Raw genomic sequence first — 72,089 nt, 5'->3', positions numbered from 1 at the left:
CGACTGTGCACCGTTGCTACAGTTCGTCGTTTCGAGACACCACGTGATGATCGGATGTGATAGACTCAACGTTCACATACAACGGGTGCAAAACAGTTGCGCACGCGGAACACTCAGGTTAAGCTTGACGAGCCTAGCATGTGCAGACATGGCCTCGAAACACATGAGACCGAAAGGTCGATCATGAATCATATAGATGATGTGATTAGCATAGGGATGCTTACCACTGAAACTATACTCAACTCACGTGATGATCGGACTTGAGATAGTGTAGGTGGATCATGAACCACTCAAATGACTAGAGAGATGTACTTTTTGAGTGGGAGTTTAGCAAATAATTTGATTAAGTTGAACTCTGATTATCTTGAACATAGTCTAAGTCCACCTTGAATATATTTGTGTTGTAGATCATGGCTCACGCGACAGTCATCCTGAATTTTAATATGTTCCTAGAGAAAGCTAAGTTGAAAGATGATGGAAGCAACTTTGTAGACTGGGCTCGTAATCTTAAGCTAATCTTACAAGCTGGGAAGAAGGACTATGTCCTTAATGCTGCACTAGGAGATGAACCACCCGCTACGGCTGATCAAGATGTTAAGAACGCTTGGTTAGCACGTAAGGAGGACTACTCAATAGTTCAGTGTGCAGTCTTGTATGGCTTAGAACCGGGACTTCAACGTCGCTTTGAGCGTCATGGAGCATTTGAGATGTTCCAGGAGTTGAAGTTTATCTTTCATAAGAACGCCCGGATCGAGAGGTATGAGACCTCCAATAAATTATATGCTTGCAAGATGGAGGAAAACTCGTCTGTCAGTGAACATGTGCTCAAAATGTCTGGGTACTCAAACCGTCTAGCTGAGCTGGGGATTGAACTCCCGCAAGAGGCTATCACTGACAGAATCCTTCAATCACTGCCGCCAAGCTATAAAGGCTTTGTGTTGAACTACAACATGCAAGGGATGAACAAGTCTCCCGGCGAGTTGTTTGCGATGCTGAAAGTCGCAGAGTCTGAACTCCATAAAGAGCATCAAGTGTTGATGGTGAATAAGACCACTAGTTTCAAGAGAAACGGCAAAGGCAAGAAGGGTAATTCGAAGAAGAGCGGCAAGCCTGTTGCCAATCCACCGAAGAAACCCAAAGCTGGACCTAAGCCTGAAACGGAGTGTTACTATTGCAAGGGTATGGGTCACTGGAAGCACAATTGCCCCAAGTATCTGGCAGATAAGAAGGCGGCCAAAGAAAAATCAGGTATATTTGATATACATGTTATTGATGTGTACTTAACCGGCTCTCGTAGTAGTGCCTGGGTATTCGATACCGGTTCTGTTGCTCATATTTGCAACTCGAAACAGGAACTGCGGAATAGACGAAGGCTGGCGAAAGATGAAGTGACGATGCGCGTAGGAAATGGTTCCAAGGTTGATGCAATCGCCGTCGGCACAGTGTCACTTCAGCTACCGTCGGGATTAGTGATGATCTTAAATCATTGTTATTTAGTGCCTGCGTTGAGCATGAACATTATATCTGGATTTTGTTTATTGCGAGACGGTTACTCTTTTAAGTCAGAGAATAATGGTTGTTCTATTTCTATGAGTAACATCTTTTATGGTCATGCACCAAATGTGAGAGGATTGTTCATATTGAATCTTGATAACGATACGCATATACATAACATTGAGACCAAAAGAGTTAGAGTAAACAATGATAGCGCCATATTTTTGTGGCACTGCCGCTTAGGTCATATTGGTGTAAAGCGCATGAAGAAACTCCATGCTGATGGACTTTTGGAGTCACTTGACTTTGATTCACTTGACACGTGCGAACCATGCCTCATGGGCAAGATGACTAAGACTCCGCTCTCCGGAACAATGGAGCGTGCAAGTGACTTGTTGGAAATCATACATACCGATGTGTGTGGTCCGATGAGCGTGGAGGCACGCGGCGGATATCGTTATTTTCTCACCTTCACTGACGATTTGAGTAGATATGGTTATGTCTACTTGATGAAGCACAAGTCTGAAACGTTTGAAAAGTTCAAGCAATTTCAGAGTGAAGTGGAAAATCATCGTAACAAGAAGATCAAGTTCCTACGGTCTGATCGTGGGGGTGAATATCTGAGTTTCGAGTTTGGTGATCACTTAAGACAATGTGGAATTGTTTCACAGTTAACACCGCCTGGAACACCACAGCGTAATGGTGTGTCCGAACGTCGTAATCGTACTTTATTAGAGATGGTGCGATCTATGATGTCTCTTACTGATTTGCCGTTATCATTTTGGGGTTATGCATTAGAAACAGCTGCATTCACTTTAAATAGGGCACCATCAAAATCCGTTGAGACGACACCATACGAACTGTGGTATGGCAAAAGGCCAAAGTTGTCGTTTCTTAAAGTTTGGGGATGTGATGCTTATGTCAAAAAGCTTCAGCCTGAAAAGCTGGAACCCAAAGCGGAAAGGTGCGTCTTCATAGGTTACCCAAAGGAGACAGTTGGGTACACCTTCTATCTCAAATCCGAGGGCAAAGTGTTTGTTGCTAAAAACGGAGCTTTTCTCGAGAAGGAGTTTCTCTCGAGAGAATTGAGTGGGAGGAAGATAGAACTTGACGAGGTTGTCGAACCTCTCATCCCTCTGGATGGTGGCGCAGGGCAAGGGGAAACCTCTGTCATTGCGACGCCGGTTGAGGAGGAAGTTAATGATGATGATCATGAAACTCCAGTTCAAGTTTCTGTCGAACCACGCAGGTCGACGAGACCACGTGCTGCTCCAGAGTGGTACGCTAATCCCGTCTTATCAATCATGTTGCTAGACAACAACGAACCTGCAAGTTATGAAGAAGCAATGGTGGGCCCAGATTCCAACAAATGGCTAGAAGCCATGAAATCCGAGATAGGATCCATGTATGAGAACAAAGTGTGGACTTTGGAGGTACTACCTGAGGGTCGCAAGGCTATTCAGAACAAATGGATCTTTAAGAGGAAGACGGACGCTGACGGCAATGTGACCGTTTATAAAGCTCGACTTGTGGCAAAGGGTTTTTCACAAGTTCAAGGAATTGACTACGATGAGACATTCTCACCCGTAGCGATGCTTAAGTCCGTCAGAATCATGTTAGCAATAGCGGCATTTTTCGATTATGAAATCTGGCAGATGGATGTCAAAACGGCGTTCCTTAACGGTTTCCTTAAGGAAGAGTTGTATATGATACAACCCGAAGGTTTTGTCGATCCTAAGAATGCTAACAAGGTGTGCAAGCTCCAGCGATCCATTTATGGACTGGTGCAAGCATCTCGGAGTTGGAACAAACGCTTTGATGAGGTGATCAAAGCATTTGGGTTTATACAAGTGGTTGGAGAATCTTGTATTTACAAGAAAGTGAGTGGGAGCTCTGTGGCGTTTCTGATATTATATGTGGATGACATATTACTGATTGGAAACAACGTAGAGTTTTTGGAGAGCATAAAAGGTTACTTGAATAAAAGTTTCTCTATGAAGGACCTAGGGGAAGCTGCTTACATTCTAGGCATTAAGATCTATAGGGATAGATCAAGACGCCTGATAGGACTTTCACAAAGCACATACCTTGATAAAGTTTTGAAGGGGTTCAAAATGGAATAGTCCAAGAAAGGGTTCTTGCCAGTTTTACAAGGTACGAGATTGAGTAAGACTCAGTGCCCAACAACTGATGAAGATAGAGAGCATATGCGCTCCGTCCCCTATGCTTCAGCCATAGGTTCTATCATGTATGCAATGCTATGCACTAGACCGGATGTTAGCCTAGCCATAAGTATGGCAGGTAGGTTCCAGAGTAATCCAGGAGTGGATCACTTGACAGCGGTCAAGAATATCCTGAAGTACCTGAAAAGGACTAAGGAGATGTTTCTCGTGTATGGAGGTGACGAAGAGCTCGCCGTAAAAGGTTACGTCGATGCAAGCCTTGACACAGATCCGGACGACTCTCAGTCGCAAACCGGATACGTATTTATTCTTAATGGGGGTGCGGTAAGCTGGTGCAGTTCCAAGCAAAGCGTCGTAGCAGATTCTACATGTGAAGCGGAGTACATGGCTGCCTCGGAGGCGGCTAAGGAGGGTGTCTGGATGAAGCAGTTCATGACGGATCTTGGAGTGGTGCCAAGTGCACTGAATCCAATAACCTTGTTCTTTGACAACACGGGTGCCATTGCCTTAGCAAAGGAACCACGGTTTCACAAGAAGACCAGACACATCAAACGACGCTTCAACCTCATCCGCGACTACGTCGAGGGAGAGGACGTAAATATATGCAAAGTGCACACGGATCTGAATGTAGCAGACCCGCTGACTAAACCTCTTCCACGGCCAAAGCATGATCAACACCAGAACTGTATGGGTGTTAGATTTATTACAATGTAATTCACATGATGATGTGAGGGCTAGATTATTGACTCTAGTGCAAGTGGGAGACTGTTGGAATTATGCCCTAGAGGCAATAATAAATACAGTTATTATTATAATTCCTGTATCAAGATAATCATTTATTATCCATGCTATAATTGTATTGAATGAAGACTCATTTACATGTGTGGATACATAGACAAAACACCGTCCCTAGCAAGCCTCTAGTTGGCTAGCCAGTTGATCAAAGATAGTCAGTGTCTTCTGATTATGAACAAGATGTTGTTGCTTGATAACTGGATCGCGTCATTAGGAGAATCACGTGATGGACCAGACCCAAACTAATATACGTAGCATGTTGATCGTGTCATTTTGTTGCTACTGTTTTTCTGCGTGTCAAGTATTTATTCCTATGACCATCAAATCATATAACTCACTGACACCGGAGGAATGCTTTGTGTGTATCAAACGTCGCAACATAACTGGGTGACTATAAAGATGCTCTACAGGTATCTCCGAAGGTGTTAGTTGAGTTAGTATGGATCAAGACTGGGATTTGTCACTCCGTGTGACGGAGAGGTATCTCGGGGCCCACTCGGTAATACAACATCACACACAAGCCTTGCAAGCAATGTAACTTAGTGTAAGTTGCGGGATCTTGTATTACGGAACGAGTAAAGAGACTTACCAGTAAACGAGATTGAAATAGGTATACGGATACTGACGATCGAATCTCGGGTAAGTAACATACCGAAGGACAAAGGGAATGACATACGGGATTATATGAATCCCTGGCACTGAGGTTCAAACGATAAGATCTTCGTAGAATATGTAGGATCCAATATGGGCATCCAGGTTGGATATTGACCGAGGAGTCTCTCGGGTCATGTCTACATAGTTCTCGAACCCGCACGGTCTGCACACTTAAGGTTCGACGTTGTTTTATGCGTATTTGAGTTATATGGTTGGTTACCGAATGTTGTTCGGAGTCCCGGATGAGATCACGGACGTCACGAGGGTTTCCGGAATAGTCCGGAAACGAAGATTGATATATAGGATGACCTCATTTGATTACCGGAAGGTTCCGGAGTTACCGGGAATGTACCGGGAATGACGAATGGGTTCCGGGAGTTCACCGGGGGGGGGGGGGCAACCCACCCCGGGGAAGCCCATAGGCCTTGAGGGTGGCACACCAGCCCTTAGTGGGCTGGTGGGACAGCCCAAAAGAGCTCTATGCGCCAAGAAGAGAAAATCAAGAGAAAAAAAAGGAGGAGGTGGGAAGGAAGGGGGACTCCCTCCCACCAAACCAAGTCCAACTCGGTTTGGGGGGGGGAGTCCTCCCCCCTTGGACTCGGCCGACCCCCTTGGGGCTCCTTGAGCCCCAAGTCAAGGTCCCCTCCCTCCCACCTATATATACGGAGGTTTAGGGCTGATTTGAGACGACTTTTCCACGGCAGCCCGACCACATACCTCCACGGTTTTTCCTCTAGATCGCGTTTCTGCGGAGCTCGGGCGGAGCCGTGTTGAGACAAGGTCATCACCAACCTCCGGAGCACCGTCACGCTGCCGGAGAACTCTTCTACCTATCCGTCTCTCTTGCTGGATCAAGAAGGCCGAGATCATCGTCGAGCTGTACGTGTGCTGAACGCGGAGGTGTCGTCCGTTCGGTACTAGATCGTGGGACTGATCGCGGGATTGTTCGCGGGGCGGATCGAGGGACGTGAGGACGTTCCACTACATCAACCGCGTTCACTAACGCTTCTGCTGTACGATCTACAAGGGTACGTAGATCACTCATCCCCTCTTGTAGATGGACATCACCATGATAGGTCTTCGTGCGCGTAGTAAATTTTTTGTTTCCCATGCGACGTTCCCCAACAGTGGCATCATGAGCTAGGTTCATGCGTAGATGTCTTCTCGAGTAGAACACAAGGGTTTTTTGTGGGCGGTGATGTGCGTTTTGCTGCCCTCCTTAGTCTTTTCTTGATTCCGCGGTATTGTTGGATTGAAGCGGCTTGGACCGACATTACTCGTACGCTTACGAGAGACTGGTTTCATCGTTACGAGTAACTCCGTTGCTCAAAGATCACTGGCAAGTGTCGGTTTCTCCAACTTTAGTTGAATCGGATTTGACCGAGGAGGTCCTTGGATGAGGTTAAATAGCAACTCATATATCTCCGTTGTGGTGTTTGCGTAAGTAAGATGCGATCCTACTAGATACCCATGGTCACCGCGTAAAACATGCAACAACAAAATTAGAGGACGTCTAACTTGTTTTTGCAGGGTATGCTTGTGATGTGATATGGCCAACGATGTGATGTGATATATTGGATGTATGAGATGATCATGTTGTAATAGATAATATCGACTTGCACGTCGATGGTACGGCAACCGGCAGGAGCCATAGGGTTGTCTTTATACTAACGTTTGTGCTTGCAGATGCGTTTACTATTTTGCTAGGATGTAGCTTTAGTAGTAATAGCATGAGTAGCACGACAACCCCGATGGCAACACGTTGATGGATGATCATGGTGTGGCGCCGGTGACAAGAAGATCGTGCCGGTGCTTTGGTGATGGAGATCAAGAAGCACGTGATGATGGCCATATCATGTCACTTATGAATTGCATGTGATGTTAATCCTTTTATGCACCTTATTTTGCTTAGAACGACGGTAGCATTATGAGGTGATCTCTCACTAAAATTTCGAGACGAAATTGTGTTCTCCCCGACTGTGCACCGTTGCTACAGTTCGTCGTTTCGAGACACCACGTGATGATCGGATGTGATAGACTCAACGTTCACATACAACGGGTGCAAAACAGTTGCGCACGCGGAACACTCAGGTTAAGCTTGACGAGCCTAGCATGTGCAGACATGGCCTCGAAACACATGAGACCGAAAGGTCGATCATGAATCATATAGATGATGTGATTAGCATAGGGATGCTTACCACTGAAACTATACTCAACTCACGTGATGATCGGACTTGAGATAGTGTAGGTGGATCATGAACCACTCAAATGACTAGAGAGATGTACTTTTTGAGTGGGAGTTTAGCAAATAATTTGATTAAGTTGAACTCTGATTATCTTGAACATAGTCTAAGTCCACCTTGAATATATTTGTGTTGTAGATCATGGCTCACGCGACAGTCATCCTGAATTTTAATATGTTCCTAGAGAAAGCTAAGTTGAAAGATGATGGAAGCAACTTTGTAGACTGGGCTCGTAATCTTAAGCTAATCTTACAAGCTGGGAAGAAGGACTATGTCCTTAATGCTGCACTAGGAGATGAACCACCCGCTACGGCTGATCAAGATGTTAAGAACGCTTGGTTAGCACGTAAGGAGGACTACTCAATAGTTCAGTGTGCAGTCTTGTATGGCTTAGAACCGGGACTTCAACGTCGCTTTGAGCGTCATGGAGCATTTGAGATGTTCCAGGAGTTGAAGTTTATCTTTCATAAGAACGCCCGGATCGAGAGGTATGAGACCTCCAATAAATTATATGCTTGCAAGATGGAGGAAAACTCGTCTGTCAGTGAACATGTGCTCAAAATGTCTGGGTACTCAAACCGTCTAGCTGAGCTGGGGATTGAACTCCCGCAAGAGGCTATCACTGACAGAATCCTTCAATCACTGCCGCCAAGCTATAAAGGCTTTGTGTTGAACTACAACATGCAAGGGATGAACAAGTCTCCCGGCGAGTTGTTTGCGATGCTGAAAGTCGCAGAGTCTGAACTCCATAAAGAGCATCAAGTGTTGATGGTGAATAAGACCACTAGTTTCAAGAGAAACGGCAAAGGCAAGAAGGGTAATTCGAAGAAGAGCGGCAAGCCTGTTGCCAATCCACCGAAGAAACCCAAAGCTGGACCTAAGCCTGAAACGGAGTGTTACTATTGCAAGGGTATGGGTCACTGGAAGCACAATTGCCCCAAGTATCTGGCAGATAAGAAGGCGGCCAAAGAAAAATCAGGTATATTTGATATACATGTTATTGATGTGTACTTAACCGGCTCTCGTAGTAGTGCCTGGGTATTCGATACCGGTTCTGTTGCTCATATTTGCAACTCGAAACAGGAACTGCGGAATAGACGAAGGCTGGCGAAAGATGAAGTGACGATGCGCGTAGGAAATGGTTCCAAGGTTGATGCAATCGCCGTCGGCACAGTGTCACTTCAGCTACCGTCGGGATTAGTGATGATCTTAAATCATTGTTATTTAGTGCCTGCGTTGAGCATGAACATTATATCTGGATTTTGTTTATTGCGAGACGGTTACTCTTTTAAGTCAGAGAATAATGGTTGTTCTATTTCTATGAGTAACATCTTTTATGGTCATGCACCAAATGTGAGAGGATTGTTCATATTGAATCTTGATAACGATACGCATATACATAACATTGAGACCAAAAGAGTTAGAGTAAACAATGATAGCGCCATATTTTTGTGGCACTGCCGCTTAGGTCATATTGGTGTAAAGCGCATGAAGAAACTCCATGCTGATGGACTTTTGGAGTCACTTGACTTTGATTCACTTGACACGTGCGAACCATGCCTCATGGGCAAGATGACTAAGACTCCGCTCTCCGGAACAATGGAGCGTGCAAGTGACTTGTTGGAAATCATACATACCGATGTGTGTGGTCCGATGAGCGTGGAGGCACGCGGCGGATATCGTTATTTTCTCACCTTCACTGACGATTTGAGTAGATATGGTTATGTCTACTTGATGAAGCACAAGTCTGAAACGTTTGAAAAGTTCAAGCAATTTCAGAGTGAAGTGGAAAATCATCGTAACAAGAAGATCAAGTTCCTACGGTCTGATCGTGGGGGTGAATATCTGAGTTTCGAGTTTGGTGATCACTTAAGACAATGTGGAATTGTTTCACAGTTAACACCGCCTGGAACACCACAGCGTAATGGTGTGTCCGAACGTCGTAATCGTACTTTATTAGAGATGGTGCGATCTATGATGTCTCTTACTGATTTGCCGTTATCATTTTGGGGTTATGCATTAGAAACAGCTGCATTCACTTTAAATAGGGCACCATCAAAATCCGTTGAGACGACACCATACGAACTGTGGTATGGCAAAAGGCCAAAGTTGTCGTTTCTTAAAGTTTGGGGATGTGATGCTTATGTCAAAAAGCTTCAGCCTGAAAAGCTGGAACCCAAAGCGGAAAGGTGCGTCTTCATAGGTTACCCAAAGGAGACAGTTGGGTACACCTTCTATCTCAAATCCGAGGGCAAAGTGTTTGTTGCTAAAAACGGAGCTTTTCTCGAGAAGGAGTTTCTCTCGAGAGAATTGAGTGGGAGGAAGATAGAACTTGACGAGGTTGTCGAACCTCTCATCCCTCTGGATGGTGGCGCAGGGCAAGGGGAAACCTCTGTCATTGCGACGCCGGTTGAGGAGGAAGTTAATGATGATGATCATGAAACTCCAGTTCAAGTTTCTGTCGAACCACGCAGGTCGACGAGACCACGTGCTGCTCCAGAGTGGTACGCTAATCCCGTCTTATCAATCATGTTGCTAGACAACAACGAACCTGCAAGTTATGAAGAAGCAATGGTGGGCCCAGATTCCAACAAATGGCTAGAAGCCATGAAATCCGAGATAGGATCCATGTATGAGAACAAAGTGTGGACTTTGGAGGTACTACCTGAGGGTCGCAAGGCTATTCAGAACAAATGGATCTTTAAGAGGAAGACGGACGCTGACGGCAATGTGACCGTTTATAAAGCTCGACTTATGGCAAAGGGTTTTTCACAAGTTCAAGGAATTGACTACGATGAGACATTCTCACCCGTAGCGATGCTTAAGTCCGTCAGAATCATGTTAGCAATAGCGGCATTTTTCGATTATGAAATCTGGCAGATGGATGTCAAAACGGCGTTCCTTAACGGTTTCCTTAAGGAAGAGTTGTATATGATACAACCCGAAGGTTTTGTCGATCCTAAGAATGCTAACAAGGTGTGCAAGCTCCAGCGATCCATTTATGGACTGGTGCAAGCATCTCGGAGTTGGAACAAACGCTTTGATGAGGTGATCAAAGCATTTGGGTTTATACAAGTGGTTGGAGAATCTTGTATTTACAAGAAAGTGAGTGGGAGCTCTGTGGCGTTTCTGATATTATATGTGGATGACATATTACTGATTGGAAACAACGTAGAGTTTTTGGAGAGCATAAAGGTTACTTGAATAAAAGTTTCTCTATGAAGGACCTAGGGGAAGCTGCTTACATTCTAGGCATTAAGATCTATAGGGATAGATCAAGACGCCTGATAGGACTTTCACAAAGCACATACCTTGATAAAGTTTTGAAGGGGTTCAAAATGGAACAGTCCAAGAAAGGGTTCTTGCCAGTTTTACAAGGTACGAGATTGAGTAAGACTCAGTGCCCAACAACTGATGAAGATAGAGAGCATATGCGCTCCGTCCCCTATGCTTCAGCCATAGGTTCTATCATGTATGCAATGCTATGCACTAGACCGGATGTTAGCCTAGCCATAAGTATGGCAGGTAGGTTCCAGAGTAATCCAGGAGTGGATCACTTGACAGCGGTCAAGAATATCCTGAAGTACCTGAAAAGGACTAAGGAGATGTTTCTCGTGTATGGAGGTGACGAAGAGCTCGCCGTAAAAGGTTACGTCGATGCAAGCCTTGACACAGATCCGGACGACTCTCAGTCGCAAACCGGATACGTATTTATTCTTAATGGGGGTGCGGTAAGCTGGTGCAGTTCCAAGCAAAGCGTCGTAGCAGATTCTACATGTGAAGCGGAGTACATGGCTGCCTCGGAGGCGGCTAAGGAGGGTGTCTGGATGAAGCAGTTCATGACGGATCTTGGAGTGGTGCCAAGTGCACTGAATCCAATAACCTTGTTCTTTGACAACACGGGTGCCATTGCCTTAGCAAAGGAACCACGGTTTCACAAGAAGACCAGACACATCAAACGACGCTTCAACCTCATCCGCGACTACGTCGAGGGAGAGGACGTAAATATATGCAAAGTGCACACGGATCTGAATGTAGCAGACCCGCTGACTAAACCTCTTCCACGGCCAAAGCATGATCAACACCAGAACTGTATGGGTGTTAGATTTATTACAATGTAATTCACATGATGATGTGAGGGCTAGATTATTGACTCTAGTGCAAGTGGGAGACTGTTGGAATTATGCCCTAGAGGCAATAATAAATACAGTTATTATTATAATTCCTGTATCAAGATAATCGTTTATTATCCATGCTATAATTGTATTGAATGAAGACTCCTTTACATGTGTGGATACATAGACAAAACACTGTCCCTAGCAAGCCTCTAGTTGGCTAGCCAGTTGATCAAAGATAGTCAGTGTCTTCTGATTATGAACAAGATGTTGTTGCTTGATAACTGGATCGCGTCATTAGGAGAATCACGTGATGGACCAGATCCAAACTAATAGACGTAACATGTTGATCGTGTCATTTTGTTGCTACTGTTTTTCTGCGTGTCAAGTATTTATTCCTATGACCATGAAATCATATAACTCACTGACACCGGAGGAATGCTTTGTGTGTATCAAACGTCGCAACATAACTGGGTGACTATAAAGATGCTCTACAGGTATCTCCGAAGGTGTTAGTTGAGTTAGTATGGATCAAGACTGGGATTTGTCACTCCGTGTGACGGAGAGGTATCTCGGGGCCCACTCGGTAATACAACATCACACACAAGCCTTGCAAGCAATGTAACTTAGTGTAAGTTGCGGGATCTTGTATTACGGAACGAGTAAAGAGACTTGCCGGTAAACGAGATTGAAATAGGTATGCGGATACTAACGACCGAATCTCGGGCAAGTAACATACCGAAGGACAAAGGGAATGACATACGGGATTATATGAATCCTTGGCACTGAGGTTCAAACGATAAGATCTTCGTAGAATATGTAGGATCCAATATGGGCATCCAGGTCCCGCTATTGGATATTGACCGAGGAGTCTCTCGGGTCATGTCTACATAGTTCTCGAACCCGCAGGGTCTGCACACTTAAGGTTCGACGTTGTTTTATGCGTATTTGAGTTATATGGTTGGTTACCGAATGTTGTTCGGAGTCCCGGATGAGATCACGGACGTCACGAGGGTTTCCGGAATGGTCCGGAAACGAAGATTGATATATAGGATGACCTCATTTGATTACCGGAAGGTTTTCGGAGTTACCGGGAATGACGAATGGGTTCCGGGAGTTCACCGGGGGGGGGGGGGGGCAACCCACCCCGGGGAAGCCCATAGGCCTTGAGGGTGGCACACCAGCCCTTAGTGGGCTGGTGGGACAGCCCAAAAGAGCTCTATGCGCCAAGAAGAGAAAATCGAGAAAAAAAAAGGAGGAGGTGGGAAAGAAGGGGGACTCCCTCCCACCAAACCAAGTCCAACTCGGTTTGGGGGGGGAGTCCTCCCCCCTTGGACTCGGCCGACCCCCTTGGGGCTTCTTGAGCCCCAAGGCAAGGTTCCCTCCCTCCCACCTATATATACGGAGATTTTAGGGCTGATTTGAGACGACTTTTCCACGGCAGCCCGACCACATACCTCCACGGTTTTTCCTCTAGATCGCGTTTCTGCGGAGCTCGGGCGGAGCCCTGCTGAGACAAGGTCATCACCAACCTCCGGAGCACCGTCACGCTGCCGGAGAACTCTTCTACCTCTCCGTCTCTCTTGCTGGATCAAGAAGGCTGAGATCATCGTCGAGCTGTACGTGTGCTGAACGCGGAGGTGTCGTCCGTTCGGTACTAGATCGTGGGACTGATCGCGGGATTGTTCGCGGGGCGGATCGAGGGACGTGAGGATGTTCCACTACATCAACCGCGTTCACTAACCTTCTGCTGTACGATCTACAAGGGTACGTAGATCACTCATCCCCTCTCGTAGATGGACATCACCATGATAGGTCTTCGTGCGCGTAGGAAAATTTTTGTTTCCCATGCGACGTTCCCCAACATTGTGGGCACCCTAGTGGCCCACTGCCCCCCCCCCTCTTCTGCTATATGAAGGGTTTCGTCCGGAAAAAAATCAAGGTGGAGCTGTTTCGTGGATTCTCCGCCGCCACGAGGCGGAACTTGAGCAGAACCAATCTAGAGCTCCGGTAGGACGATCTTGCCGGGGAAACTTCCCTCCCGAAGGGGGAAATCGTCGCCATCGTCACCACCAACACTCCTCTCATCGGAGGGACTCATCTCCATCAATATCTTCATCAGCACCATCTCATCTCCAAACCCTAGTTCATCACTTGTAACCAATCTCCGTCTCGCGACTCCGATTGGTACTTGTAAGGTTGCTAGTAGTGTTGATTACTCTTTCTAGTTGATGCTAGTTGGATTACTTGGTGGAAGAGTTTATGCTCATATCCTTGATGCTACTCATTACCTCTCTGGTCATGAATATGATTATGCTTTGTGAGTAGTTACTTTTGTCCCTGAGGACATGGGATAAGTCATGCTAATAGTAGTCATGTGAATTTGGTATTCGTTCGGTAATTTGATATGTTGTATGTTGTTTTTCCTCTAGTGGTGTTATGTGAACGTCGACTACATAACACTTTACCATTATTTGGGCACAGAGGAAGGCATTGGGGAGTAGTAAGTACATGATGGGTTGCTAGAGTGACAGAAGCTTAAACCCCAATCTATGCGCTGCTTTGTAAGGGGCTGATTTGGATCCACTAGTTTAATGCTATGGTTAGACTTTGTCTTAATTCTTCTTTCGTAGTTGCGGATGCTTGCGAGAGGGGTTCATCATAAGTGGGATGCTTGTCCAAGTAACGACAGTACCTCATACGTCTCAAACGTATCTATAATTTTTGATGGTTTCACGTTGTTATCTTGTCAACTTTGGATGTTTTGTTTACCTTTTATATCTTTTTCGGGACTAACTTATTAACTCAGTGCCAAGTGCCAGTTCCTGTCTTTTCTGTGTTTTTGACTCTTTTCAGATCTGATTTTGGAACGAAGTCCAAACGAAATAAAATCCCCAAAATGATTTTTTCTAGAACGGAAGAAGATTAGGAGGCTTGAGGGCCAAGCAAGTGGGCCCACAGGGAGCCCACAAGCCCTGTTGTCGCGGCCAGGGGGGAGGCCGCGACAACCAAGCTTGTGGCCTCCCAGGCGCTCCCCTACCCTAGGTCTTTGGCCTATATATTCCCTAAAAATCCAGAAAAAATCAGGGCGTCCACGAAAACACTTTTCCGCCGCCGCAAGCTTCCATTTCCGCGAGATCTCATCTAGAGACCCTTCCCAGTGCCCTGCCGGAGGGGACTTTGGAGTTGGAGGGCTTCTACATCAACATCATCGCCCCTCCAATGACTCGTGAGTAGTTCACTTCAAACCTACGGGTCCGTAGTTAGTAGCTAGATGACTTCTTCTCTCTCTTGGATCTTCAATACAAAGTTCTCCATGATCTTCATGGAGATCTATCCGATGTAATCCTCTTTGGCGGTGTGTTTGTCGAGATCCGATGAATTGTGGATTTGTGATCAGATTATCTATGATATATATTTGAGTCTTTGCTGATTTCTTATATGCATGATTTGATATCCTTGTAAGTCTCTCCGAGTCTTGGGTTTTGTTTGGCCAACTAGATCTATGATTCTTGCAATGGGAGAAGTGCTTGGTTTTGGGTTCTTACCGTGTGGTGACCTTTCCCAGTGACAGTAGGGGCAGCAAGGCACACATCGTGTAGTTGCCATCAAGGGTAACAAGGTGGGCTTTGTCGTAGATATGAGATTGTCCATCTACAGCATGTCATCTTGCTTAAGGCGTTACTCTGTTCTTTTGGACTTAATACACTAGATGCATGCTGGATAGCGGTCGACGTGTGGAGTAATAGTAGTAGATGCAGAAAGTATCGGTCTACTTGTTTTGTACGTGATGCCTATAGATACAATCATTGCCATAGATGACGTCACGACTTTGCGCGGTTCTATCAATTGCTCGACAGTAATTCGTTCACCCACCGCCTACTTGCTTTCATGAGAGAAGCCACTAGTAAACACTACGTCCCCCGGGTCTATTCACACCTATCGTTTACACCTCCTCTTTTACTTTGCTTTGTTACTTTGTTGCTTTCAGTTCTCACTTGTCAAACAATCTATAATGGATTGACAACCCCTTCATAGCATTGGGAGCAAGCTTTTTGTGTTTGTGCACGCACTTGTGATACTCCTTCACTGGATCGATACCTTGGTTCTCAAAACTGAGGGAAATACTTACCACCGCTATGCTACATCACTCTTTCCACTTCGAGGGAACACCAACGCAAGGCTCCAAGGCCACGGGGAAATCCTTTGCATATTTTCCTAGGAAGTCCCTAAAGGCGTAGCCATAGCAGAAGGATTCCTGGTGCCGTTGCTGAGGAGTATCAAGAACAGTCTCCCGTCAGCACGTGTTTCTGGCGCCGTTGGAAGGTCTTTTGTTGCATCAGTAGAAGTATTTCTGGCGCCGTTGCCGGGGAGGTATTGCTATATTCTCTGAGTCACTTGGGATTTATATCTGCTGATTACTTTGAAGAATCTGAAAGATCCAAAAACCAATGTCTTGCCCTCAACTACGAGGGGAGGTAAGGAAATGCCATCTAGCTCTGCACTTGATTCACCTTCAGTTATGAGTAAGTTTGCGACATCACCTCCTGCTAGAAATCTTGATATGTCGCATGTGCTTGATGAAGTTTATGATGCTACTGCTAGAGATACTATGATTGATACTATGCCTGATGATGCTATCCTTGATACTATGCGTGATGCTATGCGTGATACTGCTAGAGATACTATGCATGATACTGCTAGAGATGCTATGCTTGATACTGCTTTGCCTGATGATGTTAGAGATGCTATTTTGCCTGATGATGCTATGCTTGATACTGCTAGAGATGCTACTTTGCCTGATGTGCCACTAGGAGTGTTCATTGATGCTCATATTGCTAGAGTTACTACCAATGCTCGTGATGCTTCTGAAAGTGTCGATACTATTGAGATAGAACCTGCTTTTGCTCCTGCTAGATCTAGCTCTCCTAGATATGAATTGCCTGATATACCCGAGGGTTACGTTATGGAGGGAGAGATAGCTGAGGATTTTCTTGCGTGTAAGGATGCCTATGACGCTGAGAAATTACTTCTCAAGTGGAAGGAAAAATCTCTGAAAGCTAGGATGAAATACGACCCGAAGTTTGCCACTTCACCTATCTTTATCACCGATAAGGATTATGAATTCTCTGTCGATCCTGAGATAATCTCTCTAGTCGAATCTGATCCTTTCCACAGTTATGAGTCTGAAATGGTCGTAGCCCATCTTACCAAACTACACGATATAGCCACCCTTTTCACTAGTGAGGAGAAGATCCGCCACTACTATATCCTTAAGTTGTTTCCTTTCTCTCTAAAGGATGACGCTAAAGCCTGGTTCACTTCTCTTGCTCCTGGATGTGTGAGTAGTCCCCAGGATATGATCTATTACTTCTGTGAGAAATATTTCCCTACCCATAAGAAGCAAGCTGCCTTGCAGGAAATATACAACTTTGCTCAACTCAAAGAAGAGAGTCTCCCACAAGCTTGGGGGAGGCTCGTCCAGCTACAGAATGCTTTGCCTGATCACCCTCTTAAGAAGAACGAGATACTTGATATCTTCTATAACGGACTTACCGATGCTTCTAGAGACCACCTAGATAGTTGTGCCGGTTGTGTTTTTAGGGAACGAACTGTAGAACAAGCTGAGACTCTACTGAATAACATCTTGATCAATGATAATGCTTGGACTATTCCCGAACCACCTCCTAAGCCAACCCCAAAGAAAAGAGGTATTCTATTCCTCAGTCCCGAAGATATGCAAGAAGCCAAGAAATCTATGCAAGAGAAAGGCATTAGATCTGAAGATGTCAAAAATCTACCACCTATCGAAGAGATCCATGGTCTCGATAACCTGATACAGGTAGTAGAAGTAAATTCTCTGCGTAGGTTTTGATGAGAGTGATATTCCTTTTGATAAACCTGTTAGCCTATGCTTTGATGAATTTGACAACTTTGTTGCCAAACAACAGAGTTTCAATGATTATGTTAGCAGACATTTGGAACAAAGCACTCGTATGCTTAGCCATTTAAGTGCTTGTGTAGACAGAAATGTCAATGATCTAAAGCTTCTGAGTAAACATGCCTCTATGATTACTACTCAGGTAGAACAAGTACTTAAAGCTCAGAATGACCTGCTCAATGAATTAAATGACAACTCTGTTAGAGTCATTACTAGAGGAGGCAAAATGACTCAGGAACCTTTGTATCTTGAAGGTCATCCTAAGAGAATCGATCAAGATTCTCAAGGAATTAATGCAGATGCACTCAGTCATCCTAAGGAGAAGAAGAAGGATGATAGAAACCTACATGTCAGTTCACCTAATACTGTCACACCTGAAGAACCAAATGATATTTCTGCGTCTGATGCAGAAACACAATCTGGTGATGAACATGAACCTGGTGACAATATGGACAACGATGTTCATAATAATGCTCAACCTAGCAATGATAAGGATGTGGAGATTGAACCTACGGTTAATCCTGATAACCCACAACCTAAGAGATACGATAAGAATGACTTCACTCGTAGGAAGCATGGTAAAGAAAGAGAGCCATGGGTTCAGAGACCTATGCCCTTTCCTCCTAAGCCATCCAAGAAAAAGGATGATGAGGATTTTGAGCGCTTTATTGAAATGATAAGACCCGTCTTTCTACAAATACGGTTAGTTGATATGCTCAAAATGTCTCTGTATGCCAAGTACATGAAAGATATCGTGACTAATAAACGGAAGATACCAGATCTTGAGATCTCCACCATGCTTGCCAATTACACTTTCAAAGGTGGAACTCCTAAGAAACTTGGTGATCCCGGAGTGCCCACTATACCTTGCTCCATTAAAGGAAACTACGTAAGAACTGCCTTATGTGACCTTGGAGCCGGAGTTAGTGTTATGCCTCTCTCTCTTTATCGTAGACTTGAACTGGATAAGTTGACACCCACTGAAATTTCTCTGCAAATGGCCGACAAATCAACTGCTTTCCCTGTTGGCATTTGCGAGGATGTGCCTGTTGTGGTTGCTAACACCACTATCTTAACAAACTTTGTTATCTTGGATATTCACGAGGACGATGCCATGGCTGTCATCCTCGGAAGACCCTTTTTAAACACTTCAGGGGCTGTTATAGATTGCAACAAAGGCAATGTCACTTTCCACGTCAACGGTAATGAGCATACCGTGCACTTTCCGAAGAAATGATATCAAGTACATCGATTCTTATTGGGAGCTTTGAATGCCCTATTCCTCGTGTCAAGATGAAGTATGAATTGCTTGTTGGGGAGATTCATATCCCCATTAAGGTGACTTAGTGGCTATTCGAAAATTCTCCGTTCTCTCTTGCGATTCGAGAAAGTTTTGTCATAAGGATTTGATCAACCCCATTGACGGATTTCTTTCGATGACCATGAAATGGATGAACCAAAGAGTCACATACCTCTGTTTTAAGCTTTCATTTTCTTTTGCTTAGAAGAAAAATGATAGGTTTATTTTAGTTTTCCCTGTGTTCTGTTTTAGCGTCCCGGAGAAAAATACCTCGAAAATAAAAGTTCTCCGATGGTTCTGAAAATCTAGTATGATTTTTTCTGGAATATTTGAAAAATACTGGGACAGAGAGCTGGCCTGGGGGCCACCCCAGTGGGCCACAAGCCCTGTCACCACGGGCTACCCCCCTGGCCGCGGGGAGCAAGCTTGTGGGGCCCACTCATTCCAGCTCCTATCCTCTTCTTCTTCCTCCAGAAAAAATTATTTTGCAACTCAAACCCGTGTTCTTGCTCATTTGGCTATGATTTTCGATCTCCTTGCTCAAAGCACCATTCTCCGAACCGTTTTGGGGAAATTACTCCTTGGTAAGTGACTCCTCCATTGGTCCAATTAGTTTTTGCTCTAGTGCTTTATCCTTCGCGTATTCTTGCTACCTTGGTGACCCTGCTCTTGAGCTTGAAATGTTGATTTTAGCTGGTCCCAAGTAGTTTTAGCGCGTGATACGGTCTCTAGGCACCAGTAGGAGTAGTTTCTACGAGTTGGGTTAATCTTTATTCACTTTTCTTCCGAAGTCTCTAAAAATTTCAGAATTTTTCAGAGCTAGAAAAGGAAAAGATGAGGAGATTCTTGAGAGGCTCTTCAAGCCGTAACCCCAAGGAGGATGAGAAGAACCTCCCCAAGTACGTGGTTCCTCGAGTCACGGAAGTTCGAGCGTGCGAGTGCCAAGTGATGAATTTTTACACGCCACCGGGCTTTATGAAGACTTTTATCACTTGGTGGAGAACGCAGGTCTTACCGCGTTCGTTGAAGATAAGTGCTCTCAATACCTCCTCCTCACCAATATTTTCGTTCAAAGCTTCAACTTTTATCCGAGGAAGAATCCTCCCATTGTTGAGTTCATGTTGTACGATACCCCTAGTGCATGACACTACAGGATTTTTGCAATGCATGCAAATTACCTTACGTTGGAGATATTCATGATCCCCGCCCACGGGATTTGGAGGATTTCATAGGTACTATTGTTGTTGGAGAGGAGAGAGGAGTGTCTCGCGCTAGAATTGCTAGCATACATTTTCCTGTGCTTCGGTACTTCTCATTATTTGTGGGAAAATGTCTGATTGGCCGTGGGAAGGCTGGATCACTTAGCTCTCCAGACCTTGCGATTCTGCGCGAAAGCCTTTATAGCACTAAGACTTATAGCCTATGTGCTATAGTAGCTCAGCGGTTGAATACAAACCGTTCCAAAGGTGTCGTCTATGGAGGTATCTATGCTACTCGTCTTGCTAGACACTTTGAGATACCCATTAGACTTCGCGAGGAAGAAGAGATGCTTCTTCTTGAGAAATATCTGGATTATGACAGCATGGTTTGCCATGATTTTATGGATAGAGATGCTAGTAGACGGATGATTTATAACCTGGTATTTAGTCAGGGTATTCGAGAGACTATTATTTTTCCTGCTCCTTCTTTGTTCGATCTTCATGCAGGCAGGTACATTATTATGCCCTCGGACATCTACGCATATTGGGGCTTGGCCCAACCATAGGTGCCCGTGCCCGAGCCGCCAGTTGAGTACCAGACGCCAGTTTATTAGTGGGAGCCATAGGAGCTCACACAACAGTGGCATCCACAGTCTGCTCCAGAGTATCCCGGAGCTGGTTATTTCCCGCCTTGGGAGTAGACCAAGCTAGGACAAAAGCCTAAGCTTGGGGGAGTACGTGTTTGCACCAACTTTACGTTCATGCTTATGCTTTTACTTTGTTAGTCGGTGTTTACACTTTGCCACCGTATGATCCATGCTAGTTTATTTTCGTTTTCTTGTTTTCTTGTTTTGTGTCCTTTTGAGAAAACCCAAAAATATTTTCCTTTCTTCTTTTGCTTGTTGGGAGCTTTCCCGTGTAAATAGTTTTCTTTTTCTTTGGGTCAACGTAGAAGATATTGCTTACAATGTTTAGTGGCTCTTGCACGCATACCTCTTTAGCTTTCAAAGAGCCATATTACTTTGTCTTCTCCTTTGTGTTTGCCTGCAGATTCAGCTTAGTCCAATGCACGAGCACGCTTATTTTTGTTCACATCGTTCGATCGTGCAAGTGAAAGGCAATAATGATGATATATGATGAAGTGACTGAGACTGGAAAAGATGGTATGAACTCTATCTATTTTGTTTTTGTAAATATGACTAGCTTGTCATCCTAGATTCAGCTTTGTTGTGAGAGAACCATCTTTGCAATGACAACTTAGAGATCATAGTTTCTGATGCCATGCTTATTTAGCTAGGAGCTTATAATGGTTTGTCTTGAATACCAACATAGATTTTGAGATGACTATGATGTAGTATGATAGGATGGTATTCTCCTTTGAATGTTTCAAGTGGCTTGACTTGGCGCATGTTCATGCATGTAGTTGAAACAAAATCAACATAGCCTCTATGATGTTCGTGTTCATGGTGATTTATATCCTGTTCATGCTTGCACTCTATGTTAGTCAAACTCATTGCATCTTGATGACCGTTGTCGCTCTCTAGTTGGTCGCTTCCTAGTCTTTTGCTAGCCTTCACTTGTACTAAGCGGAATACTGTTTGTGCATCCACTTCTATAAACCCAAAAGTTTTTCCATGAGAGTCCACCATACCTACCTATGTGCGGTATTTACCTGCCGTTCCAAGTAAATTTGCATGTGCCATTCTCTAAACCTTCAAGAAATAATCTGTTTTGCATGCCCGAGCCGCTCATGTGGTGACAGGGGGCTATTGGTATCTTCCATGCTAGGCGTGTTATCCTCGACATGTGTTTATTCACTGTCATTCACGAGAAAGGGGCCGGTAATTGGAATGCCCAGTTCCACGCTTAAATCAAAAACATAACTATAAAACAAGACTCCCCCTAGATTGATGTTAGTATGGACGGTACCCGAGGATTCGGCTAGCCGTGGAGTGTGATTTATTGGTGGTGGGGGAGTTAAAACTTTACTTTTCTGTTTGGGAACCGCCTATAACATGAGTAGCGTGGAAGATATTGAGAACTTTTGGTCATTGCGTTGACAATGAAAGCATGCCACCCAAAATTATTATCTCTGTTTTCAAAGCTTGAGCTCTGGCACCTCTGCAAATCAATGCTTCCCTCTGCGAAGGGCCTGTCTATTTATTTTCCTGTTGAGTCATCCTCTTCATATAAGCACCAATTAGAGAGCACCTTTGTCATTTTTATGCTTTTCTTTTGATTCATATTGAGTATGACTATGACTGGATCTTCGTTGCTATGAATTACAATGTTTAGTCAGCCCTTGATTTTTGAAAGTGCTCTGCATTTATGTTTTGCGGTCTCAGAAAGAGCTAGCGAGATACCACCTATTCATATTGCTTCATGCTTGTTTTGATTGAATTGTTGGTATCTGAAACTCATTATTATTTGCTCGCTAGCTGATTATGCCATTGATATTAGTTTACCGTGAGACCTTTGTGTCACTTGCTTATGTGGTTAACTTGTGATCTTGCTGAAATTCTGGTTATGAGTTAGACATAATTGCAACAACAAGATCAAACAGAGTTTGTCAAAGTTTTTCTTTCTCTTTCAGTTTGTCAACTGAGTTGCTTGAGGACAAGCAAGGTTTTAAGCTTGGGGGAGTTTGATACGTCTCCATAGTATCTACTTTTCCAAACTCTTTTGCCCTTGTTTTGGACTCTAACTTGCATGATTTGAATGGAACTAACCCAGACTAACACTGTTTTCAGCAGAATTGCCATGGTGTTGTTTTTGTGCAGAAATGAAAGTTCTCGGAACGTCCTGAAAATTTACGGAGAATTTTTCTGGAAAATATGAAAAATACCTGTGCAAAGATCCACCATAGGGGGTGGGCCAGTGGGCCACAAGCCCTGTTGCCGCGGCCACCCCCTGGCCGCGGCAACCAAGCTTGTGGGGCCCACATGGCTCTGCCGCCCCCAATCTCAGCTCTATAAATTCACTTTCACCCAGAAAAAATCAGAAGAGAAGATTTCGTCGCGTTTGCGATACGGAGGCGCCACCACATCATGTTCTTCATCTGGAGGACAGATCTGGAGTCCGTTTTGGGCTCCGGAGAGGGGAAATCGTGGCCATCGTCATCAACAACCTTCTTCCCTCTCTAATTCCATGAAGCTCTTCATCGTTCGTGAGTAATCTATTCGCAGGCTCGCTGGGCGGTGATGAGTAGGATGAGATCTATCATGTAATTGAGTTAGTTTTGACGGGGATTGATCCCTAGTATCCACTATGTTCTGAGATTGATGTTGCTACTTTGCCATGCTTAATGCTTGTCACTAGGGCCCGAGTGCCATGATTTCAGATCATAAATTATTATGTTGCCACCAATATATGTGTGTTTTAGATCCGATCTTGCAAGTTGTAGTTACCTACTATGTGTTATGACCCGGCAACCCCGGAGTGACAATAACCGGAACCACTCCCGGTGATGACCATAGTTTGAGGAGTTCATGTGTTCACCAAGTGCTAATGCGTTGTTCCGGTTCTTTATTAAAAGGAGAACCTTAATATCATGTAGTATCCTTTTGGACCCCGCTGCCACGGGAGGGATGGACAATAGATGTCATGCAAGTTCTTTTCCCTAAGCACGTATGACTACACACGGAATGCATGCCTACCTCACATTGACGAATGGGAGCTAGCCACATATCTCTCCGTGTTATAACTGTTGCATGATGAATATCATCCAAACGATCACCGACCCATTGCCTACGAGTTTGTCACACTGCTGTTGTCACTACTGTTGCTGCTACTGTTACTTGCTGCTGCTGTTACTTGTTTTGCTCTGCTACTTGCTACTGCTATTACTACTGTTGCTTGCTACTGTTGCTACTTGCTACCGATGTCACTACTGCTGTTCCTTGCCACTGTTGTTACTCGTTACGCTGCTGCTACCTGCTACAATTCTGGTTCGCTCGTCGTTGACGGGAAAAGACAATTTCCGTCAACGGGCAACTTCTGACGCCATTGATACGACAGTTAGGAATAGTCTACCGTCATCAGATCGTTTCTGACACCGTTGTTATCATACCACTTTGTTGCTGATACTTTGCTTGCACATACTAATCTTTCAGGTGTGGTTGAATCTGATAAATTCAGCTGCTAATACTCGAGAGTATCCTCTCACCTCCTGCCTGGCGAATCAACAAATTTGGGTCGAATACTCTACCCTCAAAAACTGCTGCAAACCCACGCGCTGGTGGGCCATCAAGAACATTCTTCTAGTTTCATTGCCGGGGAGTGCTAGCAGCATTCTTCTGGTGCCGTTGCAGGGGAAGGTCTGTTGTCACAGAGTCAGCATTTTTCTGGCGCCGTTGCCGGGGAAGGAGAGATCAATCCAAGTAGGTCTCACAAACTCATCTCTTGCATTTACCTTTTTTGCCAGTTGCCTCTCGTTTTCCTCTCCCCCACTTCACATTTGCCGTTTTCATTTGCCTTTCTCCTTTGCCTTTTTCTCTCGCCCTTTTCTCTCGCTTGCTTTCTGTTCGCTTGTGTGCTATGTGCCTTCAATATGCTTGCATCTTCGCTTGCTGAAAATCTAGTGATATGGATCCTCATCCACTTGCTAATCTCTTTAAGAGATCCACTTATGTGGAACCAATTGCTAGTCAGTTGAGTGCACTTGACTTTCTCTATGGAGTTTTGCTTGAGATGCGTGAATCTGAAAATCGTGATGAAATTCATGAAGTGATTCACGAGGGCTCCTTGGATGAAAAGCATGATTGCAATGGTTTCACTATAAATTCTATTAGTGTCAATCATGCTAAAATTATGCAAAACCCTAAGCTTGGGGATGCTAGTCTTGCTATGACCACTACTTGTTGCAAAGATCACGATTGGGGTGATGATTTTTCTTTTGATCTTGAAAATTTGTTCAAGCCTCAAGATGAATATGATATTTGCAATATTATTGAAAGTGGGTTTGGAGAAGTCATGACTTTAGATGATAATCCCACTATTTTTGAAGAGCGTCAACTTTGCATGCATGTGGATCATGAAAAGAATATCCTATGTGATAGCTATATCGTTGAATTCGAATATGATCCTACATGTAATGAGAGAGGAAAATATTGTGGTAGAAACTTTCATGTTACTAAATCACCTCTCGTGATGTTGATATTGCTCTTTTCTCTTTCTTCTTGCTTGCATATGGTAGCTATTGGTTTTCTTGACAATTTGTTTTCCTATAAAATGCCTATGCATAGGAAGTATGTTAGACTTAGATTCTATCGCTTTTATGCCTAGCTAAGGGCGTTAAACAATAGCGCTTGTTGGGAGGCAACCCAACGAATCTATCCTTTTTCTTTCTGTTTTGTGTTTTCCACACTTTCATAATTCTGTTATGATTGTGTTTTTTGTGTTTCCTTTTGCGTTTCTGCCAAGCAAAACCGTTATGATTAGTCTTGGGGATGATCGTTTGGTCATGCTGGAAAAGACAGAAACTTTCTGCTCACGAAAAGAATTTTCATTTATTTTCTGTAGGAGATTTTGAGTTGATTCTTTTTGCTGCTGATTGCTACGAAAATTCTTCAGATTGTCGTAATGTTTCAGAATTTTGGAAGTACCAAAAGTATATGAAGTATACAGATTGCTACAGACTGGTCTGCTGTTAACAGATTCTGTTTTTGTTGTGTTGGTTGCTTATTTTGATGAAACTATGGATAGTATCGGGGGGTATTAGCCATGGAAGATTGAAAATAAAGTAACCCAACATCAGCATAAATATAATTCAAGTTTGCTACAGTACCTAAGGAAGTGGTGGTTTGCTTTCTTATACTAATGTTATCATGAGTTTTTGTTTAAGTTTCGTGTTGTGAAGTTTTCAAGTTTTGGGTGAAGTTCTTATGGACAAAAAGATAAAGAGTGGCAAGAGCTCAAGCTTGGGGATGCCCCAGGCACCCCAAGAGATTCAAGGATGTCGTAAAATACTAAGCTTGGGGATGCCCCGGGAAGGCATCCCCTCTTTCGTCTTCAATCCATTGGTAACGTTACTTGGGGCTATATTTTTATTCACCACATGTTATGTGTTTTGCTTGGAGCGTCTTGTATCGTAGGAGTCTTTTATTTTTGTTGTGTCACAATCATCCTTGCTGCACACCTAGAGAGAGAGACATGCACCCACCGTGATTTTGTCGAGCTTCACTTATATCCTTTGGTAGACAATTCAGCTCACATGTGCTTCACTTATATCTTTTGAGCTAGTTGATTTTGCTCTATGTGCTTCACTTATATCTTTTAGAGCACGGCGGTGCGTGGCTTGGTAGTTGATCTATGCTATTAAAGTAGTCTCAAAGGGGTAGTTATCCAAAGGGATACGAAAACTTCCACCTTCATGTGCATTGAATAGTTAGAGAAGTTTATGGTAATATTGAAGTTATATTAATAAGGTGTTGTGGATCTAGAAATACTTGTGTTGAAGTTAGTGATTCCCGTAGCATGCACGTATGGTGAACCGCTATGTGATGAAGTCTGAGCATGATTATTCTATTGATTGTCATCCTTTGTGTGGCGGTCGGGATTGCGCGATGGTTTATACCTACCAACCCTTCCCCTAGGAGTGTGCGTTGAATGCTTTGTTTCGATTACTAATAGAACTTTTGCAACAAGTATATGAGTTCTTCATGACTAATGTTGAGTCCATGGTTTAGATGTTCTTTCACCTTCCACCATCACTATCTTCTTTAGTGTCGTGCAACTTTCGCCGGTGCACAGAACCCACCATTAGCCTCCCTCAAAACAGCCACCATACCTACCTACTATGGCTTTTTCAAAGTCATTCCGAGATATATTGCCATGCAACTACCACCATGACATGTGCCACCATGTCTACATTGCCATTGCATGATCGTAAGATAGCTAGCATGATGTTTCCATTTATGTCTATGCCATGCTAGATCATTGTCACGATACACTACCGAAGGCATTCCATATAGAGTCATCATTGCTCTAAGTTTTGAGTTGTAAGTGTGATGATCTTCATTGATGGAGCATTGTACCATGTGAGGAAATAAAAGAGGCCAAAGATGCCCACCAAAGTAAATAATAAAAAAGAGAGGCCAAAGAGCCCATAAAAATGAGAGAAAAAGAGAGAAGGGACAATGCTACCACCTTTCCACACTTGTGCATATTAAGCACCATGATCTTCATGATTGAGAGTATCTCGTTTTGTCACCACCATATAGCTAGTGGGAAATTTTCATTATATAACTTGGCTTGTATATTCCAATGATAGGCTTTCTCAAGATTGCCTTAGGTCTTCGTGAGCAAGCAAGTTGGATGCACACCCACTAGTTTTCTTTAAGAGCTTTCACATACTCTTAGCTCTAGTGCATCATTTGTATGGCAATCCCTACTCATTCACATTGATATCTATTGTTGAGCATCTCCATAGCTCATTAATATGCCTAGTTAATGTGGCCATCTTCTCCTCGTTTTTCTTGCAACCTCCACCACACTCCACACCACTTATAGTGCTAAAACCATGGCTAACGCTCATGTATTGTGTGAGAGTTGAAAAAAGTTTGAGAAAGTAAAGGTGTGAAAATAATTACTTGGCCAATACCGGGGTTGTGCATGATTTAAATTTGTTGTGCAATGATGATAGAGCATAGCCAGACTATATGATTTTGTAGGGATAACTTTCTTTTGGCCTTGTTATTTTGAAAGTTCATGATTACTTTGCTAGTTTGCTTGAAGTATTATTGTTTCCACGTCAATAGCAAACTATTATTTTGAATCTAATGGATCTGAACATTCACGTCACATAAGAGGAGTTACAAAGGACATCTATGCTAGGTAGAATGAAAGCATCAAAAAATCATTATTTATCACTTCCCTACTCGAGGACGAGCGGGAGTTAAGCTTGGGGATGCTTGATACGTCTTAAACGTATCTATAATTTTTGATGGTTTCACATTGTTATCTTGTCAACTTTGGATGTTTTGTTTACCTTTTATATCTTTTTTGGGACTAACTTATTAACTCAGTGCCAAGTGCCAGTTCCTGTTTTCTGTGTTTTTTACTCTTTTCAGATCTGATTTTGGAACGGAGACCAAACGGAATAAAATCCCCAAAATGTTTTTTTCCAGAACGGAAGAAGATCAGGAGGCTTGAGGTCCAAGCAAGTGGGCCCACAGGGAGCCCACAAGCCCTGTTGCCGCGGCCAGGGGGGAGGCCGCAGCAACCAAGCTTGTGGCCTCCCTGGCGCTCCCCTGCCCTAGGTATTTGGTCTATATATTCCCTAAAAATCCAGAAAAAATCAGGGCGTCCACGAAAACACTTTTCCGCCGCCGCAAGCTTCCGTTTCCGCGAGATCTCATCTGGAGACCCTTCCCGGTGCCCTGCCGGAGGGGACTTTGGAGTTGGAGGGCTTCTACATCAACATCATCGCCCCTCCAATGACTCATAAGTAGTTCACTTCAGACCTACGGGTCTGTAGTTAGTAGCTAGATGGCTTCTTCTCTCTCTTGGATCTTCAATACAAAGTTCTCCATGATCTTCATGGAGATCTATCCTATGTAATCCTCTTTGACGGTGTGTTTGTCGAGATCCGATGAATTGTGGATTTGTGATCAGATTATCTATGATATATATTTGAGTCTTTGCTGATTTCTTATATGCATGATTTAATATCCTTGTAAGTCTCTCCGAGTCTTGGGTTTTGTTTGGCCAACTAGATCTATGATTCTTGCAATGGGAGAAGTGCTTGGTTTTGGGTTCTTACCGTCTGCTGACCTTTCCCAGTGACAGTAGGGGCAGCAAGGCACACATAGTGTAGTTGCCATCAAGGGTAACAAGGTGGGCTTTGTCGTAGATATGAGATTGTCCATCTACATCATGTCATCTTTCTTAAGGCGTTACTCTGTTCTTTTGGACTTAATACACTAGATGCATGCTGGATAGCGGTCGACGTGTGGAGTAATAGTAGTAGATGCAGAAAGTATCGGACTACTTGTTTTGGACGTGATGCCTATAGATATAATCATTGCCATAGATGACGTCACGACTTTGCACGGTTCTATCAATTGCTGGACAGTAATTCATTCACCCACCGTCTACTTGCTTTCATGAGAGAAGCCACTAGTAAACACTACGACCCCCGGGTCTATTCACACCTATCGTTTACACCTCCACTTTTACTTTGCTTTGTTACTTTATTTCTTTCAGTTCTCACTTGGCAAACAATCTATAAGGGATTGACAACCCCTTCATAGCGTTGGGAGCAAGCTTTTTGTGTTTGTGCAGGCACTTGTGATACTCCTTCACTGGATCGATACCTTGGTTCTCAAAACTGAGGGAAATACTTACCACCGCTGTGCTACGTCACCCTTTCCGCTTCGAGGGAACACCAACGCAAGGCTCCAAGGCCACGGGGAAATCCTTTGCATATTTGCCTAGGAAGTCCCTAAAGGCGTAGCCATAGCAGAAGGATTCCTGGTGCCGTTGCTGAGGAGTATCAAGAACATTCTCCCGTCAGCACGTGTTTCTGGCGCCCTTGGAAGGTCTTTCGTTGCATCAGCAGTACCCAAGCGCCGGTCCACCCACATATCAAACTATCAAAGTAACAAACGCGAATCATATGAACATGATGAAACTAGCATGACAGAAATTCCCGTGTGTCCTCGGGAGCGCTTTACTTCCTATAAGACTTTGTTCAGGCCTGTCCCTTGCTACAAAAGGGACTGGGCCACTTTGCTGCACCGTTGCTATTACTTGTTACTTGTTACTTTTCACTTGCTACGTTTCACCTCACTATACCATCACTTGTTACCGCTACTTTCAGTGCTTGCAGTTATTACCTTGCTGAAAACCTTTTATCACAGCCTTCTGCTCATCGTTGGGTTCGACACTCTTACTTATCAAAAGGACTACGATTGATCCCCTATACTTGTGGGTCATCAAGACTCTTTTCTGGCGCCGTTGCCGGGGAGTGAAGCGCCTTTGGTAAGTGGAATTTGGTAAGGAAACATTTATATACTGTGCTGAAATTTATTGTCACTTGTCACTACGGAAACTATTCCTTTGAGGAATTTGTTCGGGGTATCTTCACCACGAACGGAAGCACGAGGAGTTGCTCCTCAACCTAAGGTACCTACTGAAAATATCTTTTATGAAATTCCTTTGGGTATGCTTGAGAAACTGCTGGCTAATCCTTTTACAGGAGATGGATCTTCACATCCAGACTTGCATCTAATCTATGTAGATGAAGTTTGTGGTTTATTTAAGCTTGCAGGTTTGCCCGAGGATGAGGTAAATAAGAAAGTCTTTCCTTTATCTTTGAAGGATAAGGCGTTTACATGGTATAGGCTATGTGATGATACTGGATCATGGGACTACAATCGGTTGAAATTAGAATTTCATCAAAAGTTTTATCCTATGCATTTAGTACATCGTGATCGGTATTATATTTATAACTTTTGGCCTCGTGGCAGGGAAAGCATAGCTCAAGCTTGGGGGAGGCTTAAATCAATGCTATATTCATGCCCCAATCATGAGCTCTCGAGAGAAATTATCACTCAAAACTTTTATGCTCGGCTTTCTCATGAAGATCGTACCATGCTTGACACTTCTTGTACCGGTTATTTTATGAAGAAGGATATTGACCACAAGTGGAATTTATTGGAAAGAATCAAACGTAACTCTGAAGGTTGGGAGCTTGAAGAAGGTAATGAGTCAGGTATGAATTTCCAGTTTGATTGCGTTAAATCTTTTGTTGAAACAAACACTTCTAGAGATTTTAGCGCTAAGTATGGACTTGACTCTCAGATAGTAGCTTCTCTATGTGAATCTTTTGCTGCTCATATTGATCTTCCCAAAGAGAAGTGGTTTAAGTATCATCCTCCTGTAGAAGTCAACATAGTTAAATCCAATCTAGTTGAAGAGAAAGTCATTGCCTATAATGATCCTATTGTTCCTTGTGCCTACACTGAGAAACCACCTTACCCTGCTAGGAAAAAGGATTATTCTAAAGCTTCAACTGTGATACGTAGGGGTTACATTAGACCACTTGCACCCCCTGAGGAAATTAGAGTTGAACCTAGTGTTGCTAGTATCAAAGATCTCTTAGCCGAAGACATAGAGGAGCATGTTATCAAATTCTGTGAGGACTCCGCTAGAATTGCTAAACCTCACGTGAAAGACAAATACGGACCTGTAGTTGGCCTGCCCGTTGTTTCTGTCAAGATAGGAGATCAGTGTTATCATGGTTTATGTGATATTGGTGCTAGTGTTAGTGCAAAACCCCGGTCCCTATATGATGAAATCAAAGATGAGATTGCACCTGCTGAGTTAGAACCCATTGATGTCACTATTACGCTAGCTAATAGAGACACTATCTGCCTTGTGGGAATTGTGAGAGATGCAGAAGTCATGTGTGGTAAGACGAAGTATCCTACTGATTTCCTCGTCCTTGCTACTGCACAAGATAGCTTTTGTCCCATCATATTTGGTAGACCCTTTCTCAACACTGTCAATGCTCATATTGATTGCATTAAACAGACTGTCACTGTTAGTTTCGAGGGTGTGTCTCATGAATTTAACTTCTCCAAGTATTGCCACTTAGTGTTGATATTGGAAATTATCTTGTTCCTAGGTGGCATGTTTGCTCTACAAGTGTCATTTGCTTGCGTTTTATGGGTAAAGATGATCTTGGATATATTTGCGATCTACCAATGAGTATCATTTCCAAAATACTTCTTGTCCTTGACAATTTGTATTCCCATCATGTGGTAGGAATTGCTAATCGTCTTTACATTGGATTTTGTGTTTCGTTTGTCTTCCTTGCCTCTTGTGGATCTATTTTAACTTGTCTAGTGTTTTTATAGATATAGAGAAAGTGATGATCCCATCTTGTGCATTTTGTATTTAAATGCAAATTCTATATAATGCACAACCCTTGGGGGAGCTATCCTATTTTCTTTAGAACACTCTCTTTATTCGCCCATCATAAAATCTTTTGATCCCCATCAAGTGTATGTTTATGGGAGGAAAGTCTTGCTCTTTATGATGCTTTGTGCCATCATGAAAATTTGTCGAGGGTTTGGTTTGTTGGAACCTAGCTCTCTTTTGGAAACTAGATACCTCATGTTTGTCTTCCTTCAATTGGTATCTTGTTTCCTTTTTATTTGGCATGTGTCAATGGATATCTCATGCCTTGTTGAATATTTTAATTGATATCCCTCAAGTGATAGTTTTCATTTGCTATCTTATTATCACTTGATACCTTGTCTTTTGGTATCTTATCAACTATATGTTGATTGGATTCTTGAAAGCCTTGAGCATGCATATTTACTATATGTATTTCCTTTGGCATGCTTTCTTTCTTTGACTCAATATATAGGGGAAACTTCACCTTGTCATAAAATGGCTAACCTGTGCATGAAATTCAAATTCATATCTATATGCACATATGTATGTGGAGTTTGTCCTATGTATTGTTGGTTTTCTAACTCTTTGGTCCCAATGAGTTTGGGCACCATTTTGTTTGTTTTGTTGTTCCAGGAACAATTGGAGATGCATTGGATGCTCGGCTCACCTATAAGGAAGGTGTTGAGACCATGTGATTATTGGAGCCAAGTTAGGATGATCAAAGAACAACTATCTACTACATCAATCCAATGTTGTCTCGGTAACAAGTATCTACTTCATGCATTCTTTTCTTGCAAAGGCCCGTGTCTTTTCTTTGCATGGTGCATCATGGCATGAATCTCTTGATCCGTTCTTGAAGTACTTGTTTCCTTTCTCAAAGCATCCTAACGATGATGTCTTATTACTAGTTGGGATGTCTTTGATGTTCATATGTTGGAAGTTCATATTGTAAATAAGAAAATATTAGGCCATGTGCTATGCTTCCAAGCAAAAGATCTTATTGATATATTTATGACTTCCTTTTGGATATGTAGTTTGTTCCTTCTTGTAACCATTTCATGTGTACATTCTTCTTTGTGGATATATATCATCATGATTGTCTTCTACTTAGAATCTTTTACACATGAGAGAAGTTACATCTCTAATTGATATCCTCTTTCCTTTTACGTCCATCGTTGCATTTTTTTTAGTTTTTGGTGGCTTCGTGAAAGGATTTGTCTTGAGTGCGTATCTTATTTTCCTACATCTTGATGCACTCTTTGGCCGTGCATATCATTTTTCCTCATGCTTGTCTTGATGAGGGTTTTGCCATTTCGATTGGTATCCCTCCTCTCTTGACAAGGTTCTTATTTCCTATCTTCACCATGGGTTGTCACAAGCGTTGGTTCTTATTTTGTATATTAGTAAGCTTGTGAACCCATTTTCTAGTATGTGTGTGTGGGAATCATATGTCTTGCACTTTGTGTCTCATTTCATCAAGACTATGTTGATGAGTAATGATCATCCTTATCTTAGTCTTCTCAAGTGCCTTGCCATGACTCACACACATTATTTTGGTTGAGCCTAATCTTAAGTTGCTTCTTTTACATGTTGCTCAACCACTTGTTTTGTGCAAGAGATTTTTTTATTGTCTCATCTTTCTTCTTGCACCCGTTGTGTGTTTTTATTAATTTTGGGGGAGCAACGATCCTATTTTGTGCACTTGTATCATATACAAAAATCTCTTATTAGTGCACAAATCATGGGGAGCTTCTCTAGTTTTGATAAAACACTCCGTTGCTTTTATCATAATATCTTTTATTCATGTGGTTCGAAGGACCATATGATTGTTTGTTCCATCCGGTATCTTTTGATTGCTTGCCTCTATTTTGGTATGTCCTTGTGGCATACGATTCTTTTATTTGCAATCTTTGGGTCCTCAATATAGTTTGTTCTCCTCCAACTACTTATCATTGTATTTGTGTATTTCTTTGCACTCATTTGCTGAGAAGTACACACTTTTTGGAGGACCACCAAATATATTGGCTTTCTAAACTTTTCGTCCATTTTGGCAATCGATGCCAATGGGGCAGAAGTTTAGAGAGTTTACTTTGGATATGTTTAGAGGGGTTTGCTTTTATTGCGTAAGCATTTACATCTTGCACGCATGCATTATTGTGTTGTATGTGTGTGGTTGGTTATGCTTATTTCCTTATATAAACTCTCTTGAAGTAGTTGTCATCAATTACCAAAATGGGGGAGATTGTTAGAACATATATCTCCATATGTGGTTTTGGTAATTGATGACAATTCCTATGGACTAATGGTTGCCTTAAGTTACATTTATAGGATTTGTCCATAGGCACTTCTTGAAGTCCATCTGTTGGGTTCAAGGAGTTTATATGATGACCAAGATGGTATTCAAGGTATTATCCAAAGAATGGTCATAGAGACACATGGTTGATCAAGATCTCAGACAAAGAGTAAATCAAGATGATCAACACACAAAGCGTACAAGATATACCGAGAGGGATCAAGTGATCCCATAGTATGGTAAGCATTGTCCATTACATATTTGTGTACTAACCCATGGTCTTCGTGAGAGTTCTATGTGGGGGTTAGGTGTGTTTCCATGGGCTTGCGTCAAAGGGAAGATCTCATACAACCCATGAAGTATGACGTCAAGTTGTGATCGTCATCAAGATTGCGATGTGCAAGTTCAAGTGGATCAGCACGAAGATATCATGCTTGAAGCTTGCCGTCCATTGTGGTGGCAATGGACTTGTGAAGATATGCTGAAGAGTGGCTCACCCATAGTGAGTATGGGGGAGAAATCAACTAGTATTCATCAAGCCAACACAATCAAGAAAGGTGGTCCATCTTGAGGAAGCCAAGATCATCATCATCTAGCTCAAGAGGACGAGGTGCAAGGTATAGGTTTGCCCTTGATAGGTTTTCTGTTTAGGATAGATTGTTGTACTATCAAGGGGGCTCTCAAGTGAGTAGCTTGATCGTATCATTCGTTGAGAGCTCAAACCATTTGCATCATTGCATCATACTTCTTGGTTCTTGTTTGGTGTTTCTCTTTGTGAGTTTTAGAGCTTATGGTCATCTTCGTGACAAGCTCGAGTTCATCGAAAACGGAGTCCATATGCATCTACTATGATGTTTTTGATGTTGGAGTTTTTGCCGGTTCTTCGTTCATAGAGGACTCACATCTCTATATCTTTGGCATTTTCATAACTGCATGGTTGCTGTTTGGATAGCCCTTGTCGTCCTGAATCCAACAAGCTTGGGTTTGCTCTATTTGGAGCTCGTATGCGAAAGTTATGGCTGTTTCAGTGGCGAGCGGTAGTACCGCTGGCCCTAGCGGTAGTACCGCTGGCTGGCGGTAGTACCGCCCCTGGTCAGCGGTAGTACCGCTCCAGGAGCTTAGTACCGCCTGCCTAGCGGTTGTTCGTGGACGGACCTTTTTGCGAAGACTTTCTTGGCGGTGGTAGTGCCGTTGCACTACCAGGGGCCCAGCGGTAGTACCGCTGGAGTGCCAGCGGTAGTACCGCTGCAGCTGGCGGTAGTACCGCTGGAGCTCGGGCAGAAAGTGGGGGTAACGGTCTGATTCCTTCCCCCACTATATAAAGGGGGTCTTCTTCCCCCTTGGTCTTATCTATCCGTTGAGCTCTTGTTCTACCTCCATTGTTGACATTCTTAGAGCTTGATTACTCTCAATCCCTCCAATGATCCTTGCTTGTTCTTGAGGGAAAAGAGAGAGGAGATCTAGATCCACATCTCCACCAATCACTTTCTCCTCTATGTGAGGGGAACCCCTTGGATCTTGATCTTGGAGTTCTTTGTGAGCTCCTTGTTCTTCCTCTCATATTTCTCCATAGCTTTTGTTGTTGTGGAGGGATTTGAGTGTGAGGGACTTGACCACTTTGTGTGTTCTTGCCATTGCATTAGTTGCATCGGTTTGAGTTCTCCATGGTGATACGTGGAAGTGAGAAGTTGAGAAGTTTACTACCTTTGGTACTTAGTACCCTTGATATTGTTCTTCGTGGATGCTTTGGCGTCCTAGAAGCTTGGTGGTGTCTCGGAGCTCAATCATTGTGGTGTGAACCTCCGGGAAGCGTCGGGGTCTCCAATTAGGTTGTGGAGATTTCCCCGAGCAATTTGTACGGGTACCGGTAACTGCCCCCAAGGGTTGCCACGTGTACGGGTTCGGTGACCGCCCCCAAGGGTTGCCATTTGTACGGGTTCGGTGACCGCCCTCAAGGGTCCCTTAGTGGAATCATGACATCTTGCATTGTGCGAGGGCGTGAGGAGATTACGGTGGCCTTAGTGGCATCTTGGGGAGCATTGTGCCTCCACACCGCTCTAACGGAGATTAGCATCCGCAAGGGTGTGAACTTCGGGATACATCATCGTCTCCCCGTGCCTCGATTATCTCTTACCCGAACCCTTTACTTATGCACTTTACTTTGTGATAGACATATTGTTTATTGTAATATATCTTGCTATCACTTAGTTGTTCATCTTGCTTAGCATAAGTTGTTGGTGCACATAGGTGAGCCTAGTTGTTTGTAGGTTTTGTGCTTGACATATTAAACGTTAGTTTTATTCCGCATTTGTTCAAGCCTAAACCTTAACTATTTTAAAGCGCCTATTCACCCCCCCCTCTAGGCGACATCCACGTCCTTTTCACTAAGCCAGTCATTGATCATCAACGGAGGTTAAATCCTAGGATGAAAGAGGTCGTGAGAAAAGAAATATTAAAGCTTCTGGAAGCAGGAATCATTTATCCTGTTGCTCATAGTGATTGGGCAAGTCTAGTACATTGCGTACCTAAGAAGGGAGGTATCACCGTCGTTCCTAATGATAAGAATGAACTAATCCCACAGAGGATTATTATTGGCTATAGGATGGTGATAGACTTCCGGAAACTGAACAAGGCAACCAGGAAAAACCATTATCCTTTGCCGTTTATCGATCAAATGCTAGAAAGGCTATCTAAACACACACACTTCTGCTTTCTAGACGGTTATTCAGGTTTCTCGCAAATACCTGTTGCACAATCTGATCGGGAGAAAACCACTTTCACCTGCCCCTTCGGTACCTTTGCTTATAGACGTATGCCTTTTGGCGTTTGCAATGCACCTACCACCTTTCAAAGATGTATGATGGCTATATTCTGTGACTTTTGTGAAAAGACTGTTGAGGTTTTCATGGATGATTTCTCCATTTACGATTCTTCCTTTGACGATTGCCTCAGCAACCTTGATCGAGTCTTACAAAGATGCAAAGATACCAACCTTGTCTTGAACTGGGAGAAGTGCCACTTCATGGTTAATGAAGGCATCGTCTTAGGACACAAAATCTCTGAGAAAGGCATTGAAGTTGATAAGGCTAAGGTTGATGCAATTGAGAAAATGCCTTGCCCCACAGATATCAGAGGTATACGAAGTTTCCTAGGTCATGCTGGTTTCTATAGAAGGTTCATTAAAGACTTCTCTAAGATTTCTAGGCCTCTTACCAACCTCTTGCAGAAGGATGTTCCTTTTGTTTTTATGAGGATTGTGAGGAAGCTTTCGAAATACTTAAGAAGGCCTTGATAACCGCACCTATTGTTCAACCACCTGATTGGAACTTGCCCTTTGAAATCATGTGCGATGGTAGTGATTATGTTGTTGGTGTTATTCTAGGACAAAGAGTTGACAAGAAGTTGAATGTCATTCACTACGCTAGTAAAACTCTAGACAGTGCCCAAAGAAACTATGCCACTACGGAGAAGGAATTTTTAGCAGTCGTGTTTGCATGTGAAAAGTTCAGATCTTATATAGTTGACTCCAAAGTCATTATTCACTCTGATCATGCTGCTATTAAGTACCTTATGGAGAAGAAGGACGCTAAGCCTAGGCTAATGAGATGGGTTCTCCTGCTACAGGAATTTGATTTGCACATTGTTGACCGAAAGGGTGCTGATAACCGTGTAGCGGATAACTTGTCCAGGCTAGAGAATGTCCTTGATGACCCACGACCTATTGATGACAGCTTTCCTGATGAGCAATTGAATGTTATCGACACTTCACATAGTGCACCGTGGTATGCTGTTTACGCAAACTATATCGTAGCCAAATACATACCACCCAGTTTCACCTACCAGCAAAAGAAGAAGTTCTTCTTTGATTTGAGACACTACTTTTGGGATGATCCTCACCTTTATAAGGAAGGAGTAGATGGTGTTATTAGACGTTGTGTGCCTGAACATGAACAGGGACAGATCCTGCAGAAGTGTCATTCCGAAGCCTACGGAGGACACCATGCTGGAGATAGAACTGCTCATAAGGTATTGCAACCAGGTTTCTATTGGCCCACTCTCTTCAAGGATGCCCGTAAGTTTGTCTTGTCTTGTGACGAATGACAAAGAATAGGGAACATCAGTAAACATCGGGAAATGCCTATGAACTATTCACTTGTCATTGAACCATTTGATGTTTGGGGCTTTGATTATATGGGACCCTTCCCGAGTTCCAATGGGTATACTCACATCTTAGTCGTTGTTGATCACGTCACTAAGTGGGTAGAAGCTACCCCCACTAGAAATTATGATCACCACACCTCTATTAAGATGCTTAAAGAAGTCATTTTCCCAAGATTTGGAGTCCCTAGATATCTGATGACTGATGGCGGTTCACACTTCATTCATGGTGTTTTCCACACGATGCTCGCTAAGTATGATGTCAACCATAGAGTTGCATCTCTTTATCATCCTCAGTCTAGTGGTCAAGTGGAGTTGAGTAATAGGGAGATCAAATTGATCTTACAAAAGTTTGTCAATAGATCTCAAAATAACTGGTCTAGCAAACTTGACGATGCACTATGAGCTTATAGGACTGCTTATAAGAATCCCATGGGCATGTCGCCGCATAAAATGGTTTACGGTAAGGCCTGTCATTTACCTCTTGAGCTAGAACACAAAGCTTATTGGGCAATCAAAGAGCTCAACTTCGATTTCAAACTTGCCGGTGAGAAGCGGTTGTTTGATATCAGCTCATTAAATGAATGGAGGGCCAAGGCATATGAGAATGCCAAGTTGTTCAAGGAAAAGGTTAAGAGATGGCACGATAAAATAATACAAAAACGTGAGTTCAATGTAGGTGATTATGTCCTGCTATACAATTCTCGCTTAAGATTCTTCGCATGCAAGCTTCTCTCTAAATGGGAAGGTCCCTACGTTGTCGAGGAAGTATATCGTTCCGGTGCCATCAAAATCAATAACACAGAAGGTAATTTTCCTAGAGTGGTAAATGGGCAAATAATCAAGCATTATATCTCTGGTACTCCCATAAATGTTGAGACCAATATCATCAATATCATAAATCCAGAGGAGTACATAAGGGATGTTTATCAGCCTGTTTCAGACTCTGAAAACGAAGAGGTATGTGTTTTGGTAAGTAATTGGACTCCAAAACTTTTCCAGTAGGAATTTTTCTCTGTTTTGGAATTTATGGAAAAATAGAAAAATAAAAAGCAGTCCGGAGAGCGCACGAGGCGGCCACAAGCTTGGTAGCCACGGCGTCCCCCCTGGTCGCGGCTACAGGGCTTGTGGGCACCTCGTGTGCCTCCCGGACTCCGTTTTCTTGCGGAGCATTCCTTCTAGTCCAGAAAAAATCATTATATATACGCCCGAGGGTTTTGATCTCCGTATCGCATAGTTTTCCTATTTTTTTTGTTTCGAGCCTGTTGTCTGCCACAAATTTAGAGCAAAGATGTCTCAGGAATCTGTTGGGGAGAATAATCTCCCTCAAGTTCATGAAGAAGTAGATGCTGATCTGAAAAGAGTAGAAGTCACGGAAGCCAGGGACAAAGCTAAGGAGAAAACCCAAGCTAGGGAGGAAGTTCAACCTATGTTCAACATTGAAGACGTTGAAGGAGTGGATTTTCTCCAACCCTTCCTCCACGTGCTATCTCCATCCTTGATTGAACTCTTGAGGTTTTGTGAAACAACTCGTGCTCGCAATATTTCCCTTTCTCGTGAAGTTGTTTTGCTGGAGAATCATGTCGCAGGTCTCCAAGGTATAAATCAAAGATTGATAGCTCTCTTGGAATTAAAGGCAAAGACTCCACCACCATCACCACCAAAGGAAGACAACTAAGCATTGGTATGGGCAACTCCCTTGGCTTGTGCCAAGCTTGGGGGAGTTGCCCTGGTATCGTATCACCTTTATATCTTTTGCTTTTACCTTTGTTTTAGTTCTTTTTTCAGTTTTTACTTTCTTCTCTTAGTGGAATAAGTCTTTAGTGTTTAGTTTGAGTCTTTTGCCTTGCGTCTCCCCCGATGTATTCGAGCTTGCGAGCTATATAATAAAGAGTATCTTAGTCAAGGGGTTTGTTTTGTGCCGTGATCAAAAGTATGAAAAGAACGATAGCATGAAAGATCATGAGATGATCTTATGGAAAGTGATAGCTTCACATATAACAAGTATGATGATTGAAACTTGTTGAGAATAGACCAACATAGACCCCAGTCATTGTTGCAATTAATAAGAAGTAATAAGGAAAGATAGGTTCACATATAAATATATCATCTTAGACACTTTTTACAATTGTGAGCACTCACCAAACTATTACATGCTTAGAAGTAGATGTTGGACAAGGAAGACAACATAATGAATTGTGTTTGCTTGATTCCGAACAATGTTATATGATTAGAGATCCCTTAGCATGTGACGATTGCTTCCACCTCATATTAGCCAAAACTCCCGCACCAAGTAGAGATACTACTTATGCATCCATAAACCTTCAAACCAGTCTTGCCATGAATGTCCACCATACCTACCTATGGATTGAATAAGATCCCTCAAGTAAGTTGTCATCGGTGCAAGCAATAAAAATTGCTCTCTAATATGTATGATCTATTAGTGTGTGGAAAATAAGATTTATACGAACCTGTGATGAGGAAGACATAAAAGCGACAGGCTGCATAATAAAGTTCTTTATCACATGAGGCAATATAAAGTGGCATTCCTCCGCACTAAGAGGACACACATCCAAACCTCAAAAGCGCATGACAACCTCTGCTTCCCTCTGCGAAGGGCCTATCTTGTACCTTTACTTTTGTCCTTGTGAAAGTCATGGTGATCAACACCAATTCCCTATTCCGTCTTCATCTTGGTGAACGTCATATGCTAGGGAAAGATCTATATTCATATATCAACTTGGAGATGAGTACTTATGCTTTATTGTTGTTGAGTTTACCCTTGAGGTAAATGGTTGGGAGACAAAATTATAAGCCCCTATCTTTCTCTGTGTCCAACTGAAACTTTGATACCATGAGTACCACGTGAGTTGTAACAATTGTGGAAAACAAAAGAGATGATTGAGTATGTGGATTTGCTTTACAAGCTCTTATTTGACTCTTTCTGATGTTATGATAAATTGCAATTGCTTCAATGACTATGGACTGTTGTTGGCTATTTCTCGGTAAGGTTTTTGATTCATACTTTGCTTTGTGAAGGAATTGTTACTTTCCCATAAGAATCTTTATGATGTATTGTTGTTCTATGTGTGATCATGATGCCCTCATGTCCGTATTATGTTTTATCGACACCTTCATCCCTAAACATGTGGACATGTTTATGGATCTTGGTTTTCGCTTGAGGACAAGCGAGGTCTAAGCTTGGGGGAGTTGATACGTCCATTTTGCATCATGCTTTCATGTTGATATTTATCGCTTTATGGACTGTTATATTACTTTGTGGTACCATACTTATGCCTTTCTCTCTTATTTTGCAAGGTTTATTTGAAGAGGGAGAATACCGACAGCTGGAATTCTGGACTAGAAAAGGAGCAAGTCTGAGTCCTCTATTCTGCGCAACTCCAAATGCCGTGAAAATCAAAGTGGAATTTTTTGGGAATATATAAAAAATACTGGGCGAAAGAAGTGCCAGAGAGGAGCTGCCAAGGGCCCACAAGCCTGGTAGCCGCAGCCTGCCCCCGTGGCCACGGCTACAAGGCTTGTGGGCACCCTGGTGGCCCACTGCCCCCCTCTTCTGCTATATGAAGGGTTTCGTCCGAAAAAAATTCAAGGTGGAGCTTTTTCGTGGATTCTCCGCCGCCACGAGGCGGAACTTGAGCAGAACCAATCTAGAGCTCCGGCAGGACGATCCTGCCGGGGAAACTTCCCTCCCGGAGGGGGAAATCATCACCATCGTCATCACCAACACTCCTCTCATCGAAGGGGACTCGTCTCCATCAACATCTTCATCAGCACCATCTCATCTCCAAACCCTAGTTCATCACTTGTAACGAATCTCCGTCTCGCGACTCCGATTGGTACTTGTAAGGTTGCTAGTAGTGTTGATTACTCTTTGTAGTTGATGCTAGTTGGATTACTTGGTGGAAGAGTTTATGTTCATATCCTTGATGCTACTCATTACCTCTCTGGTCATGAATATGATTATGCTTTGTGAGTAGTTACTTTTGTTCCTGAGGACATGGGATAAGTCATGCTAATTGTAGTCATGTGAATTTGGTATTCGTTCGGTAATTTGATATGTTGTATGTTGTTTTTCCTCTATTGGTGTTAAGTGAACGTAGACTACATAACACTTCACCATTATTTGGGCCTAGAGGAAGGCATTGGGGAGTAGTAAGTAGATGATGGGTTGCTAGAGTGACAGAAGCTTAAACCCCAGTCTATGCGTTGCTTCGTAAGGGGCTGATTTGGATCCACTAGTTTAATGCTATGGTTAGACTTTGTCTTAATTATTCTTTCGTAGTTGCGGATGCTTGCGCGAGGGGTTAATCATAAGTGGGATGCTTGTCCAAGTAAGGGCAGTACCCAAGCGCCGGTCCACCCACATATCAAACTATCAAAGTAACGAACGCGAATCATATGAACATGATGAAACTAGCATGACAGAAATTCCCGTGTGTCCTCGGGAGCGCTTTACTTCCTATAAGACTTTGTTCAGGCTTGTCCCTTGCTACAAAAGGGATTGGGACACTTTGCTGCACCGTTGCTATTACTTGTTACTTGTTACTTTTCACCTGCTACGTTTCACCTCACTACACCATCACTTGTTACCGCTACTTTCAGTGCTTGCAGTTATTACCTTGCTGAAAACCGTTTATCAGAGCCTTTTGCTCCTCGTTGGGTTCGACACTCTTACTTATCGAAAGGACTACGATTGATCCCCTATACTTGTGGGTCATCACACGCCTCCTGCGAGCTTCCACCACCAAGAACTCCCCTTGGTCAAAAACTGACCTCACCTGCCATGCCACGCCCAGCCGCTATCGCACCTCAACGGCCGCACTCCGAGTCGCCGTAGCCTCTGAGTCACCGCCCGTATCGAGTCCGGCTGGCTCAGCCGTCAGCGCCATATGCTCGTGTCGTGAGCCGTCGCTTCACCACCTCACGCTGGACACACCCCGCACGCCGCTCCACTGCCTCGAGTCCGGTCGGCTCAGCTATCAGCGCCACCTACTCGTGTCGTGAGCCGCCGCCTCGCCACCATGGCCCGCCTTACACGTCGCGCCTCCTTTGTCATAGGGTTCACCTAGCTGCTGTAACTCTGCCCTCGCTGCGCGCCTCACCGTCCGCGCGCTGTTCTGGCCGCAACTCCGCTCTCGCGTCCTGTTTCGCCTCGCCCCGCTCACATTCACTCCATCGCCAACCTCGCCCCTGGAGGGCTCAGCTGCCGCTTCGCCTCCGCTCGCCAGCCTAGGTCGGCTCGTCCTCCAGGCCGCTGCACCTGCTTTCTCCTTAAGCCGCCACACCTCCTCTACCAACGTCATGGCCTCATCCACCTCTCGCCCCACATACTTGCGTTTGGTGGGTTGGGGTTGTGGCCCGTGTGGACGACGCTAAGAGCATCTCCAACAGCCGTGCTTCGCTCGACGCCCAAAAAACTGATTTACAGCGCACCCATCGCGAGGGTTGGTGCGGCGCGCAGCGCTAGCTCCAGCAGCCGCGCTGAAATGCAGCGCGGGCGCGCAGCTCTAGCAGCACGCTAAAATGAGCGCACGCGAGCAACCAACGCCTCACATTTCTTGCAATTTGGACACAAAATAAATTTCACACATTCACAAAACAAAGACATGGCATATAATTTAAATCACAAATATCATTCAACTAAAAGTTTAAAATAAATAGTTTAACAATACAACAATACAACAAATAGTTCAATTTATTATTACAACTCAAAAAAATAGTATCATGAAATACAACAAATAATTCAACAATACAACAATACAACAAGTAGTTCAACAAATAGTACAACGCACAAATCATGATGCTCTTTGGCGGCCATTCCAAGCTCACCACTCCTCAATGAGATTATTCGTGATTTCATTATGTGTTGGTGGACGTCGAATGACATGATAGGAGGCAATAAAACGGGCCACCCTTTCAGCCCTCCGCGCACTCGCACGGGATGTCCCAAGAGCTCATGGTTAGAGTAGTCTACATCTTGGCCATGCTCATTCTCGATGATCATGTTGTGGATGATCACACAAGCGTGCATAATGTACCAAAGCATTTTTTGATTCCAAAATCTAGCCGGTCCTCACACAATAGCAAATTAGGCTTGCCAAATCCCAAAATCTCTCTCCACATCTTTTCTAGCCGCCACCTGAGCATTGTGGAAATCAAGATTTTTCTTACCTTCTGGTTTTTTCAACGGCTTCACAAATGTTTGCCACTTTGGGTAGATGCCATCCGCAAGATAATAGCCATAGTTGTATGTACGACCATTAGCTACAAACTGCGTCGGTGGCAGTTCACCATTTGCAATCTTATTCATCAGTGGTGACCGGTTGACAACGTTGATGTCATTCAAAGATCCAGGCATTCCAAAAAAAGCATGCCAAATCCAAGTCTTTTGATCGGCCACCGCTTCAAGGATTATAGTGCAACCCTTTTTTTGTCCGTGGAATTGGCCATGCCATGCCTTTGGGAAATTCTTCCAACTCCAATGCATGCAATCTATTGAGCCAAGCATACTTGGGAACCCGCGAGCTTTGTTCATATACAATAGTCTTACGACATCTTCAGCATTGGGAGATCTCAGGTACTCCGGACCAAACACTTGCACAATTTCGATTGCGAAGCGCTTGACACACATGATGGCTTGGCTCTCACCCATGGCCAAGTGATCATCAACTAGATTAGCGGGAATACCGTATGCCAACATACGCAAAGTGGTTGTCACCTTCTGAAAGGTGTTATGCCTGAGCTCTCCGGCAGCATTCCTCCTCTGCTGAAAAAATGGTCATGGCTCGCTAGTTTCTCTGCAATGTGCCTGAACAACTCGGTGCTCATCCTAAACCAGCGACGAAAGTACGACTCGAGGTATGTGGGATTCTCCACAAAATAGTGCCTCATCAATCTGTTGTGGGCATCAATCCTATCCCTCCAAATTTTCTGCCGATCCATAACCGAACCACCGTGCTTCTGTTTTTTATTGATGTGCATAGCTAGGATCATTGCAAGATCCTCCTCCTCTTCCATATCAAATTCTTCTTCGGAAGAATCATATGCCGAACTCATCTAAAATGTTCAAAACTAGGCTATAAACAACATGCACCAAAATTCATGTAAAAATGTGAAGTTGGAAGCAATACATACCTTGCGGGCCTTTTATCGAACACCTTGTGGGCGCCAAGCGGCAGTTGGCGGCCGGGCGCTGCTCGTCGGAGGACTGCCGCGTGCGACGGGCGGCGCTAACGAGAGAGAGGGAGGAAGCCGCGGTCGCGCGGGGAGAGAACGGGGAAGCGCCGGAACGGTCACCGGAAAAATGGGGTGGCGAGGGCGGCGACGACGACGCGACTGGATGGGTAGGTGGAGTTTTGCGCGAGCGCTCAAGAGTTCAGCGCGCGGGAGCGGACGCAGCAAATAAGCGGCGCGCGATGGTGTTTCCTCCCGCACGCTGAATTACATATGCCGTGCGCGCCGGAACGGTAGCTTCGCGCGTTAAAATTATTATTTTCAACGCGACGCCTATATAGCGCGGCTGTTGGAGATGCTCTAAGGGCAAACTGATGAGCCCAAAAAATTTCAAGACTACTACTCGGTCAAAATTGTTGTGCAATTGCAACATGAAAAAATTCAGGTGATATCTTTTCCTTCTATTTATTTTTTATATATAAATATTAAGAATAACAATTACTCTACCCTGCAATATATTTTTCTGCAGGATAATTTTTAATTATAAAAGTGGTGTTATATTGTGCGTTGGAGCCCGGTCAAATATCAAACAACGCGGCGGCCGTCTCGTGCGTCGACGCCGGTATTTCAACGCGCCTGACTCGCCGTACGCGCCGATTTACAACCCCGCGGTCGGTCTACATCGTCACGCCGGTGTCGCGTGTGCCCGGTCAAGTCGCCCAATGGGTGCATGCGGGACGTAGCCCCCGCGGCCGGGTCTATATCAAATATGACAGAAACCTTTCGACGCTCATCCGTGAAAAACACATCAGGTGCTATTCATCTTATCTACTTTTTAGTACATGTTATTTGTCCAAGAACAATTACTTTGGGCTGAGATATTTTTATGCAGAGGAATTCTTCATTACAAAAATGGCTTTATATCTTGGAGATGGAGCGGGAACCAACATCTTTTCTTTGTCGGTTTATGCCACAGACAAGTATGAAGACTCTCAAGCCACCTCCTCGAGTCGACTTAAGACTCGGGGGCTAGATTCAACTGGGCCAAATAATTAAAGAACATCGGGTCATTACAGAAAAGATAACCCGGTCTCGGGGGCTGTTGCCTCATTGACGAAAGAATTAAAGTCGCCCAAGAGGACGAGCCGCCGTGATGCGACCGTTCAAACATGGGTGTCCTGCTTCATTGGTGGGAAAACTAAAGGTCACCGAAGAGGACTAGTTACCATGATGCGCAGTTCAAACATGGGTGTCCCGCCTTATTGGCAAAAATTCATGGTTAAACCTGCGTGTCTGCATGATGCTACCCCGAACCCCGTGTACCCTCGTTTATCGATAAGTCAATCTATATGGACCCTGACTTTATCTGGGTTAAAACACCGATTGGGTCATGTGGGAGCCGGCTTACAGAAAGCGAGGATACTCCATGGGCTATTAAGTCGCCTTCTTTGAAACTTGGTTAAACCTGCATGTCTGCATGATGCTACTCCGAACCCCGTGTACTCTCGATATGTCAATCCAGTTGTACCCTGAACTATCCAGGTTAAAACATCGATTGGGTAGTGAGTGTCGGCTTAAAGAGAGCGAGGATATTCCATGTGCTATTAAGACGCCTTCTTTGAAATTTGGTTAAACCTGCCTGTATGCATGATGCTACTCCGAACCTCGTGTACTCTTGATAAGTCAATCCATTTGGACCCTGAACTATCCAGGTTAAAACACTGATTGGGTAGTGACGGTCGGCTTACAGAGAGCGAGGATAAACCAGTGGCTATCATGCTAGTTTCATTGAAGTAAGATTCAAGTCTCATAAACCAGCACTATTCTATCATATACATGCATCATGTTGCATTGCATCATACATACATATCGTGCCGATTTTCAAACCAGGTCAAAGCATAAATTCTTGCAGGTGCAAAAAAAATCTTTGAGTAGCCAATTTGGCTGGATTTTCATCATAGTTTATCATAACCAATGTTAAATGATTGGGGTTTTTAAGCCAACTCAGAAGAATTGACTATAGTCGAGCGCCCTATCACATATAATGTCGGGTCATTTAATTGACCGGCTCTTGGATTTCTCAAACATACGGATTTCTCAAGCATATATGTGACGGGTTACATTGCAACCACGGTCAATGATTTCTTTAATCACAAAGGCATCATCAGAGTGGATATGATTTTATTTTACAATGGAAGGAATAGTCCCGAGTCGCTGCAGGCACACGACCCGGCACTTGAGGCTACATTAGTCAAATCAAGATTACATCAAAGTATGAAAGTCTCATGTCGCTGCAAGCATGCACCATGACACTTGGGGGCTAATGCAAACTGTTCTTTCAAATCATCACATCATCAATAGACCGGGCTATTTCAAGGAGATAAGCCGGCCCTAGGGGGTTACAAGTCGCTCTTTAGTCAAGTATGGATTCAAGGAAGAACCGACTCATCATTTTTATAATGACCCGGTCCTTGGGGGCTACATATTGCCGCTCAAAGTTACATAATAAGATCTACAAAGTCACTGCTCAGTATTGCATAATGACCCAACCCTTAGGGGCTACATCATATGGTGTTTTAATTTCAAAGGAGAAGAACGTGTAAGTCCCGAGTCGCCCCAAGCAATCGACCCGGCACTTGGGGGCTACACTACTCAGATCAAAATTTCTAAATCCGTGGTTGCTACAGGCAAGACAACCCGGCACTTGGGGGCTACAACACTCAGTTGTTTTACAAATCATAAGGTCCAAATTGAAGACCCGACCCATCACACACTAATGAGCCGGCCCTTGGGGGCTACACCAGCTGAAGCTTTATAAATGTAAGACAATTATAAGTCCCAGGTTGCTACAAGCAAGAGAACCCGACACTTGGGGGCTACATGGCCGAATATATTATTGCAAATCTCCAAGTCATCATGAACTGATAAACTTGGAGCTTGGGGGCTACAGGTAATATGGATATGTCAAAAAATTGAAGAGCACTTTCAAGATGTCAATGTGAGCAAGACCGGTCTTATTTCTTCATGGAGTTCAAGCATTTAAAGACCGGCTCAACATCAGATGGATTTCATTATTCCCAATAATTTTATCAAGCCAATTAAAAGTCTGTTGACCGACATCATCAATGATTTTGACCCGGCGGAGGTGACCCGCCAAGAAACATTGGAGGCCGACTGAACGGCATATGGGTGTTGTATTCTCAATATTTTTTTTGCAAAGGACAAGGACCTGCAAGATGATTGTGAAGACGGCTCATTCATATGAAGAAGAGACCGGATTTCTGAGGAGCCACTTCATAAACCGGCCAAGGGATTGAGCCGGTCACTTAGCATATTTGATATTCTTATTTCAGGAGCTTACCATGAATAAATTCAAGCTAACCTGGGGGCTAATGTCGGGGATATACCCCGCGGTATGACCCGGTGACAGTTATGACCCGGCAGACAGTTATGACCCGGCACACAGTTATGACTCGGCACACAGTTATGACCCGTCAGACAGTCAAGCTCTGGAGACGAGTCCGTGAAGATGAGTCTCGAAGAGAAACCCGGTTGTAAGCCGCCCGGCCGTAAGCCGCCCGAATTAAGAAGCCCGGTTGTAAGCGTCCTGGTTGTAGCAACCCGGTTATAAGCCGCCCAGTACTCAGAAGCCCGGTTGTAAGCCGCCCGGTCGTAAGCCGCCCGGGACTCAGAAGCCCGGTTGTAAGCAGCCCGGTCGTAAGCCGCCCGGGACTCAGAAGCCCATGAAGAGAAGCCCGTGATGGAGAGTCATAATTGGCTAAGCCTAAATCCGGCTTGGACTCTACATGTAACCCGCCCCTTCAGCTTATATAAGGAGGGGCGGGACACCCCAAGAGGGTCAGGTTTTTAGACGTCTCAATAGACAGGTCTTAGACAAACAAGTCATGAGAGATAGACAGATTAGACACCCTCGATATTAGAGGTAGCGATTACGCTCCCTTGTAATCGAGACCATCATATTCATCAATGAAACAAAAGCAGGACGTAGGCTTTACCTCCATCGGAGGGGCTGAACCTGGGTAACTCGCGTCTCTTGATTCCGACCAACCCCTCTTAAGCCTCCAAATGGTTGCGGTGGCCTCACACCTAAGTCCTTGGACGAGAACGTATGCCGTGACAAAACCACGATTGAAAGGTTTGACAAAAGGTTCCTAAAAGGATGGGGACGATGGGATTTTATAGCAAGGACAACCCCCTTAGCTAGGTGTGAAAAGGTTTCAAAGGTAATCAGTTTTGCATGGCTTCCTTGGAAGAATAATCAGTCAACTTTTGGAGTTGTTGGGGTGCTCCTCAGAAATTCGCGAAGTCTTGACAAATTGTACACCTTTCACGAGAATGACTAGAATTCTTGACTCATAACTCCAAATGACGTGAGATTTTTTGCATTGGAAAGTAAATTTGATGTAGCTTCTACGGTTGTACCCCTATGAACCCATCTCTCCTCCAAAAGGGGTGTGGAACACCGAAACATCACATGTAAAAACTGACAACATCAACTTCAATTGAAACTTGTTTTCTTCAATCTTGTTTCTCCAAAACGGTTGCTTCAAGAGCTCATAGGATGTTGGATTTCTTCCATGTGATATCTAAGTTCAACAACAACAATGGGGATGAAAGCATAGTTGTGTCATCAAAGTTACAAGGTAAACTTAAGTTAGCGTTCACATGGTCATGTGTTTGCTTGACTCGGCTTAGTAATCCTTTTTAATTAAATTGTGCACTTTTCTGAAATGTCGTGCATAATGTAACCTTGTGTTCATCATACTTCCTCCCTTGATGATGAGTCGTCCTCGACTCTTGTTAATCTACAAAAAATAAGTAGAAGGGAAGTGCATGATATCCATGCAAAGGAATAATGTAATCCTCATTTGTACCTTTCACCTTAGAATTGTGTTGCATGTGATCATGTATTTGTTTATCACAATTTGGAGTTTGTCCAGGGGTGATTGGTGTTGTTTTAATGACTGAAATGTCCTCATCATCCCCCCTCTCTTGGAAAGGAGTCGTCATCGACTCTACCTGGTTATCACACAAAAGGAAGCAGTGCAATACCAAATCATAATGCAAAGGTTTCATGATATAGAGTATGTTAGTTTTCAACTTTGCTATCTTATGGACGATGCAAACATGGTGTTTTGTTCGACTTAGGAGTTCCTTCCAACAAACATTTCCATGAAGTACAAACCTGTAGAAAACTATGATCATGCCCTTATCATCCTCCCTCTCTTGGCGAAAAGTCATCCTCGAATTCAGTTGGTCTACAAAATTATAGTGCAAGGACAATACAAAATAAATAGGGAAAGGAAAAGATGAATAATCATGTGTAACATTCAATTTTAGTGGATCTTTTATAGTTTCTTCCACATTGACAAAATCATATTGTTGGATGGATGATGTAACAAACAATTTTTCCCTAATATTATCACGCCATTGCTTCGAAAACTCATAAGTGCATACCTCTCGATTCATCAAATTGGACAATCTATTTTCTTTTATCTCACTGAGTATTTCCAATCTTTGGTGAAAATCAATCCACAAACATGCACCTTGTGTATTGGTGTTCTACGTGACCACAATTGTTCGTGGATCTCGTCCTCCCATGGTTGTAAGAGAGCTTATAGGTATGTCTATTGCACCTGCACATATTGCAAAGAATGAGAACTTTGTGGAAGGTTAGTTATTGAATGTTCCTCTCTCTTTTCACTTGGTGGGCTACTAATTTTCCATGGTGGTGGATCACTCATCTCGCTATTCTCTTGTTGAAAATCTCTAACTCGCATTTAGTGGAATCACATAACTCACTTGTCCTCTCACTGCCATTGTGTGGTATATTGGGTAGTGGATCACTTATCCCTATAATGTGGTGTGGAATGATCTCAATCTCACATTCTGTGGACTCACACAACTCATTAATCCCCTCACCCTGAATGTGGGGTATATCTAGGTGGAGATATCTCATTTCTCTAATCTCATGATGAACAATCCGATCCTCACATTTTTTGGACTCACTCACCTCACTTTTCTTATCACTCTCAATATATAGAATTGTGGAAAGTGGACACTCTTCCTCACTTTTGGTGGAGTCAGTTAGCTTGCTTTTCATACCACTCTCAAGTTGTGGCATTTTGGACTGTGGACTCTCTTCTTCACATGGAATTTGTGGCACATGTTTCTTGGATGTTGGGACAATAGTGGTGGTCAAGATGAAAACATTAGGAATGAGCTTCTCATGTAAACATGTGATGTGAATGACCAGAGTTGGTTTATCACCCACGGTCATGTTTTGCAGTGGGTCGTAGGTGTGCCGACGGGTGCCATAATTTTGTCGTCGGGCATGACATCCTTGTTGTGAATCATGAGCAGCAGCGACATGCCTAGGGGCAGTAGTAGCTTGCCCTCGAGCATGCCATCCTGAGCATTTCAGGAGCAGCAGCGACACAGCCACTGGCAGCAATAACACCATGCCCTCCTTCTTGCACTTCTTGAGTAGTAGTGACATGCCCACGAACAACAACAACATGCCCTCGACCATACCTTCTTTCCTGCACTTCATGAGAAATAGGGTATTCCTGGTGTCAAACCCCATCGCCACTTGCTTGAAGACGCTTGTTAAGCCTCCTTTAAAATTCTTGCACCATGTTTCGTAATTTCTGAAACTCAGCACGTGTGACCGGGGCATCTTCTTCCCCTTGATTTTCTTCTTGAACACTTGATCCGGATCTTGCCATGTTAGTGGGGCTAAAATTCGATAAGGATAATTTTCTGGAATCACAGAACCTCACCTCTTACTCACCAAAGTTCTTATAAGTTCACATCCCATTGTGCTTCTCCGAGATGTGTTCAAGCGATTGTCGTTGTATGAAAATGATGCAACACAAATCAGAATTCTCGCTAGTCATTTCTCTACTAGTACATTATCGTTTGGTAATACGACTACCGCATTGTAGCGGCTCGGTTGAAATAATGTGGCGATTAAGAAAACACTCTAGCAGCATGGGTACTATAGTACATGACTTCTTACGAACATAAAAAGAACGAGTACTTTTAAATCGTCAAGAATTGCGAAAAACTCAGGGATTTTCGAAATTGGGATAACTTTTTGAAAACATATTTTGTTTGTTGAAAATCTAAACATTTTATTAAATTTTGAACAAGTTTTTAAAGGCGAGTTTTAAAATATCCCATTAAAAACTTGAACATTTTATGAATTTACGAAGAACTTTTAAAACAGGAATTCTTTTAAAAAATTAGACAAATATTTTAAAAATTGCGAACATCTTTAGAAATTCTGGTTTTTTATTTTGAGACGAGAACATTTTCTATGAGATATGAACATTGTATGAATTTGTGAACATTTGACCGGCCCACTATCCATGGCTCTCCTGCTAACATAATACTGTTTTTTTTCGTATTTTATTCACATTTTTGTTTTGTTCCTTTGCTTTATTTTTTTACATTGCTAATATTTCTAATATTCAAAATATTTAGATTATAAAAATATTTTACATATAATTGAATAGAAAATGTGAATTTTGCATTTGAAAATGTTAAAATTATAAAGAAAAATCTTCTTGAGATATGCAAAAATAGTATAACGTGAATGAAGAAGTAGGAAATGTCAATAATGTGTAGAGAAATTATTTGTAAAAAATAAGAAAAATGTTCTTATTTCCACAAAAATGATCCATACATTAAAAAATGTAGTTTTTATTTTGAAAAATGTTCACAAATTTCAAAAATTATATTCAGCAAATTATCAAAATAATTAGTACAATGTAGAAAAAAGTTTGCATAGTTGAGATAAAATTGTTACAATATGTATTACCTAGAAATTAACATGTATTTAAAAATGTTAAAAACATTTTTTTGTAAAATAATAACAATATAGTCTATCCCTATATATAAAAAGTGAGGCAACCTTATGATCGTTTGATAAATAAATTACATTTAGAATACAAATAATTACGTTTATATTGATTCACAATGTAGAATTTAACATAAAATAAAAAATATAGGTCATATGACCAGAAACATTACATTTTATGTATATATTTTCACTATGGTTTTGTGTTTGTGATTTTACGTGACATAAAATATTTTTAATGGATGTTATGTATTTTATATGGTCTTTTTTTATGTATAAAATAAGATAAAATTTAAGGAACATAAAATTATGATGCATTTATGTCAAAATAAACGGAGGTGAAGAATAATTAATCCTTACGCAGGGTAACGAATAGTCGATCCCCTAGAAAGTCTATTCATCACATATGGTGCAGAATAAGGTATTCTTCACCCGAGGTAATCTTACAATTATTTTATAAATAAATTACATTTGTAATATAAATAGTTACGTTTATATTTATTTACTACGCAAAATTGAACATAATAAAACAAAAATATAGGTCATACGACCAGAAAAATTACATTTTATATCTATTTTACACTATGGTTTTCTGTTTGTAATTTTACGTGACATAAAATATTTTCTACGATAATTATGTATTTTATTATGGTATCCTTTTACGTGACATAAAATATTTTTTGGTGATTTATGTTAAAATAAAGGGGTCAAGAATAAAGGGGGTGCAGAATAGTTATTATTCACGCATGGTAACGAATAGTCGATCCCTTAGAAAGTCTATTCATCACCCTAGGTGCAGAATAAGGTACTTGTCACTCGAGGTAATCTTATAAATAAATAAGCTATATTCGGAATACAAATAATTGTTTCACTACGTAAAATTGAAAATAAAATAAATAAAATATAGGTCATACGACCAGAAAAGTTACATTTTATATCTATTTTACACTATGATTTTGTGTTTGTAATTTTACGTGACATAAAACTTTTTTATGGTGATTCTGTATTTCACTATGGTCTCTTTTTACGTGAATAAAATATTTTTATGGTGATTGATGTTAAAATAAAGGAGGGTGAAGAATAAGGGGGGTGAAGAATAGGTATTCTTCAGCCATGGTGACGAATGGTCGATCCCTTAGAAAGTCTATTTGTCACCCAATGTGTAGAATAAGGTATTTTTCACTTGAGGTAATCTTACAAACATTTTATAAATAAGCTATATTTGGATTACAAATAATTACGTTTATAATTTTACATGGCATAAAATATGTTTTGCGGTGATTATGTATTTTATTATGGTATTTTTTACATATAAAATAAGATAAAATTTACGAAACATAAAATTATGATGCATTGATGTTAAAATGAAGGTTAGTGTAGAATAATTATCCCTTACCCAAGGTGATGAATAATCAATCCGAGGGTGCAGAATCAGGTATTCTTCACCCGAGATAATCTGACGATCATTTCATAAATAAATTACATTTGGAATACAAATAATTATTTTTATATTGATTCACTATTTAAAATTTAACATAAAAACAAAAATATAGGTCATACTACCAAAAAAATACATTTTATATCTATTTTACACTATGATTTTGTGTTTGTAATTTTACGTGACATAAAATATTTTAACGGTGATTATGTATTTTATTATGATCTCTTTTTACGTATGAGATTTTTTTATTGTGGTCTCTTTTTACGTACAAATAAGACAAAATAGTCGATCACGGTGAATAAAGCGGGTGAAGAATAACCATTCCTCGTCCAACATGATGAATAGTCGATCTGTATTTTTATATCCCGTATTTTTTCATACTTGACATCTAAAAGGAGAACATAATAAAATATTAAAGTGCAGTAAAAAATATTTTACACTATGTAAAGTTACAAACGTAAAAAGATAGTGTATAATGTACATACAATATTTTTTTCTGGCCTTATGATGTACATTTTTGTATTCTTATGCCAAGCGTTACATAATGAATGAATGTGTGTGTAGATATTTGTATACAAAACAAAATATATTTTGTGAAATAATCGTAAGATTATCTCTGATGAAAAATAACTCATTATGCATGCTGGGTAATAAATAGTACTCCATCCGTCCTAAAATTATTGTCTTAGGTTTATCTAGATATGAATGTATCTGAAATGGATGTATCTAAATACTAAACCTGACTAGATACATTTATATATAGACAAATTTAAGACATGGATTTTGGTATGGAGAGAGTATATAGTAATACTAGATTGCATTTCCATCATTAGATTGCATTTAAATGCATGTTGTTGTAATGGTATATTTGTTAACGGGTTATGCCATTGAAAAGTGCTTCTCAAAATAACTATGTCATAATTATTAATTGAATGCCATAAATATCACCCCATGCATCATGCATGGTAAGACTCCTTTGTGGGAAATAAAAAAGAAGCATGCATGACAACGTTCCAAGTTGATATACATAATAGGAAAGGGAAATCAGGAATTAATACATCATTATTAATTGTTTCATATTTTTTTCCTTCTTTAGGTAAATGATACACATTAAAAATAGAACAAAAAACTATGGAATTAGGACTTAGGTGGGTATGCACATTTCGTATGTTGCTTAAATCACCAACACGTATACATGGAGATTTTGAGTATGTCTATACTTTTATAGGTCCAATACCCCGAGTATCATGTATATTTTGATTAGGTATTACACCCACACATAAATATACCCAACAACTACATACCTGAAATTCCCGCAAAAAAAACTACATACCTGAAATATTTATGGATATGCGAAATTAAAAGTACTCAATATATTTGTAGGTATGTGCATGATCATTGTTTTCTCCACAACTACATACCTCAATGTGAAATGTATGAGTACATACCCTCAAAAATATGTAGGTATAATGCCTATTTATTTTAGAAGTACATAGCTACAAATAATTGGGTATGAAATCTAGTTGTTTTACAAATATATATCCGCACAAATATGTTGGCACGATACCTAATATTTTTTTGGTATATAGTCGCCAATACGTGACCTAATACTTATGCATGGAAATGTATAAGAGATATAAAGTAATAAAAGGATGGCATTGAATTAGATAATTTAAATTATGTCATGCTATTTCATACATGGAAAGTGTTGCATGCAAATAAAAGGATACAAATCAAAGATGTACTAATGGGTTGGACCCGATCAAGTAGCCCTAAACATATACATATATCATGGCTTCGATGGCGGCAACGGCGATGTTGAATAAAGAAGCTATGTATTCTTTCCCTATGAGGCGATCGTCTCTGTGGTCAGTGATGGATTTGGGAATCATTCTGTTCAAGCGGGGGTATTGTGGCGGCGATGGCATTCTTGTGGTGGACTTGTGTCCTTGGGCTCCGCCGTTGTGATGACGTGAGCTCCAACATCGACGCGGAGCTTGGGAGGTAGTTCAGGAGTGCATGTAGATTGTGGTCTACATCGAAGACATGTGGAAGATGGAACCTGTATTGGGTTTGTGGTTGATGGATGACAGGTATTGTTTCCTCCTTAGGCGTCTTAGTCACGGTGGGGTGCCAGATGTGGAGTTCGATCGCATGTCTGGGGTGTTGTCCTGGTCTGATTCGTTCAACGGTAATGACTTCATCTTTGGTGAGCTACCTTGAAGATCCGTAAACCCGCATATCAGCAATGGAGACGCGTCGAGCTCGGGTGAGGAGGTGATTCGTCATTTTTTCTCTCGTGGTTGCTACGGTGGTGCGAGAGAAAGGTGACGGACGTTGGTGTCAAGTTGAGCGGTGTTCTGCTATCTTTTCAATTTTGTAATGTCGATCTTTACGTGACTTATAATTTAACCTTTATGATATGATTGAGACACGTACTATCATAAAAAAGAAACATATTAGTAATGTATTTTAAAGTTTAACATGCATAATTCTATTTTCTTTGTGTATAAAAAATGCACAGTGGGCATAAAAAATGTTGACATGTCTTAGGAAAGGAGAAATAAAAAATGGAAAATAAAACAAAGAACGCAGAGAAAATCGGTGAAATTAGGCGAAAGAAACAAAGAAAACTAAAGGAAAATCGAAAAAGCCTAAAGAAAAATAAAAGGTAAATACGAAGAAAATCCGGAGATATAATTAAAAAACACCATAAAAGAAACAAATAAATTGTAAGAAAAAATGTTAAATATGTATGAAAAAATGTTAATTTCGCATTTTAAAATTTGAAACATGTATAAAAAATGATTTAAAACTATGTGGAAATTGTACAACATGAATACAAAAAGTAAAAAATATTAATCAGTTCTACGGAAAATGTTTATAGATTAGAGAAAATGCTCACACGATTCAAAAAGAGGATTCATATACATAGAAAATACTTTAGTTGAAAAAGGTTCACTAGCTTCACACTATAGTTCCGTGACTTTATAAAAATAGTTCGCATAGTTCATAAAAAAAATTATCTTTAGAAATTGTTCCAATTTGTATTTAGGAAAATAATGTATATTCAAATAATGTTAAAAGCATGTTTTGTAAAAATGTTAAAATTTTGTATGGAAACGTGAAACATTTATAAAAGTATGTTCATATTTATAAGAAAAAATTACAGCGTGTATGAAAGAGAGTTGACATCAAAACATATATTAAAAAATGTTAGTCATGTATTTTCAAATGTAAACATGTGAAACAATGTTTCTAATGTATAATACAAACTGCACAGTGCGCAAAAAGGTATATATGTTTTTAAAAATGGAAGCATACCAACCTGTACTTGGATGGTTAGAGTCACAGTGGTATCCCATCCCATCAGGGTTCAAGTTCTGGTATTCGCATGAATTTGTTTAAGGACTTCCGGCGATACGCTTTCAATGAAAGGAGACGTTCCTGTCGGCGACGAGACGTCTACGATGACTTCGTAAATCTCAAGATGATATACCGGTTCGGTCTTTCGAAGGTGCTCATAGGGATAGTGTGTGCGTGCGTGCGTTCAAAGAAAATATGTAAAAAAATGGAAAAAATGAAAAATAAGGGGAAAAATGAAGCAAAACAAAGAAACTTGGTGAAAATCGCACAAAAATTGTGCCCACAACAGCGCACAAAAATGTGTCGGCCTGGCAGGCAAGCCGTGTTATATATCAGTACTGGCGGTACATTGCAACTGCAGTTTCAACGATACTTTGACGTAAGGAGCGTCGTATAGGTTCTCCGTGCTCCCCGGCCGGCCACGCACAAGCAGCAGTAACAGATGGGAAACACCAAACGACGCCGCTGTCCTCGCATTTGCCCTGAAAACAACGGCTGCCAACAAGCAGCTCACAGGATACGAACGCGCGCTCTCTCATTCGTCGACAACAATGGCGGGCTCATCGTGCCATCCAAGAAAACAACGGGCGCAAGGCAACAGGCAGCTCACAGAATACGCTTTCCGTCCGCCGAGGTCGATCGGCTCTCCCCACTCTCCGGCCCGTGGCATCTCCGGTCGCCTGGCCGAGGGCGCGCCGCGGATCGCCGTCAAGCACCACCACGCGCGCACGCCCCGCCTTTTTAGCTACCCCTACCCACGCGCGATGCTTGTTCGCCGCCGCACCGAGGGCCGACCGACGGCGACGCGCGATTCCGGCGTCGCCCAATCGGCCCCGCGCCGCGCGCCTTTCGTCGCCATCGCCCCGCGTACGTGCGTGCGACAATCATTGCGCGCGGCTTTTCCCCCGCGTACCGATCGATCGACCTCCGGTTTACATCACCCCCACCGCCGACCGGCCACCCCACTCCGGCGCCGCGTCGAGCAGCCCGGCCACCGATCGTCGACGTCGAGCCGTCCGTGCGTGCGTCCTCGCTCGATCCACGACCGGTGGAGCACGTCGACCGTGAAATGAATGATTCGCGCCACCATGGCGTATCTATGTTGCACGTGCCCATCCGTCGATCGTTTCGATCTAGAGCTGGCCGGCCGACTGGCTGCCAATGCTAGCTACGAGTAGATGCCTAGCTCGATCTGTGCCCGGGTAGCTAGCTTTTCTCCGGTCGACGGAAGACATCGACGTCGCGCTAGCTACCTCGTGCACCGGCCATGGATCTGATAAGATGCATGCTACGACACGCGCGTACGCACAGTGACGGCAGAAAATCTCCACGAATCGAAACCACGGGCGACGGGGTAACAGTTTGTCCGGGACCTTGCCCATGCGCGTCAGTACGTAGTATATGCCGGGAGGCCCCACGGCTGGTTAACCAACACACACACTCACTGACTCACTAACTAACTAAACTGTGCTTGATTTGCTTGGGGCGAGAGACACGCGACCGACACGACGAGCTCCGGTCCATCAACCAATGTCGACACACTCCCTTCCCTCCCTGGAACACCGTGACACCTGCCCGGCGGTGCTGATGAAGGTGCGTTGTACCACTCGATCAGCAGCCCCTCCATCATGGATACGGCGACGTCGGCCTCAACTCGGGTCCTCGTCGTGTTCCTGGTTTATTAATGCTCTAGATGTTCCTTGCTCAACGGGTGCCTTTCGGTTTCTTTATACGTACTTGTGTCGTGCACCGTCTTCTGGTCGGGCGACGACCAAGACGGTATCTGGCCGTGTCGAGAGCTGCCGTGCACGTGTTGCCATGGTGGTGATCGTGTTTTTTTTTTCCTAAAAAGAAGGAATATCATGCAATCATATTATTAAAGGGGTGTTTTGGTTTAAAGGAACTAGACTTTTTTAGTCCGATGAACTAAAAAAAGACCCATCAATATAGTCTTTTTTTAGTCCCTTTAGAAAAAACCCCTTTTATTTGGTTACATAAAAAATAAAAAAGATTTTTTCTAGTCTAGTACCTGTAACCAAACAGGGTCTAAGCCAAAGGTTTAAAAGGTATGCGATTCATTACAAGCTCACAGAGGAGCGAAAGCAAAATGATGTAAAAAGGTGTAACAACCGGAAAAAAACTAGTCAAGATGACTAAACACTTAGCCAATTATCCCAGACTTCTACATCGGTGATGATTGCGGTGATCCAAATTCTTCGTTTTCCTGGTTTTCAACACTGCAACTCTTGGAAGTATGGGACACAAAGAAAGAATACCAAAGTCTTTAGTCAGGAAACCTATACATTATTTTCGTAGTGAGCAGTATTGCTATTGGATGTATGGACAGTAATCTAGTGAATTCTCGAAACATGTCGGCCTATGGCGTGACTTCTTTTGCTCCGAAACTCCTCCTCTCCTTTGGAAACCCTCTTCCTTCGCTGAAACCTTTTCTGAAAATGAAAATTCTAGGTGAGGAATACCCCAACCCCCTAGTGAAAGTTTCAAAAAGGAAAACAATAAAAATTTGTCATGATGAAGTCAAATTTGCTAGTTTCTTGGTGTGGTGGGTGATGGAACAACGATGGGTACAATGTTATTGTGGGGTCTTTCGCCCATGGGTGGTGACAATGATAACGTGTACCATGTTGATGGGAGTCTTCCGCTTGTATCTGTTAAGTTTGTACTCCTTTGTTTTGACTTGGCCACGGGCACGCGATGTTTTTAGCTTTTTGTTAGATAGTGTTTATTGCATGTTTCTTTTTCTCAAACTAATTGGGCAATCGTGTTCTCCTGGTAGTACTTCATTCGTTTTTGTTTACTCTGCATATTATCAAACAAGTTTATAGAAAATAATATAGATTTTCACAACATCAAAACTATATGATGTAAAAATATATTCAATGTTGATTTTAATGGTATTAGTTTCGTATTTTGAATGTTAATAACTTGTTTATATAAACTTTTTAAAACCAGACAGTGAGAAAGCTTCGTACTTCTAATTCTAACACTTGAAAATTATTATCGTATTTCTAACTCTACCTCGCCATTTATCCATGTACTTCGTACTTTCACCAAACTTGGACCAAATCGAAGGCAGTACACCATCCAGCTCCTCTCCGGGAAACCAGCACAATCTAAATCTGAAATATATGAGTAATCTGCGGTTTCTTAGAAGATACATCCTGAGAGGCTAGTGGTCGGATGTCGCTGCATAACAAGATTAGGTATCCGTGGCTACACCGGTAAGAGATTTTGTAGTCACATGATGTAATCTATCTATGGAGCCCCCTTCCTGGAAATCAGCTAGACCACATCTCATGAATGCTTATTTCTCTCTAATAGGGACAAGAGCCACTAGACACTATGATAATCAGGCTAACAAGATAGTGATGACTAGCGGTTGCATAAGAAAGAAAATGACCACAATGAAGTCAGTAAGCTTAACCGATATCTTTAGCGAGGCCGATAACCACTCGATCCGAAACCCCTATCTAGTGGCGTACGCTTTGAAAACCCTAGCGTCGTTCTCACTCTAAAATGGTTCCATTCCCATCTACATACTGTTGGGAATAGGCAAGAAAGAACATTCCACCACTAGAATTCAAAGGATGGCACGATGCTGATAGCTACCTCTGGTATACAATGCGACGGGTATTAAACCAAGACAAATGAATGTTTATTACCCAGACCAACCACTCGCAGCTCACTGTCATTGGCGCGCAATAATGGACCGTAATCTGTTGTTTAGGCACCTGACTTGTTTATGATAGTACTACACAGTCAGTGAGTGATGTTCTCCGACAAATAAATCTGGCGTTGTTTCATTCGTAGACAACGGGGGCAGCCGGGCTCCTGGGGGCGGGCGCACTAGAAAAGTATTAGTACGTTCTCCAGCAATTGAAGCAACCAAGATTGTGTGCTGGAGCCACAAACCTACAAGAGTGGAAAGGGCATATCTGAAGCGGAATCTGCATCTCGTCACTTGATCCATCTTCTTCCTCCCCTAAATTAGAATATACTTCTTCCCTCGATCCGTAATCAAAAGGCTCTGGAAAGTATCGCTTGGTTGTGCTCCCCCTCTTGACCACCGCCGGAGGCATCGATCATGCTTTGCGCACTGCTTACCTCAGATCGGACCAAGTAAATGAAACAAAGCACCGACGGGCCAACGGATAGTGTAGGGAAGCAACACACAGTCACCAAGCTGACTTCTTGGGAGTCATTTTCAGGCTTCGTCTAAACAAATCACCGTGCAAGAGCTAGCAGCAGCCCTTGCAGCCCACAAGAGGTAGCTGTTGCAACAACAGAGATCGGGTTATGTGTTTTCCCTTCGTTTTTGAAGAAACAGAGGTCGGATTATGTGTACTACGTCAGCTGTTAATGGATAAAACCGAGCCAAAGTAAACGCGTAGCCTAATACTTGCTCCTGATTGGCACCAGAAATGGCGACGAACGATGGCGACATTTCTTCTTCTTAGAGCAATTCTATCGGACTGATGATATCTTCGGTCGTCATAATGCATATGAGACACCCTTCATAATATCTTGAAGGCTGGTCAGACGACGCGTTATATACCAGCCTTCAATATTCTTTTGTTCCTCATTCAAACACTTGGATTACTTTTGAAATAAAATGATTTATCCCATCATTTCATAAGAAATGCTGTATAGAATTTTCAACAAGGTACACGAACCAAAGGATTAAACCAACATGTATAAATCACATGTCGTCGACATGTGCACCATCCCCTTCCCCTCCGGCATGTGCATCATTCCTTGCTTCGGCGTTTACGCTGTCCTCTTGTCTGGTGTTTACAACTTCCCATTGCTCTCGCAAACCGAACGTAAATTGGTGCACCATTGGATCAATAACATTCGGATTCAATATGATGAACCGGTTCTCCTTTGCCATCCGAACATTTTCCCACCATGCCTCCTCATTTTAAAGCCTACACGCCTCGATCTCTTCTTGACGTCGTCCGCTCTCTTGCATATAAATGTTTTTTTATTTACCATCGATCCTCCAAAATTCCTCAAATCCACACCATAACACAAAAATTGCAAATATTGCCAATATTTTATGTGGCCATGTCGTGTTCAATCGAACCAATCGAAGTACAAGGCGAAATAGAGATTTTTGTTTTTATCTCATCGGTGTTTCTGGTCCACCGGAGACTAGAAGATGCCCCTGTTTTGCTCGTCGGGACAAAGGAAGAAGGGCAAGGGTGTTGTCGCCCCCCTAAGCCTCATTCCGTTTGGAGGATTTTCATAGGAAAAATGTATGAGCAAGAATCCCAGAACAAATTTTCCTACAAATGCATTCGGTTAATAGGAAACACGTACAGGAATTTTGTAGGAATACTATTTATTTATTTTGTTTCTTAATGAAAGTATACATCCAATCGAAGCTCATTATTTTTGCATAGGAACGGCGCAAGTCAATTCCTTAGAATGACAAGTGACATCCTATCAAATCCCTATATTACTCCTAATTCTTACGTTTTAGTTTCCTCCAAACCTAATAAGGCCATAGTCTTCTTTTTCTATCCCTTCGCTGCGTGCTGTCTCGGCTCCTACGGGTGGACGAATAGGTTTTGTTACCGCTAAGGCCAAATGTCACCGATAGCATGGACGATGTGCTGGCCCAAGCGATGGTCCACGATTGTCGAAGGTGCGAGAGGTGCAAACAGGTGCAACAATTGTTGAAGTCATGGGACCAAACTCTAAACAGACATATCAGGATGTCGGGGTCGAGGCGGCGCCAATCGCTTCGTCGACAAGGATTCGGAACGGCTAGAAGCGGCCATAGATGGTGCTACGACAAGGATAGGGATGCGACCATGCGGGCGGAAAAGGTAGGGGGCGAAGGAAATGTCGCTTTCGCCAAACCGTTTTTAGGATTGGGTGCCCTTCAAATATCCTTCTTCTTTCTTGCGCCGCCAAATATGGAGACTCACGGACTCGATTTAAAGTGACCTTCAAAATTTATGTTTTTTTATCAGAGTATAATCGAAGTGGTTCACATACACGAGCGTACACTAATCTCTATGAACGCACGCACGTACACCTTACCTCTATGAACATCTTCGAAAGACTAAGCCGACACATCATCTTAAGATTGACGACTTCGTCATTGACGCCTTCGTTGTCGACGGAAACGTCTCCTCCCATTGAAAGCACATCGTCGGAAAACCTTGAATAGATTCAGGAAAATGCAAGCACCAACGTCAAGTCTGAAGCTTAAACTTTGATGGGTAGGGATACCACATTCCTTCTAACCATTCAACCACGGGTTGGTTTGCACTTCAAAATTTATGTTGATCACGCGTGGGATGACGGCTCAGCTAGACGAGAAGAAATGTCAAACGGACGGAGAAGAGTTGCTCCTACCCATCGCCGTCGCCTGATCACCGCGAGGCGAGGAACTGGAATCGCCAAAGACGTTTCGGCTCACAGCCATCGAGCCGTCCACCGTCCGGATCGAGCGGCTGAGCTCGCGTGTCGGGTCGGTGCCCCAACCTTTCCGGCGCAATCAAGCCCGCCGTTTTTCCGAGTCTCCCGGCCCCGACCGCGGTCCGGCACACGGCAACGGCGGACTTGACCCGACCTGCCCAACCTTTTCAGTAACAGGAGAGGCCAAGGCAGAGTCACCAGGACACACGTTGATCGACCAGGCAGGCAGGCAGGCCAAACCTAGCTAGGTGTACAACTGTAGGCTCCGGCAAAACCCACGGTAAATTTTCAGTACGTTACGTGCGTGCCAAGGTACGGGGGTACTGTACCGGCTGTACTCTGTGGAAATTAATAAATAAATAAAGTTATAGTATGTGTGGACTGTGGTGGCTGCGCCCACAGCACATCACATCAGCAAAAAAGAAGCAACAGTCTGCTGACGGCGGGGCCCGGCTGCCTGTGCAACGCTCATGTCGCACCTGAGCCTGAGCCGACGGGTCGACGACGACGGGGCAACGTCGCCGTCGAATCGTCCGGGGCAGACGCCAATAGTGCGGTGCAGTACTTGCTCCTGGCACGCTCGGACGTCCTTCCTGCACTGCACTGCACTGCGCTGGCTGGCAGAACAGCGCTGGAACCAACGGGTCCTGCTCTGTCTGCCCGCTCGGCTCATCCACGCCCGGGGCAACCGATGAGGAGCACGGGGTCCAAACATGTGCTGTGTCATCGCTCCGCACCCGCAAGACGACCTGCACGTTTTTTCTTTATAAATCGAAGAGAAACGTAGAAAGCTTTGCCGGCATGCGGACAGCGTCCAAGCCCCCATCTGATTGTCCAGCACTGCCAACTCATCTCACACTATCAAGGCCAACTCCAACACACACACGACCACATCTCGTCCGACGCTGTTTGTTAACTACAAAAATATAAGGATAGCTCTTGAATGGGGAATTAGGCTAGGGTTTGTGACGAATTTAAATAATATGTGATTTCTCCCAACCTTCTTCTCAACGAGTTCACGGCAAGTTTGAATTACAAGGCAGGTTCGATCGGAGCTGCCGTCCCAATCTCCAGCCAACTAACACAAGCGTTAAGCGCGGGTATTTAACGACAAGGCCATTCTGGGTCGGTATTCCATCTGGGCTGCGACGGGTGACGTTTTGGCCGACCCTCTAGGCCGCCTTCAGGTTCGAATTCTGTCGTCTCATTGTTCTCGATCGAGTCGCGAGCGCCGTATTGAGTTGAAGTTGTTGTCAAAGTATTCTTCAGTCCGTGAGGCAACTCCTTCTCCGCATCCGCGCCGCTGATATCCCCCCTTCTTGAAAACCGGCTTGTCCCCAAGCCGGTGCACGAGGGAATTGCTGCCTCAAGAACTCCATATCTTCCCATGTAGTATCAGCCGCAGAAGATTCACACCACCGGACTAACACTTGAGCCACTATCTTGTTACCCATCTAACGCACTGATAACCCACAAGTATAGGGGATCAATTGTAGCCTTTTTCGATAAGTAAGAGTGTCGAACCCAACGAGGAGATAAAGGTAGGACAAATATTCTCTCAAGTTCTATCGACCACCGATACAACTCTACGCACACTTTATGTTCGCTTTACCTAGAACAAGTATGAAACTAGAAGTACTTTGTAGGTGTGATATGATAGGTTTGCAAGAAAATAAAGAACACGTAAATAAAAACTAGGGGCTGGTTAGATAAAGAAACAATTACGTTAGTTTAACGAGTGTGAAAAAGTGATGGTAGGAGTTGCGGAATTGTCCCTGAGCAATTGACTACGTTACTAGACCGATATGAAGTTTTATGTGGGAGAGGCCACTGCTAGCATGTCATCCCTTACTTGGAATCCTATGCACTTATGGTTGGAACTATTAGCAAGCATCCGCAACTACTAACGTTCATTAAGGTAAAACCAAACCATAGCAATAAGATATATTGGTCCCCCTTCAATCCCGTATGCATGAATTTCTATGCTAGGCTCAAGCTTCTGTCACCCTTGCCCTCCAATACATAGTCCTATCAACATACTACTAACCCTATGGTGTGATCCACGCGCGCGCTCATATGATGGGCAACAAAGGACAACAACATAACCATAAGTAAATTAAACCAATCATAGCAATTCATCAATCACCGATAGGACAACGAAAATCTACTCAGACATCATAGGATGGCAACACATCATTGGATAATAATATGAAGCATAAAGCACCATGTTCAAGTAGAGGGTACAACGGGTTGCGGGAGAGTGGACCGCTGAATATAGATGGGGGAAGGTGATGGAGGTATTGGTGAAGATGACAGAGGTGTTGGTGTAGATCGCCGTCACACGATGATGTCCTGGGCGGCGTTCCAGCGCCGCCGTGAGAGAGGGGGAGAGAGCCCCCCTTCTTCTTCTTCTTCTTCCTTGACCTCCTCCCTAGATGGGAGAAGGGTTTCCCCTCTAGTCCATGGTCTTCATTGCGGCGGAGGGGCGAGAGCCCCTCCGAGATTGGATCTCTCTCTCTATGTCCTTCTGTTTCCGCGCTCCCAGATTCTGGCCTTTCGCCGTTTCTTAAATTCCCGGAGATCCGTAACTCCGATCGAGGTGTCCTTTTAACACGATTTTCCTCCGGATATTAGCTTTCTTGCAGCGAAAGAAGGGCCCCAACCACCTTAGGGATTGGTCACGAGCCTGCCAGGCGCGCCTCCTGGGCTCGTGACTCCCTCGGGCATTGTTTCGCGTTGATTCTTCTTGCCAAAAATCATAAATATTCCAAAAAAATACCTGTAGGTTTTTTATTGTGTTTGGACTTCGTTTGGTATGGATATTCTGCGAAACAAAAAACATGCAACAAACACGAACTGACACTGGGCACTGGATCAATATGTTAGTCCCAAAAATAGTACAAAAAGTTGGCAAAAGTATATGAAAGTTGTAGAATATTGGCATGAAACAATCAAAAATTATAGATACGACGGAGACGTATGAGCATCCCCAAGCTTAATTCCTGCTCGTTCTCGAGTAGATAAATGATAAAAAAAGATAATTTTTGATGTGGAATGCTACCTAGCATAATCTTGATCATATAATCTAATCATGGCATGAATACTAAAACACGAGTGATTCGAAGCAATAGTCTATCATTTTACATAAAGACAATAATATTTCGAGCATACTAACAAAGCAATCATTCTTCTCAAAATATCATGGCCAAAGAAAGTTATCCCTACAAAATCATATAGTCTGGCTATGCTCCATCTTCCCCACACAACGTATTTAAATCATGCACAACCCCGGTTTTAGCCAAGCAATTGTTTCATACTTTAGTATTCTCAAACTTTTTCAACTTTCACGCAATTCATGAGCGTGAGCCATGGACATAACACTATAGGTGGAATAGAATATGGTGGTTGTGGAGAATACAAAAATGAGGAGATAGTCTCACATCAACTAGGCGTATCAACGGGCTATGGAGATGCCCATCAATAGATATCAATGTGAGCGAGCAGGGATTGCCATGCAACAGATGCACAAGAGCTATAAGTGTATGAAAGTTCAAAAAGAAACTAGTGGGTGTGCATCCAACTCGCTTGCTCATGAAGACCTAGGGCAATTTGAGGAAGCCCATCATTGGAATATACAAGCCAAGTTCTATAATGAAAATTTCCCACTAGTATATGAAAGTGACAACATAAGAGACTCTCTAGCATGAAGATCATGGTGCAACTTTGAAGCACAAGTGTGGTAAAGGATAGTAGCATTGTCCCTTATCTCTTTTCTCTCATTTTTTTGGTGGGCTTTTTTGGCCTCTTTTTTTTGGGCTTCATTGGCCTCTTTTATTACTTCCTCACATGGGACAATGCTCTAATAATGATGATCATCACACTTTTATTTACTTACAACTCGATATTTAGAACAAAATATGACTCTATATGAATGCCTCCGGCGGTGTACCGGGATGTGCAATGATCTAGCGTAGCAATGGCATAAAAAAACTAACAAGCCATGAGAACATCATGCTAGCTATCTTACGATCATGCAAAGCAATATGACAATGATGGTGCGTGTCATAATAAACGGAACGATGGAAGTTGCATGGCAATATATCTTGGAATGGCTGTGGAAATGCAATAATAGGTAGGTATGGTGGCTGTTTTGAGGAAGGGTATATGGTGGGTGTAATGCACCGGCGAAAGTTGCGCGGTACTAGAGAGGCTAGCAATGGTGGAAGGATGAGAGTGCGTATAATCCATGGACTCAACATTAGTCATTAAGAACTCACATACTTATTGCAAAAGTCTATTAGTCATCGAAACAAGGTACTACACGCATGCTCCTAAGGGAAGGGTTGGTGGGAGTTAACCATCGCGCGATCCCGACTTCCACACAAAGGATGACAATCAATAAATAAATCATGCTCCGACTTCGTCACATAACGGTTCACCATACGTGCATGCTATGGGAATCACAAACCTTAACACAAGTATTTTTACGAATACACAATTAATCACTAGCATGACTCTAATATCACATCTTCATGTCGCAAAACTATTGCAAGGAATCAAACATATCATATTCAGTGATCTACAAGTTTTATGTAGGATTTTATGACTAACCATGTGAATGACCAACTCCTGTTAACTCTCTAAATAGGTATAAGTGAAGCACGAGAGTTTAATTCTTTCTACAAAAGATATGCCCTGCTCTAACAAATATAAGTGAAGCAAAAGAGCATTCTATAAATGGCGGTTTTCTATGTGTAGGGAAACAGACAATCCAAACTTCAAATGATATAAGTGAAGCACATGAAGCATTCTATAAAGCCATACTCAAAAGATATAAGTGAAGTGCAAAGAGCATTCTATAAATCAACCAAGGACTATGTCATACCAGCATGGTGCATAAAAGAAAAAGGAAAAATAAACACAAAAGACGCTCCAAGCATTTGCACATATCATGTGACGAATAAAAATATAGCTCCGAGTAAAATTACCGATAGATTGTAGACGAAAAAGGGATGCCTTCCGGGGCATCCCCAAGCTTAGGCGCTTGAGTCTTCCTTGAATATTACCTTGGGGTGCCTCGGGCATCCCAAGCTTAGGCTCTTGCCTCTCCTTATTCCTTCATGCATCGTGGTCTCACCCAAAACTTGAAAACTTCAATCACACAAAACTCAACAAAACCTTCGTGAGATCCGTTAGTATAATAAAGTAAATCACCACTTTAAGTACTGTTGTGAACTCATTCCAAATTCATATTAGCATTATATCTACTGTAATCCAACTTCACCATGGTTCATACCCCCGATACTGTTGGAGAACGCCGCATGGGAAACAAAAATTTTCCTACGCGCACGAAGACCTATCATGGTGATGTCCATCTAAGAGAGGGGATGAGTGATCTACGTACCCTTGTAGATCGTACAGCAGAAGCGTTAGTGAACGCGGTTGATGTAGTGGAACGTCCTCACGTCCCTCGATCCGCCCCGCGAACAATCCCGCGATCAGTCCCACGATCTAGTGCCGAACGGACGGCACCTCCGCGTTCAGCACACGTACAGCTCGACGATGATCTCGGCCTTCTTGATCCAGCAAGAGAGACGGAGAGGTAGAAGAGTTCTCCGGCAGCGTGACGACGCTCCGGAGGTTTGTGATGATCTTGTCTCAGCAGGGCTCCGCCCGAGCTCCGCAGAAACGCGATCTAGAGGTGAAACCGTGGAGATATGTGGTCGGGCTGCCGTGGCAAAGTTGTCTCAAATCAGCCCTAAAACCCCACTATATATAGGAGGAGGAGGGGGAGACTTGCCTTGGGGTCCAAGGACTCCCAAGGGAGTCGTCCGAGCCAAGGGGGAAGGTCTCCCCCTCCCAAACCGAAATCCACTTGGTTTGGAAGGTGGAGTCCTTCTTCCCTTTCCCACCTCCTTCTTTTTTTTTCCTTTCCTCTTTGATTTTCTTTCCTATGCGCATAGGCCTCTCTTGGGCTGTCTCACCAGCCCACTAAGGGCTGGTGCGGCATCCCAAACACCCATGGGCTTCCCCGGGGTGGGTGGCCCCCCCGGTGAACTCCCGGAACCCATTCGTCATTCCCGGTACATTCCCGGTAACTCCGAAAACCTTCCGGTAATCAAATGAGGTCATCCTATATATCAATCTTCGTTTCCGGACCATTCCGGAAACCCTCGTGACGTCCGTGATCTCATCCGAGACTCCGAACAACATTCGATAACCAACCATATAACTCAAATACGCATAAAACAACGTCGAACCTTAAGTGTGCAGACCCTGCGGGTTCGAGAACTATGTAGACATGACCCGAGAGACTCCTCGGTCAATATCCAATAGCGGGACCTGGATGCCCATATTGGATCCTACATATTCTACGAAGATCTTATCGTTTGAACCTCAGTGCCAAGGATTCATATAATCCCGTATGTCATTCCCTTTGTCCTTCGGTATGTTACTTGCCCGAGATTCGATCGTCAGTATCCGTATACCTATTTCAATCTCGTTTACCGGCAAGTCTCTTTACTCGTTCCGTAATACAAGATCCTGTAACTTACACTAAGTCACATTGCTTGCAAGGCTTGTGTGTGATGTTGTATTACCGAGTGGGCCGCGAGATACCTCTCCGTCACACGGAGTGACAAATCCCAGTCTTGATCCATACTAACTCAACGTACACCTTCGGAGATACCTGTAGAGCATCTTTATAGTCACCCAGTTACGTTGCGACGTTTGATACACACAACGCATTCCTCCGGTGTCCGTGAGTTATATGATCTCATGGTCATAGGAACAAATACTTGACACGCAGAAAACAGTAGCAACAAAATGACACGATCAACATGCTACGTCTATTAGTTTGGGTCTAGTCCATCACATGATTCTCCTAATGATGTGATCCCGTTATCAAGTGACAACACTTGCCTATGGCCAGGAAACCTTGACCATCTTTGATCAACGAGCCAGTCAACTAGAGGTTTACTAGGACAGTGTTTTGTCTATGTATCCACACAAGTATTGTGTTTCCAATACATACAATTATAGCATGGATAATAAACGATTATCATGAACAAAGAAATATAATAATAACTAATTTATTATTGCCTCTAGGGCATATTTCCAACAGTCTCCCACTTGCACTAGAGTCAATAATCTAGTTCACATCACCATGTGATTCCAGCGAATCCAACACCCATATAGTTATGGGGTCTGATCACGTCTTGCTCGTGAGAGAGGTTTTAGTCAATGGTTCTGAAACTTTCAGACCCGTGTGTTCTTTACAAATCTTTATGTCATCTTATAGATGCTGCTACTATGTGCTATTCGGAAATACTCTAAATATCTACTCTACTATACGAATCCGTTTCACTACTCATAGTTATTCGGATTAGTGTCAAAGCTTGCATCGACGTAACCTTTTACGACGAACTCTTTAACCACCTCCATAATCGAGAAAAATTCCTTAGTCCATTAG

Source organism: Hordeum vulgare, chromosome 5H, assembly GCF_904849725.1.
Source record: "Hordeum vulgare subsp. vulgare chromosome 5H, MorexV3_pseudomolecules_assembly, whole genome shotgun sequence".
NCBI lineage: Eukaryota > Viridiplantae > Streptophyta > Magnoliopsida > Poales > Poaceae > Hordeum > Hordeum vulgare.
This window is presented reverse-complemented; position numbering follows the sequence as displayed.